The sequence below is a fragment of the Polyodon spathula genome, chromosome 4 (genome assembly GCF_017654505.1).
Source record: "Polyodon spathula isolate WHYD16114869_AA chromosome 4, ASM1765450v1, whole genome shotgun sequence".
Taxonomy (NCBI): domain Eukaryota; kingdom Metazoa; phylum Chordata; class Actinopteri; order Acipenseriformes; family Polyodontidae; genus Polyodon; species Polyodon spathula.
Window position 1 is genome coordinate 2381506 of NC_054537.1, and position 72089 is coordinate 2453594.

General features: G+C 40.3%; 3 protein-coding genes across 13 annotated transcripts in view; 1 reads left to right on the plus strand and 2 right to left on the minus strand.

Moving 5' to 3' along the window:
* LOC121314053 (histone-lysine N-methyltransferase 2C-like) overlaps positions 1-3823 on the minus strand; it is a 152577-nt gene extending 148754 nt beyond the window's left edge. For 8 of the 9 annotated variants that reach the window (XM_041246856.1, XM_041246855.1, XM_041246850.1 and 5 more), the window contains exon 1: positions 3774-3823. In XM_041246856.1, the coding sequence (XP_041102790.1) occupies positions 3774-3820 (47 nt within the window). In that variant the 5' untranslated portion in view covers positions 3821-3823. Of the gene's footprint in view, positions 1-2212; positions 3088-3773 lie in introns of those variants that run through there. The other variant, XM_041246853.1, reaches the window with a different exon arrangement.
* A 19090-nt stretch (positions 3824-22913) lies between these two features.
* On the minus strand, positions 22914-26593 carry LOC121314055 (DNA repair protein XRCC2-like). The gene is made up of 3 exons (XM_041246859.1): positions 26366-26593; positions 25642-25723; positions 22914-24642 (listed from the first exon to the last, which is right to left on the minus strand). Exons 1-3 carry the CDS (start codon positions 26402-26404, stop codon positions 23909-23911), a joined length of 855 nt encoding a protein of 284 aa, XP_041102793.1. The 5' UTR covers positions 26405-26593; the 3' UTR covers positions 22914-23908.
* Positions 26594-29968: 3375 nt separating this feature from the next.
* On the plus strand, positions 29969-58045 carry LOC121314056 (actin-related protein 3B-like). 3 transcript variants are annotated; one of them, XM_041246860.1, is made up of 12 exons: positions 29969-30164; positions 33070-33125; positions 33919-34043; positions 35335-35445; positions 35751-35846; positions 35956-36063; positions 36576-36719; positions 45564-45737; positions 46100-46192; positions 55687-55812; positions 56085-56168; positions 57309-58045. In XM_041246860.1, the coding sequence occupies exons 1-12, from the start codon at positions 30121-30123 to the stop codon at positions 57402-57404; spliced, it is 1257 nt and encodes a 418-aa protein (XP_041102794.1). In that variant the 5' UTR covers positions 29969-30120; the 3' UTR covers positions 57405-58045. The 3 variants fall into 3 exon arrangements, with proteins under 3 accessions (XP_041102794.1, XP_041102796.1, XP_041102795.1); XM_041246862.1 differs by lacking the exons at positions 29969-30164; positions 33070-33125; positions 33919-34043 and adding an exon at positions 34050-34707; XM_041246861.1 differs by lacking the exons at positions 29969-30164; positions 33070-33125; positions 33919-34043 and adding an exon at positions 34714-35193.
* Positions 58046-72089: the final 14044 nt, after the last annotated feature.

A 72089-nucleotide genomic window follows, 5' to 3' on the forward strand; every position in this document is an offset into this window, starting at 1 on the left:
GCTTCCACACTGTGGCCTTGGTCAAAGAAACAAACAAGCCAGTTTATCAGCCAATCAGTGCCGCCTGTCACTGTTTCCACGCGCTTGTCACAGCTTCCAAACTATTTCTATGTGCTGTCTTGATGTGGATACGTTTTAAAAACACCACATTTTGCTGAACAAACGTTTCTAGAAATACCACTGCATCTGTACAGAAATGCTCCGAGCCCAGCACATTTGTAAAACAGTGCACTTGTAAAATTTACCAATGCTAATTTGAACCCCAGTGCGCCACTACCATCATATACTGCTGGTAAAATGTTATTATTACTAATATGATTAAATAGTCCTATGTTTTGGCCATAACTATTGAATTTAAATTAGCAATTGTTGTTTTATGTATATTTTTAAAAAATGACATGAGTCAGTGCTGCAAGAGTTTTAAAAAATAAACAACTTATTGTATGTGTGTTTTTTCTTCTTCAGATTTTAGTCATGTGATTTAATAAAAAATAAATCAATGTAACTAACCCTGGCTTACTTTCTTATTTATGCATACCCATTAACACTGTTCCTCATTAAAAAGTCATTGCCGCAGAAAGCACTCTTCTCGTTGCAGATTCTAAGATCTTTTACCGCGGATTTCCGTGGAGACTAGTTGGGGTTCTTTCAGGTAAACACCTGTAATGATGACATTTCCATTCGTGTCTCACTTTGTTTGATAAACAAGTTTTGTTTTGCTACACGCATAGGTTGTTCAGCAGTCCGGTTATGTGTTTTTTACGCCAATGCATATTATTATTATTATTATTATTATTATTATTATTATTATTATTATTATTATGTAGAATGTTGCTGATTCTGCTAAATGCTCTGACGTGGTGACTGCTCATTGCCATAGGGAGCAGACGCCTTGTCGCTCGCTTACCCCACCCCTCCTCACAGCACTGGGAGAGCAGTGCTTACTGAAATACACGCAATGCATTTCTGTGCTGTTTAAACAAAACAATGCTGATTAATACGTGGCCCAACTAACACTGCAACTGAGGAAATCTTTTCAAACTGTACACCCACAACTGCATTTCATCTTGAAAACATTTAGACCACGAATACTGTCTGGGTTTCATGTGTGAACCCTAGGCAACTCTCCAATGCAAACTAATAATAATTTTAAAAAATGAAGTTACTGGGAAGCGGACACTTTAATCAGAAACAGTATAACGCCACCTCAACACTGTTGAGTAAAGAAAGCACGGTACGTGTCTCGTGTTGTAGGCAATATACCGTCCCTCAACAGACAAAGAGCAAGCAAGCCAAAAATCAATCTGTTTGTCAAAAAATTCTGCTTCTGAAACAAGAGCTGTGGATAAACGGGCACTTCGGCACTTAAAGATTATGAAATCTTCGCTTCTTTTTGGCACGGTGTCGCGCTTGAATATTATGAAATCTTCGCTTCTTTTTGGCACGGTGTCGCGCTTGAATATTATGAAATCTTCGCTTCTTTTTGGCACGGTGTCGCCTACCCTCCATATTGGAGCTGAATTCCGAGTCTTTTCAGCACTCGAGACAAAATGTAAAACCAAAAAGTCTAAAGAAATCGCTCAATACTTTATTTGCGGTTTCTGAAATCAACACCACCACAAACATCTATGTATTAGAAGAGCCAAAACACGCTTGAAAAAGGTGCGATTGTACTCTGCTTTCACTGAAGAATGAGAAATTCACACAGCTTGTAGCCTTTCATTTGTCACGAAATATGAGTGCTCTAAACGTTAAATACTGGAATGAAATCTTACATGTTCTAAATACAAAACGTCAGTTCTAATAAATATGCATTTAAAATATACAAATAATTTGACAAACGAAGAACAAAATAAAACATGCCTGAATAAGGTTGCTGTGTCAAGCAGCCTGCACAGTACAACGGCTCCTTGATCCTTGACAGTAAATCATTATTAATTTCACTAAACTTCAGATATACAAGAATACGTATAGCCCAGCTGTTTCAAACTGAAGTTATTCCCCTGCCTAGTCGGTTAAATCTTTATAATAACTTACATAAATTGACCAAAAACAAAACAAAACAAAAAACACAATTCTAAAAGTAACTTGATGCAAGCAAAAGTAGAGCGTACTGGAACGGAGAAAGACGTGAAACGAAACCGACGTACCTCCATAACCCAAACCAACAGCTCTCCGTCGTTTATTAAACAGACGTGCAGTACAATCTTACCTTTTCACCCTAGAAGTGTGGAATTATTGCCTTCATCACCTTTACTGTCATCTGCGAAATGAAATACTTTTATTTTGTATATTTCTGGGGGGAGGGGAGATTTTCACTCTCCAGCTGTAGCAATAAAACGGAAACTACCGATGCAGTATGTGCGCCCAAAAAAAACCACAGCACATATTCCAAAAAAAATGCTATCCGAGTTCATGAAAAAAAGTGAAATGGGGTCAAAATGTGGAACCCAGTGTGTTCCCTTTAACCAGCTTGTTTACCCTTTCCAACAGGAGACTGACAAACAAAAAATGTGAAAAAGCCGATCTGCTGTATTCCAAAAGTATCTCCTGTTAGTTTTCACCGAAAAAAATATTGATATGTATCCATATCCTCTCGCAGTTTCGAAACAAAAATGATGGTGGGAAAACCCAAGAAAAAGAAGAAACCCCTTACGACATGGATGCAATTCTTTACAGCTCGCAGCCAACTTGCACCAGTAATAAACCTCCTTGCAACTTTTCATTAGCATTCAGTTGGATGGAAAAATATTACTTCCGTCGATTTCAGCCTCAAATGTTCCTCTTACATCAATAAAAGGGAGTTTTTCCCCTTAAAATTGAGAATTTAAAGTTATTGCTTTCACTCCATCATGGTGGCCATGTTTGAGCGAGACCTAAGCACTGCCTGTCAACAACCCTCTGACAAATAGTGCACATTTAAACACCAGACAGCCTGTCGTCAATGGGAACGAAGCTCCTGAAACAAATTTAAAATGCACCACAAAAAATATATGACATTTTCAAAAGCAGGCGTCTGTTTTATGATACGAATTCCCAGAAATATTGTTTTGATAACAGACTCTCTGACCCTGCGGAGTGATACATCGCAGCACCATCCAGGTAAAGAGACTTTTTTTTTTTTTTTTTTTCTTTTTTTTTAAACCAGCAGCGAAGTGGAGAGTCAAAAAATGTAATAGATTTCGGCACACGGAGAGGAGTTTCATTTAGTTGTTATAAATACGATTGTAGGTTTGTTGTTGTTCACAGAGGAAATAAACCTAATGTATCAACACGTAGGTTATAAAACAACCAACTGTTTTTGTATTAACTTCATTTGTATAAACGTAACATTGTATACTCCCTCCTCCCTCTAGTGATAACATTACAACGTGATCTCCCTGCTCGAAGACAGATCCGCAGAACTAAAAGAAAACGACAAATATAAATCTTTAACCACGAGTTATCCATATTTAATTTATAAAAAAAAGTCCTGCGATTACGAAATGGCGTATCTAAGAAGTGGTACAAATTGTATTTTGTATTAGACAAGAAAAAAAAAATCCATTAAAACACTCATTAGTAAGTCGTTTTGAAAGCACTCATCAGTGTCCAATGTGTCGCATAAAATCCATTAGGACAGTAATAATTTGAAGACTTTAGTGGGGAAAACACACGCAGAGAACCGCTGTGGTTCAAGGTGAGCAATTACACACTTTAAACAACAGCTATGTGTAGCTACCTTCCTCATCAGACTGCATTACAAATGAAAAATACAAATTCATCAAGCTTACTGGTTGTGAGACAGAGGAGGAAGCACATTCCTGTTGCGCTGTGCCATGCATTCTGCAATGAAGCTTTGCTACACTCAAATGCTGCCCCCAACTCACACCCTCACAAACTCCGCCCGTTTAAAATGAAAACATGGAGCAAACTGCACTTTGGTGTTAAGGCTTTGATAAAGTGCTACTTGGAAAGCACAAACTGACCAGCATTTCTGAAAACCTGCATTAGATAAAAAGACTCTCCATGCAAAGCGGGTTTCTTTAGGCTGTTATAATGGAGGCAAAAAAGACAAGACTGTAACCCTAGTGCTCATTAGCCCATAGCAGCAGCCATTCAGCCCTGCTCCTAGTTCTGCACAGCATGAGCTGGCTAAAAATACTCAGCATACTTTACCTTCTTCCAGTCCCTGAGGTGCATGCATCCCTATGCTTTCTCATCACAAGTTCAAATCTACATCCAGTAATGGCACTGCAACTCAAAGAATTGACCCACAACCTCCAATCTCTGTATGATGGTGCTATGCATGGTCGATTCCGAATACTGAACTGCTATGTACAAAATGTGTAGAATCTACATATCTGCATGACGCCTTGTCACCATAAGCTGAGCAATGGGGGTAATCAGCTGCTTCTTAGTCAATGGCTCACCATTCCTACAGTAAATACTGTTAAGCTGAGGGAACACAAAGCCACTTTGACTGGGAGCCCTAACGGATTATTTTTTGAAATCTTCTGTCTTAACATAAAATGAGTGTGTTGAGACCCACCATGGATAAGTTTCATCTTAGTACAAGTGTGCAATGTAACAGTTTAAAATACCCAGTTGTGTAACAGTGCAGAGGCTGGGCACAAACTGGAACCTTGCAAACCGCAAGAGAGCATCTTAGCCACAGTGCAAGAGAGCCAGGCTTGTCTGGATTAGTGGTTTAAGAGCTTTTAACTTCATCTCACCGACAGGGCTACTGAATAGAAAAGCTGTACGAGCAACCTTAAGAGATCAATGGGGGAGTACAACGGCACTAAAGAATACATGTATTAAATTGTTCTCTATTTGGAACTAGAAACAGTGGAGTTAAAACTTTTCAAAATCAGCCCTGCTGAAAAAAATCACACCTTCACCATCTGAAGAATAAACAAGATCGATATCGCCAGAGCTCGACGGTTCAGTTTGGTTATGTGTTTGGATGTGTGTTTGGTTAGATATCTCCAGAGCTCAACGGTTCAGTTTGGTCATGTGTTTGGATGTGTGTTTGGTTCAATATCTCCAGAGCTCGATGTTTCAGTTTGGTTATGTGTTTGGATGCGTGTTTGGTTCGATATCTCCAGAGCTCAATGGTTCAGTTTGGTTATGTGTTTGGATGTGTGTTTGGTTAGATATCTCCAGAGCTCGACGGTTCAGTTTGGTCATGTGTGTGGATGTGTGTTTGGTTAGATATCTCCAGAGCTCGACGGTTCAGTTTGGTTATGTGTTTGGATGTGTGTTTGGTTCGATATCTCCAGAGCTCGACGGTTCAGTTTGGTTATGTGTTTGGATGTGTGTTTGGTTAGATATCTCCAGAGCTCGACGGTTCAGTTTGGTCATGTGTTTGGATATGAGTTTGGTTCAATATCTCCAGAGCTCGACGGTTCAGTTTGGTTATGTGTTTGGATGTGTGTTTGGTTCGATATCTCCAGAGCTCGACGGTTCAGTTTGGTCATGTGTTTGGATGTGTGTTTGGTTCGATATCTCCAGAGCTCGACGGTTCAGTTTGGTCATGTGTTTGGATGCGTGTTTGGTTAGATATCTCCAGAGCTCGACAGTTCAGTTTGGTTATGTGTTTGGATGCGTGTTTGGTTAGATATCTCCAGAGCTCGACGGTTCAGTTTGGTCATGTGTTTGGTTAGATATCTCCAGAGCTCGACGGTTCAGTTTGGTTATGTGTTTGGATGTGTGTTTGGTTCGATATCTCCAGAGCTCGACGGTTCAGTTTGGTCATGTGTGTGGATGTGTGTTTGGTTTGATATCTCCAGAGCTCGACGGTTCAGTTTGGTCATGTGTTTGGATGCGTGTTTGGTTCGATATCTCCAGAGCTTGACGGTTCAGTTTGGTCATGTTTGTGGATGCGTGTTTGTTTAGATATCTCCAGAGCTCGATGTTTCAGTTTGGTTATGTGTTTGGATGTATGTTTGGTTAGATATCTCCAGAGCGCGACGGTTCAGATTGGTTATGTGTTTGGATGTGTGTTTGGTTCGATATCTCCAGAGCTCAATGGTTCAGTTTGGTTATATGTTTGGATGTGTGTTTGGTTAGATATCTCCAGAGCTCGACGGTTCAGTTTGGTTATGTGTTTGGATGTGTGTTTGGTTAGATATCTCCAGAGCTCGACGGTTCAGTTTGGTTATGTGTTTGGATGTGTGTTTGGTTAGATATCTCCAGAGCTCGACGGTTCAGTTTGGTTATGTGTTTGGATGTGTGTTTAGTTAGATATCTCCAGAGCTCGACGGTTCAGTTTGGTTATGTGTTTGGATGTGTGTTTGGTTCGATATCTCCAGAGCTCGACGGTTCAGTTTGGTTATGTGTTTGGATGTGTGTTTGGTTCGATATCTCCAGAGCTCGACGGTTCAGTTTGGTTATGTGTTTGGATGTGTGTTTGGTTAGATATCTCCAGAGCTCGATGGTTCAGTTTGGTCATGTGTTTGGATGTGTGTTTGGTTCGATATCTCCAGAGCTCGACGGTTCAGTTTGGTCATGTGTTTGGATGCGTGTTTGGTTAGATATCTCCAGAGCTCGACGGTTCAGTTTGGTCATGTGTTTGGATGCGTGTTTGGTTAGATATCTCCAGAGCTCGACAGTTCAGTTTGGTTATGTGTTTGGATGTGTGTTTGGTTAGATATCTCCAGAGCTCGACGGTTCAGTTTGGTCATGTGTTTGGATGCGTGTTTGGTTAGATATCTCCAGAGCTCGACGGTTCAGTTTGGTTATGTGTTTGGATGTGTGTTTGGTTAGATATCTCCAGAGCTCGACGGTTCAGTTTGGTTATGTGTTTGGATGTGTGTTTGGTTAGATATCTCCAGAGCTCGACGGTTCAGTTTGGTCATGTGTTTGGATGTGTGTTTGGTTAGATATCTCCAGAGCTCGACGGTTCAGTTTGGTTATGTGTTTGGATGTGTGTTTGGTTAGATATCTCCAGAGCTCGACGGTTCAGTTTGGTTATGTGTTTGGATGTGTGTTTGATTAGATATCTCCAGAGCTCGATGGTTCAGTTTGGTTATGTGTTTGGAAGTGTGTTTGGTTCGATATCTCCAGAGCTCGAGAGTTCAGTTTGGTTATGTGTTTGGATGTGTGTTTGGTTAGATATCTCCAGAGCTCGACGGTTCAGTTTGGTTATGTGTTTGGATGTGTGTTTGGTTCGATATCTCCAGAGCTCGACGGTTCAGTTTGGTCATGTGTTTGGATGCGTGTTTGGTTAGATATCTCCAGAGCTCGATGGTTCAGTTTGGTTATGTGTTTGGAAGTGTGTTTGGTTAGATATCTCCAGAGCTCGACGGTTCAGTTTGGTTATGTGTTTGGATGTGTGTTTGGTTAGATATCTCCAGAGCTCGACGGTTCAGTTTGGTTATGTGTTTGGATGTGTGTTTGGTTAGATATCTCCAGAGCTCGACGGTTCAGTTTGGTTATGTGTTTGGATGTGTGTTTGGTTAGATATCTCCAGAGCTCGACGGTTCAGTTTGGTTATGTGTTTGGATGTGTGTTTGGTTAGATATCTCCAGAGCTCGACGGTTCAGTTTGGTTATGTGTTTGGATGTGTGTTTGGTTAGATATCTCCAGAGCTCGACGGTTCAGTTTGGTTATGTGTTTGGATGTGTGTTTGGTTAGATATCTCCAGAGCTCGACGGTTCAGTTTGGTTATGTGTTTGGATGTGTGTTTGGTTAGATATCTCCAGAGCTCGACGGTTCAGTTTGGTTATGTGTTTGGATGTGTGTTTGGTTCATGTTTGTTTATATCTCCAGAGCTCGACGGTTCAGTTTGGTTATGTGTTTGTATGTGTGTTTGGTTAGATATCTCCAGAGCTCGACGGTTGAGTTTGGTTATGTGTTTGGATGTGTGTTTAGATAGATATCTCCAGAGCTCGACGGTTCAGTTTGGTCATGTGTTTGGATGCGTGTTTGGTTAGATATCTCCAGAGCTCGACGGTTGAGTTTGGTTATATGTTTGGATGCGTGTTTGGTTAGATATCTCCAGAGCTCGACGGTTCAGTTTGGTTATGTGTTTGGATGTGTGTTTGGTTAGATATCTCCAGAGCTCGACGGTTCAGTTTGGTTATGTGTTTGGATGTGTGTTTGGTTAGATATCTCCAGAGCTTGACGGTTCAGTTTGGTTATGTGTTTGGATGTGTGTTTGGTTAGATATCTCCAGAGCTCGTTCAGTTTGTGTTTGGATGATATCTCCAGAGCTCGACGGTTCAGTTTGGTTATGTGTTTGGATCTGTGTTTGATTAGATATCTCCAGAGCTCGACGGTTCAGTTTGGTTATGTGTTTGGATGCGTGTTTAGTTAGATATCTCCAGAGCTCGACGGTTCAGTTTGGTTATGTGTTTGGATGCGTGTTTGGTTAGATATCTCCAGAGCTCGACGGTTCAGTTTGGTGATGTGTTTGGATGCGTGTTTGGTTAGATATCTCCAGAGCTCGACGGTTCAGTTTGGTCATGTGTTTGGATGCTCGTGTTTGGTTAGATATCTCCAGAGCTCGACGGTTCAGTTTGGTTATGTGTTTGGATGTGTGTTTGGTTAGATATCTCCAGAGCTCGACGGTTCAGTTTGGTTATGTGTTTGGATGTGTGTTTGGTTAGATATCTCCAGAGCTCGACGGTTCAGTTTGGGTATGTGTTTGGGTGTGTGTTTGGTTTGATATCTCCAGAGCTTGACGGTTCAGTTTGGTTATGTGTTTGGATGTGTGTTTGGTTAGATATCTCCAGAGCTCGACGGTTCAGTTTGGTTATGTGTTTGGATGTGTGTTTGGTTAGATATCTCCAGAGCTCGACGGTTCAGTTTGGTTATGTGTTTGGATGTGTTTGGTTAGATATCTCCAGAGCTCGACGGTTCAGTTTGGTTATGTGTTTGGATGTGTGTTTGGTTAGATATCTCCAGAGCTCGACGGTTCAGTTTGGTTATGTGTTTGGATGTGTGTTTGGTTAGATATCTCCAGAGCTCGACGGTTCAGTTTGGTCATGTGTTTGGATGTGTGTTTGGTTAGATATCTCCAGAGCTCGACGGTTCAGTTTGGTTATGTGTTTGGATGTGTGTTTGGTTAGATATCTCCAGAGCTCGACAGTTCAGTTTGGTTATGTGTTTGGATGTGTGTTTGGTTAGATATCTCCAGAGCTCGACGGTTCAGTTTGGTTATGTGTTTGGATGTGTTTGTGTTTGGTTAGATATCTCCAGAGCTCGACGGTTCAGTTTGGTTATGTGTTTGGATGTGTGTTTGGTTAGATATCTCCAGAGCTCGACGGTTCAGTTTGGTTATGTGTTTGGATGTGTGTTTGGTTAGATATCTCCAGAGCTCGACGGTTCAGTTTGGTTATGTGTTTGGATGTGTGTTTGGTTAGATATCTCCAGAGCTTGACGGTTCAGTTTGGTTATGTGTTTGGATGTGTGTTTGGTTAGATATCTCCAGAGCTCGACGGTTCAGTTTGGTTATGTGTTTGGATGATGTCTTTGGTTAGATATCTCCAGAGCTCGACGGTTCAGTTTGGTTGTGTTTGGATGTGTTTGGATATCTCCAGAGCTGTGTTTGGTTAGATATCTCCAGAGCTCGACGGTTCAGTTTGGTTATGTGTTTGGATGTGTGTTTGGTTAGATATCTCCAGAGCTTGATGGTTCAGCTTGGTCATGTGTGTGGATGCGTGTTTGTTTAGATATCTCCAGAGCTCGACGGTTCAGTTTGGTTATGTGTTTGGATGTGTGTTTGGTTAGATATCTCCAGAGCTTTGGGTTATGTCAGTTTGGTTATGTGTTTGGATGTGTGTTTGGTTAGATATCTCCAGAGCTCGACGGTTCAGTTTGGTCATGTGTTTGGATGCGTGTTTGGTTAGATATCTCCAGAGCTCGACGGTTCAGTTTGGTTATGTGTTTGGATGTGTGTTTGGTTAGATATCTCCAGAGCTCGACGGTTCAGTTTGGTTATGTGTTTGGATGCATGTTTGGTTAGATATCTCCAGAGCTCGACAGTTCAGTTTGGTTATGTGTTTGGATGTGTGTTTGGTTAGATATCTCCAGAGCTCGACGGTTCAGTTTGGTTATGTGTTTGGATGTGTGTTTGGTTAGATATCTCCAGAGCTCGACGGTTCAGTTTGGTTATGTGTTTGGATGTGTGTTTGGTTAGATATCTCCAGAGCTCGACGGTTCAGTTTGGTTATGTGTTTGGATGTGTGTTTGGTTAGATATCTCCAGAGCTCGACGGTTCAGTTTGGTTATGTGTTTGGATGTGTGTTTGGTTCGATATCTCCAGAGCTCGATGGTTCAGTTTGGTTATGTGTTTGGATGCGTGTTTGGTTAGATATCTCCAGAGCTCGACGGTTCAGTTTGGTCATGTGTTTGGATGCGTGTTTGGTTAGATATCTCCAGAGCTCGATGGTTCAGTTTGGTTATGTGTTTGGATGTGTGTTTGGTTAGATATCTCCAGAGCTCGACGGTTCAGTTTGGTTATGTGTTTGGATGTGTGTTTGGTTAGATATCTCCAGAGCTCGACGGTTCAGTTTGGTTATGTGTTTGGATGTGTGTTTGGTTAGATATCTCCAGAGCTCGACGGTTCAGTTTGGTTATGTGTTTGGATGTGTGTTTGGTTAGATATCTCCAGAGCTCGACGGTTCAGTTTGGTTATGTGTTTGGATGTGTGTTTGGTTAGATATCTCCAGAGCTCGACGGTTCAGTTTGGTTATGTGTTTGGATGTGTGTTTGGTTAGATATCTCCAGAGCTCGACGGTTCAGTTTGGTTATGTGTTTGGATGTGTGTTTGGTTAGATATCTCCAGAGCTCGACGGTTCAGTTTGGTTATGTGTTTGGATGTGTGTTTGGTTAGATATCTCCAGAGCTCGACGGTTCAGTTTGGTTATGTGTTTGGATGTGTGTTTGGTTAGATATCTCCAGAGCTCGACGGTTCAGTTTGGTTATGTGTTTGGATGTGTGTTTGGTTCGATATCTCCAGAGCTCGACGGTTCAGTTTGGTTATGTGTTTGGATGTGTGTTTGGTTCGATATCTCCAGAGCTCGACGGTTCAGTTTGGTTGTTTGGATGTGTGTTTGGTTAGATATCTCCAGAGCTTGATGGCTCAGTTTGGTTATGTGTTTGGATGTGTGTTTGGTTCGATATCTCCAGAGCTCGACGGTTCAGTTTGGTTATGTGTTTGGATGTGTGTTTGGTTAGATATCTCCAGAGCTCGACGGTTCAGTTTGGTTATGTGTTTGGATGTGTGTTTGGTTAGATATCTCCAGAGCTCGACGGTTCAGTTTGGTTATGTGTTTGGATGTGTGTTTGGTTAGATATCTCCAGAGCTCGACGGTTCAGTTTGGTTATGTGTTTGGATGAGATATCTCCAGAGCTCGACGGTTCAGTTTGGTCATGTGTGTGGATGCGTGTTTGTTTAGATATCTCCAGAGCTCGACAGTTCAGTTTTGTTATGTGTTTTTATGTGTGTTTGGTTAGATATCTCCAGAGCTCGACGGTTCAGTTTGGTTATGTGTTTGGATGTGTGTTTGGTTAGATATCTCCAGAGCTCGACGGTTCAGTTTGGTTATGTGTTTGGATGTGTGTTTGGTTAGATATCTCCAGAGCTCGACGGTTCAGTTTGGTTATGTGTTTGGATGTGTGTTTGGTTAGATATCTCCAGAGCTCGACGGTTCAGTTTGGTTATGTGTTTGGATGCGTGTTTGGTTAGATATCTCCAGAGCTCGACGGTTCAGTTTGGTTATATGTTTGGATGCGTGTTTAGTTAGATATCTCCAGAGCTCGACGGTTCAGTTTGGTTATATGTTTGGATGTGTGTTTGGTTAGATATCTCCAGAGCTCGACGGTTCAGTTTGGTTATGTGTTTGGATGTGTGTTTGGTTAGATATCTCCAGAGCTCGACGGTTCAGTTTGGTTATGTGTTTGGATGTGTGTTTGGTTAGATATCTCCAGAGCTCGACGGTTCAGTTTGGTTATGTGTTTGGATGTGTGTTTGGTTAGATATCTCCAGAGCTCGACGGTTCAGTTTGGTCATGTGTTTGGATGTGTGTTTGGTTAGATATCTCCAGAGCTCGACGGTTCAGTTTGGTTATGTGTTTGGATGTGTGTTTGGTTAGATATCTCCAGAGCTCGACGGTTCAGTTTGGTTATGTGTTTGGATGTGTGTTTGGTTAGATATCTCCAGAGCTCGACGGTTCAGTTTGGTTATGTGTTTGGATGTGTGTTTGGTTCGATATCTCCAGAGCTCGACGGTTCAGTTTGGTTATGTGTTTGGATGTGTGTTTGGTTAGATATCTCCAGAGCTCGACGGTTCAGTTTGGTTATGTGTCTGGATGTGTGTTTGGTTAGATATCTCCAGAGCTCGACAGTTCAGTTTGGTTATATGTTTGGATGCATGTTTAGTTAGATATCTCCAGAGCTCAACAGTTCAGTTTGGTTATGTGTTTGGATGTGTGTTTGGTTAGATATCTCCAGAGCTCGACGGTTCAGTTTGGTTATGTGTTTGGATGTGTGTTTGGTTCGATATCTCCAGAGCTCGACGGTTCAGTTTGGTCATGTGTTTGGATGTGTGTTTGGTTAGATATCTCCAGAGCTCGACCGTTCAGTTTGGTTATGTGTTTGGATGTGTGTTTGGTTAGATATCTCCAGAGCTCGACGGTTCAGTTTGGTTATGTGTTTGGATGCGTGTTTGGTTAGATATCTCCAGATCTCGACCGTTCTGTTTGGTTATGTGTTTGGATGCGTGTTTGGTTAGATATCTCCAGGGCTCGACGGTTCAGTTTGGTTATATGTTTGGATGTGTGTTTGGTTTGAGTCACCATAAAATAACAGGATTAAGTTGCTCCATTTCCATGCCTGACATAACAAATACAGAAGAAGATAATGAATCCATATACGACTAGGGTCAGTCTTTGTAGTAAATGTTATCATTTTACTATAGTGTTCTATGCTTCCATAGGGGGAAACCTGTCATTTAATTGCAGATTGAAGTCTCACCATCCTGGCAAAAGGGAATAGATTTCATGATAACACACACTGTAGCACTAGTGAAACTTTCGAGCTATGTCCAGCGAGGGAAATAAGACTCTAATTGTATAGCAGTTTCACCCATTCCAAGTTTAACTGTGGACTAGATTAGCCACAGTATAGAAGTAACAGGTTCAGGTGTGAATTAGTCATAGTAAAACCAGGAATGGATCAAACTGCTATGCAATGAGAGTCTTATTTCCATCCATGTATGTTTATCAGTTTAGTTCACATTCTGATTGTATATACCCCTGTGCGTTATTTGAAAGTGCTTTGTATGATGTTGTGTTATGTAGATATAACTCATTCCAGAACATTGACTTGCATCCATTAATCAAAGAGGTACACCAGTTGTTGTTTTTACCATGATCCTTCCTCACTATGTATGTGTTTCACAGCTGTTGATATGCATGCACCACACCCCCTCTGGCACTAGTCTTCCCAGCACATGTGGTAAATGCATCATCAACCACAAATGCAGGAAACCCCTTCCGAAAAGCTGGTCCGCTTGAACTGGAGTGACCCCTGTTTAAATATTCTATTGGTTTGCAAGAACCACAGATTACGTCGGAGAGTATGGGAACGACATCTCTTTAATACAAGTGCTTTGAGTAAAATAAAATAACAAACACAAAACACTATCTAAAACTTTACAGTTTCTGTTCCCAGCAAATTACAGTTTGGAGAAAAGCAAACAAATAACCCACTACATACAAACCACCATTGATCTACTGGTTAAAAACAAATAGATGGACATAATCAATAATAAGGTCTACACATCAAATGAGCACTCAACAGATAAGCTAAATATTGAAATGATATATAAATAGATGAATATTATTGTTCACAAACTGAGCATTATAACCTTGATCTACAACCAGTTCTCACACAACACTTTCCGATCTTGACATATTTAAAAGCAAAGATAAGTTGAGCTTCAATTACCTTTTTTTACAAATAAATCTTTGGTCAACAAGATCCTTTTTCTTTAACCCTAATCCAGAACACAGATAAATATGCAACAGCAAGTATTGATGTAAGTTAAGTAACCCAAACTCACCTGCTTTCCAGCTGTGGCAAAAGCAAGGGCTACCGATATAACCCTTCTCAACACTTTATATGACAACAAATGCAGCACGTCTACTTCTAGCTATAAAGAACTGATGTTATAAATACACACACCCAACCTTCATTGTGAACTTATGTAAGTTACATTCCCAGTGTTGGGAAAGTAAACCTTTCAATCAATTAAACCGGGCTTTACAACTGCCTTTACATCATCACACAGTGTGTGCACACTGCAAGTAGAAGCGGCACTATCACCATGGTTACAAAGGGAGGACAGCACTTCAGTATTCTGTAGGTTTTTAAAAATATTTGTATTAAATCAAAGATCCTGTCCTAAAAAGAGATACACCAAACACCACTGCCACCCTTGAGTGTAAAGTTTGACTAATTAACACACTGACTCTGATTAACCACTTGTAATGTCTGTATTGGTTTCTTATTAAGCAACTCATCAGTCAATCTTCACCACCCTTTTGTCTAAGTGTAAGCGATAATGGATTGATCCTATTAATCAAACAGCAATTAAACAAGATTCATGGGCTCAATTTGAGATGTTTTAAGACATCAGAAAGTTTAGTAAATTGACCAGTTTGAAAAGTGTTCTTGTTTGAATTTTGCTGTGTAAACAACACACACACACACATACACATATTTGTATTCTTGTTGAAATTGCTCTAGAACACAAAGTTTTTGTTGAAATATGTAATAATTTCAATAATATGGAGGAGAATGCCACTAGTTGCACTCCCTGTACAGTGCATGAAGTTTGTTGGGGGGGGGCTCTGGAAAAATATAACTCATTTGGTCATGTGACAGGGCAGAAGCCTTGCTGCTGTAAATAGTGTGTGTGTGTGTATGTGTAGGAATGTAAGGTTGGCAGGGATGGGGTTAAATCTGACCCTGCCAACGATCAGAGGTGTGGCCACTACCCAATTATAATGTACAAAAAAGAAGCAAAATCCTTTGTTTATTGGAGGAGTTTGTGAATGAGTGTTTGTTTGTTTGTGCTGTGATTTTTGTATGTTTTTTTTTTTTTAACACAGTAGCGAATGCTAATGCTCACCCTATACACAGCTATTCTTTTGTTTAAACCTTTCATTTTGGCCCTCGTGCTGCGCACCAGTGCTTAACCTGCAGCTTTCTGACGCTGGGTCTATTTCCTTCTGGTAGCTATCCTGGGCCGTGACTCCACCCTCTCTTGTCCAGGAAGACATATTTTTTTCTTAGATAGATTATATATTAATAAGGTTTTCTGACGAGTGGTCATTAACGACGTTTGGACGAAGGTGGTATATGGGCCCCGGCATTCTGACTCGGGATATATATATATATATATATATATATATATATATATAGACTCATAGCATATTGCAGCTCTGGACCAAAATTTAAGAGACCACTGCAAAACCTTATCAGTTTCTCTGGCTTTGAATACTATTTATACTGTATGTGTGTAATATATATATATATATATATATATATATATATATATATATATATATATATAAATACACACACACACACACAGCTCTGGAAAAAATTAAGAGACCACTGCAAAATTATCAGTTTCTCTGGTTTTACTATTTATTGGTATGTGTTTGGGTAAAATGAACATGTTTGTTTTATTCTATAAACTACTGACAACATTTCTCCCAAATTCCAAATAAAAATATTGTCATTTAGAACATTTATTTGCAGAAAATGACAACCGGTCAAAATAACAAAAAAGATGCAGTGTTGTCAGACCTCGAATAATGCAAAGAAAATAAGTTCATATTCATTTTTAAACAACACAATACTAATGTTTTAACTTAAGAAGAGTTGAGAAATCAATATTTGGTGGAATAACCCTGATTTTCAAGCACATCTTTCATGCATCTTGGCATGCTCTCCACCAGTCTTTCACATTGATGTTGGGTGACTTTATGCCACTCCTGGTGCAAAAATTCAAGGAGCTCGGCTTTGTTTGATGGCTTGTGACCATCCATCTTCCTCTTGATCACATTCCAGAGGTATTCAATGGGGTTCAGGTCTGGAGATTGGGCTGGCCATGACAGGGTCTTGATCTGGTGGTCCTCCATCCACACCTTGATTGACCTGACTGTGTGGCATGGAGCATTGTCCTGCTGGAAAAAACAATCCTCAGAGTTGGGGAACATTGTCAGAGCAGAAGGAAGCAAGTTTTCTTCCAGGGGAACCTTGTACTGTGGCTAGAGCTGTGGCTGGAGCTTGTATTGACACCTTGCCAAATAAAAATCTGACTGCCATGGATCAGTAAAGCCGTGTAAACTGCTATTACTTTAAAGAGAGCCAGTGTCTTCTTTTGCAATTTATTTCTGTGGAGAGGCAAAGGATTAAATGGTTGTCTTTTCACGATGACTGCTCAGAAGAGCTAGCATTGGAGTGCTCCTGAGATGAGGAACATAGTGAGTGGAGACTTAAAGGACATCTGTATTACAGCCTAGCCTGAAACCTTGGGACACATCCTCTGTGGCATCAATTCTAACCCTTTTAGAATTTCAGGAATTGTGAAGTCCAGTCTGGAATGAGAACAGCACTGTCTCTCTCAGCGAATTTCAGCTGTGTCTCACAGTGTGGGCTCCCATACAAATGGGGGACTTAACAGCTGCTGTGAATTGTGACTTCCCTACAGCAAAAGATCAATTATATCCAGCCTTACAAAGCCTAATTATTCTGTACTGTTGCTTGTCATTTTTCCCCCCATGTAATTAAATATTAACCCTATTCCCTTAGACAGTGACGAGGCTTTGCCTGAGAAATAGAAATGACTGGTATTTACAGCTGTGCGTTAGGAACGCAATCCACAGCAGTCTTTTAGGAGATGCTTTTAGAGGGATAATTACAGGGTGAATTGTCATTTGTCAGAAGTTGTTATTATGGTATGCTGCCTGTTGGTGTCAAAAGTCAGAGATAATTAGAGAGGGTGAAGAAAACTGGAGGAAAAAACTATGTAGACCAAACATGAAGTCTATGAATATACTACAATGTCAGAGGAATGTGGAGGTGGGGGATTTCATTTATAATAGCTGTGTGATACGTACTGGTGATCCTTGACTTTTACGTGATGTTAAGTTGCAGATTTGATTGTTGACCGTGGATGGAACCGGCTGCAGCCCCAGTTTGATACTGGGAGCGAGATGAGAGTTGAGTTTTACACGCCGGTTTCATGGTGCAGATGGGAAAGTGGCTTAATTAAGTAAGGAGACCCCTATAATGAGATTTGCAATCTCACTGTACATACATACATACATACATAGGGGATACATGTCAATAAGGCCTTTTTTGGCCTGGAAAAATACATTTCAGGAAATATGCAGAGTGGCATTACATGTGGCATTTGTCTTTAAACTTGGCTAGGCAAATGGCATGACAGACACAGTAAATGTGTCCTCCATGTCACAAAGCAAAAAAACCCCACTGTGTTATTATAGAGGACATCTACACATGCCAGGTCAACGTAATGCTGTGTTCCCCATAGAGCCAATGCCTCATGTACAGTGTTGCAGAAGGAGGCTTTGTTGATGACTCATTGATGGTTCACAGCTCACATCACAATGAAGACCCCAGACACTTGTATACAAACGCTACGTGTCTGTGTAGCTTGGTGCAGTGTTGTCTCAGAAAGGGGTTACTGTTGCAGAGCTATGGGTTTGCCTCAGGCTTGCTGTGGCTGGAGCTTGTTTCAACTCAAAAATGGTAATTCCCATCATAAACACCAAAACAGATCTCAGGACATTTACAGAGAGGCTTTTCTTAATTTATAATACAAACGAATAATTAGAATACAAATCAATGTATTGCACATCCATCTTAACCCTGCAAAATATTCTAGGCTGGTGTTAGTGGAACTAGAATTCAGCTTGCATTTTCTTTTATCTGCAAAGGATTGATAGCACACAATTGTAAAGCTTTACCATGCGTGTTATTAAAGACTGGCCTTTCAACGGCAATTTGTTTAAAGCTGATAACGGTATACAGTACAACAGTGTCCTGCATATTAACAGTATTAAAACCATCAAAAAGGCTTTAAAATAGTCTTTCAATATCTCAAAATGTGCTGCTGCTTCCAATAATACAGCATGAATAAAACACATTGGAATGGATACTGTATGCAGTACAACGTCTTTGTTCTTTGGATGCTAACACTATGGTAAATAAATAACTTGTGGCACTAGTTTTGACTCCAGTTTCTGTCCAAAATAATGACTTAAAGCAAATTGGCACATGTACTGTTTAGATTCGCTTTGCATCATTTTCTGTTTCACAGCTTTACATACTGTTGACTGTTTAAAACTCTGTTTCAAGCTGACATTGACAAAGGCATGTTTGCCCTGGTGACAGACTCCAGAAACACAGTCCTTCTTCCACTCCTGCTGTTCACCATTCATCACATGCTCTCCTCCTGATTTTCAACACAGTGGAATATCTACAGGGCCATACTCACAAATACATTTCTACCCAATTACTATCCAGCGCATGTCCTGCTGCCCCAATGTAGCTGCTGTGTGCAGGACAGGTGTGGGACTTTTGTAGGGGTGTTTCTTCTGCCCGCACACCACTGTGTTTGTTCACACCGGTGTCGCAATATGTAGAAAGCAGTTCATTTTTGCCATCATCGTTTGGGTATAAAGTAAGTTAAGTTAAAACCAACAAAGACAAGGCGAGCAATTTAAATTGATAACACTAAAGATAGTTAGAGGTATGAAAACAGATTTTTAAGATGCCAGCTATCATACGCTTAACAATTAGCAGACAGATTAGAAGTTGGGACTGGATGCGACCACATTATTACATAAGGTTGATGTCTTTTTTGAAAAGGTAACACTTTACATTATGTGTCTCTAATTACTGTGTATTTATACAGTGGTTACTTAGTAAATGCATGTGTACTTACACATAATTACAATGTTATTATGCATAGTTACAATGCACTTAATGTGTAAATCTTGGATGCACAATATATGTAAATATACAATTGTATCAGAAAATAGTTAGGGTTATATTGTGCAAACAAAATTACACGTTAAGTCCACAATAACATTGAAATTGTATGTACACATGCATTTATGAAATAGCTACTATGTAAATACAGAGTAATTAGAGACACTTAGGGGCTGATGTAAGGATAGGCGTAGTGCAAACAACTGCAGCTCCAAAATCCACATTTCCTAGTGGCTGGCCATCATTTTGCACTGCAGCCTATGTAACCTTAAGAGCAAATTACTCAACATGCACAAAAAATGAGCTGCAATCATGATAACGAGGGTCACAATGAGCACTGCCCGTGCGTCGGGGTATTTACATCCCAGAGGTGAGGCGAGTTAGGAGTGCAGAGAGCAGTGGGTGTGTATGACATTTGTGGAGCATGAAAATCAAAGCAAACTAAATAATATGTTCGAGGAAGGGCGGCAAAGTCCTCTTGGTGCACAAAAAAGTCAACCAGATGATGAAAAGGTGAAATTCAGCTATTAGGTGTAGGAGGACCTGCGGAGTGAGACAATAGCACCTTATCACCACATCCTCTGGCACCCCAAACAAAGTGACCCTGGGTTTGAATATGCGGGTCTTCTCTGTCTTGCCCTTTTGCTCCGAAGGTTTTCCTGCCTGTCCTCAACAAGAGCCAATGCAGCTCTTACATCAGTGACTTGAACCAATTCATTATTTTCTTGGTGAGAAGCCCTTAAAACAAGCTTATAAAAGAGACAAACACTATTTTTCACACGGGAAAGAAGGAGGTTCGCAAAATTAGCATCACTGCAAACGTCAGGGTGTTATGCTTACTGCTGCGTTATCCGTAAATGTATAGATTTTATATTATTGGTTACTCAGACCCCAACATGTTCCACATTTTGTCAAATGTCTATTATTGAATGTTACCATCACAGCCAATATCAGTTCTAAAACAAGCAGATGGAAATGAACACAGGAAGTGCACAGAATAGCTTGAGATCCACGATTCAAAGCTTTACTGATGAGCCGTTCCAGACAGACATGCTGCATCTACAGTACAAATGTGTAATAATGACTGACTGAAGAAGCTTCTGGCTGCTGTTGCTGTGTGCATTGATATACCTAACTACAGTACTGTCATAACTAATATCTTCCTCTTTTAAACATCTGCATGCATAGATTAGGGGAATGCAGCCAACGCTCCGCTTGTGTAACTGCCTACGATTATACATAACAGGTTGCATGCACTTGCTCTTGTTATAGGTCGGTACTTTATAGGTATAGTTGTATTTTCAATAAACTGGGGAGGTACAAGTTACTCTCCAATAGAAGGTGTGTTTGTGTTAGACCTGCACATGTATAAATAATACATTCACTATTTCTTCTGTGCATGAAAATGTTGAAAAAACTACAAAGGGCATGAAAAACATGAGACAGCAAGCCCTCAACAAATTTCTATTGCACAGGTTAGAGGCACTTGTAAGTTTTGCAATGTGGATAGAGATTTTCATTAAATGTCTCTGCACAGATATATCCCAGCTGAGGCCCCTGCACAGGTCATTTCGTAAATAAAGTTGTGTTTACTTGAATACTCGTAGCGGTACTAATGCCCGCGTCACTCTCGTCACCAGTGCCCGTACTCGTAGCGGTACTAATGCCCGCGTCACTCTCGTCACCAGTGCCCGTACTCGTAGCGGTACTAATGCCCGCGTCACTCTCGTCACCAGTGCCCGTACTCGTAGCGGTACTAATGCCCGCGTCACTCTCGTCACCAGTGCTGTACTCGTAGCGGTACTAATGCCCGCGTCACTCTCGTCACCAGTGCCCGTACTCGTAGCGGTACTAATGCCCGCGTCACTCTCGTCACCAGTGCTGTACTCGTAGCGGTACTAATGCCCGCGTCACTCTCGTCACCAGTGCCCGTACTCGTAGCGGTACTAATGCCCGCGTCACTCTCGTCACCAGTGCTGTACTCGTAGCGGTACTAATGCCCGCGTCACTCTCGTCACCAGTGCCCGTACTCGTAGCGGTACTAATGCCCGCGTCACTCTCGTCACCAGTGCCCGTACTCGTAGCGGTACTAATGCCCGCGTCACTCTCGTCACCAGTGCCCGTACTCGTAGCGGTACTAATGCCCGCGTCACTCTCGTCACCAGTGCCCGTACTCGTAGCGGTACTAATGCCCGCGTCACTCTCGTCACCAGTGCTGTACTCGTAGCGGTACTAATGCCCGCGTCACTCTCGTCACCAGTGCTGTACTCGTAGCGGTACTAATGCCCGCGTCACTCTCGTCACCAGTGCTGTACTCGTAGCGGTACTAATGCCCGCGTCACTCTCGTCACCAGTGCTGTACTCGTAGCGGTACTAATGCCCGCGTCACTCTCGTCACCAGTGCTGTACTCGTAGCGGTACTAATGCCCGCGTCACTCTCGTCACCAGTGCTGTACTCGTAGCGGTACTAATGCCCGCGTCACTCTCGTCACCAGTGCTGTACTCGTAGCGGTACTAATGCCCGCGTCACTCTCGTCACCAGTGCTGTACTCGTAGCGGTACTAATCTTACTTTTATGAAGTGTGGCACACTCACTGCCTTGTTTTCTTGCCCGCAAGAAAGCAGTTATAAAATGGCACGCGTTCACCATTTAGTGCAACCCGTGCATCTTGCAATGAATTAAAAAGGCATATGAAAGGGCTCTTGTTTGACAGCACTGGGAGACCTAGGCCCTCTGAAGGATGGTTTGTACTTCCAGCTGTCTGAAAAGGTTAGTCTGAGCCTCTTGTGGTGACAGACCCTGTGCATCCAGTCACACTGGCCCCATCTGGAAGCCATGCAAGTGTGAATTAGGCTTTTTGTTGTGTGTATAAATGAGCACATGCGCTATTGCATTTAAATGTAATAATAGTGTATACTGGTAGCAGACAAGAATACACAGATCAATGACATCACTGCATTCTGTGCACACAGTAGAAGACAAACAGTCAGGACAGGGTTTGCCTGAAGCTTATAAACTCCAGTCTCTCTCCATCATCAAGAGATTATAACGGTAAGTTCACAAGACATCTGAGATAGACTTCTGCGATGTCTAAACCTTGCACAGCTTTCCAGTAATACAAAGGTTACCCAAGCAATTCTTCCTGAACAAATGACAACTGCTGGCAATCAGCCCTGGCAAGCTGCTTTAACCAAAAAAAAAAAGAGTAAGGATAGGAGGTGACTTGAGAGTTAAAGACCCCTTTATAAAATTCTGTTTCTATTCATGCAATTTGCAGGCGACTATCTGAAAACTGGAGCTTGGCGATTTTTATTTTGTATGGTTTGGTGATCAACTGCTCTTTGAGCTAGACCTTCAAGTGTGTAAATTAAAAAAAAAAAAAAAAGTTTCAATATATGTGTGTTACAGTAGCATTTGACATCTAACCAGTCCATGTTGCACCAAGAACAAAAAAGTAGCCTCTTGTTTGGACTCTAACATGCATTTATTAAGTTAGCTTTGAGATGAACTCATACTAACAGTGTTTTACTGTGCGTGTGTGGGTGAGAGTGTGGGTGTGTGCGTGTCCTGCCTCAGAGCCTGTATTAATAATGTATCCCAACCCTGCTTGTGTGTACACAACATAGACCACATGGGACCTGGTGAAAGTAACTTCCTGCAACATAATGAATCACAAAAGAATGACATGAACAATGGCAGACATTAACTAACAAAGCTGTTCTGTACAGGAAACAAAACTACCTGCGCTGGTGCTGGTACCTGTTCTATCTAGTGAAGAAGCCTAACAAATGCATCACTTATTAAAAATATTATAATAACAACAATAATAATAATAATAATAATAATAATAATAATAATAATAAATCATATGTTGATATCCCGCATTATAGGGCGTTTTCAGAGGCACATTTGCTTTGTTTTTATTTTTTCTGTGGAATTTGCTATTTAAATTGCTAACTTTAAACTGCTGCTAATTGTTCAAACAAAGAAAGTATATAAATGGGGGGGGGGGGGGGGGGGGTAGAGAAATAATAAAAAAACATCGTTCACAAGGAGGATAAACGAACAGAACTCATTAGGGGAGTCAACAAAAAAACAAAACAGGCTGTCACTGGCACAAGCAACTCTTTCAAGAGAAAACCAGCATAAACAACCCCCCCCCCCCCTTCCCCCAGTCTTATATTGAAAAGATCAGAGTCACAGAAACTGGGCAGTATAAACAAGCCCCTCCCCTTCCCCCAGTCTTTCATATTGAATAGATCTGAGTCACAGAAACTGGACAGTATAAACAGGCCCCTCCCCTTCCCCCAGTCTTTCACATTGAATAGATCTGAGTCACAGAAACTGGGCAGTATAAACAGGCCCCTCCCCTTCCCCCAGTCTTTCATATTGAATAGATCTGAGTCACAGAAACTGGACAGTATAAACAGGCCCCTCCCCTTCCCCCAGTCTTTCATATTGAATAGATCTGAGTCACAGAAACTGGACAGTATAAACAGGCCCCTCCCCTTCCCCCAGTCTTTCACATTGAATAGATCCGAGTCACAGAAACTGGACAGTATAAACAGGCCCCTCCCCTTCCCCCAGTCTTTCACATTGAATAGATCCGAGTCACAGAAACTGGACAGTATAAACCAGCCCCCCCCCTTCCCCCAGTCTTATATTGAAAAGATCTGAGTCATAGAAACTGGGCAGTATAAACAAGCCCCTCCCCTTCCCCCAGTCTTTTATATTGAATAGATCCGAGTCACAGAAACTGGACAGTATAAATCAGCCCTCCCCTTCCCCCAGTCTTTCATATTGAAAAGATCCGAGTCATAGAAACTGGGCAGTATAAACAAGCCCCTCCCCTTCCCCCAGTCTTTTATATTGAATAGATCCGAGTCACAGAAACTGCGCGCCGCCCTCTGTAATAAGAAAAGAACACCTCCTTGTAACTTTGCTTTTGGTGTGGGAGGAAACAATAGAGAAAACTTGCTTGTCGTCTTTTAAAGTGTCTGTTTTTGAAAACACCATTTTATGAGTGACCATCCTCTGCCACGACCTACAAAGATACGGCTTGCTATATCCGGCGTTGGCGCTTGGCCTCTGCCTCCAGGGCATGCCTGCCTCTGCTGTGGATGCCTCTAGTGTACACCCCTGCATGATGGCCTGTGTGCTTGCAAACAGCACTAAATGGTAGTCACTAAGCAGCTTCTCCAGAAACTCTGTGCACTTCCTAAGACTGGCCTCCTGCTGGGCCAGGCTCTCTCCGCCGCTGTTCCTGTCGATCCAGTAGAAAGCGGAGATGCTGTCCACTAACAGCAGGCAGAGGGCAGGGCGAGTGCAGAGCATGTTCTCCAGGTAGTGGAGTGTGAGCAGCAGCTGGACAGTGCTGCTGCAGTGCACAAGGAAGAGTCTCTGCAGGCACTGTCGGACTGTCTCCTCGGAGCTCTGGGGCAGACGCTTTTCCAGGACGCTCACTAACCGGAGCATGTCAAAGTGGGAGTCTGTGTCAATAAACATGACTTCCACTTCCAGCCCTCCTGCTGCAGTCGGGAGTATGCAGCGGGACACCAGGTGATACAAAGTCTCTGTCTTCCCTGTTCCTTCCGCACCATGGAACTCAATGACGTCACCTGTCAAAAAGCAGCTGTTTGTAAGGATACTGGTTTAGCAAGCAGGGACTTATGCTTACAGGAAATAAAAAATAAAAAACACCCAGCTTTCGAAATGAAAATGCTGGTACCCTCAAACCAAGTCTGACAATAATAATAAAAAAAGGAATTATGACTGCAGGTTTCAGTATAGTACTCATGACATCAGTAGTTCAGCTTGGCAGTGCCCGGTTTAGAAAGCAGGATAATTTTGCTGGTGCATTCGGACTGTATTTGTGGTTAAATTACTGTTAATAATGATTTTAGGATGGTGCTGGTTCAAAATCGTTCACATCACTTACAGTAAATATCACACATAAATCTGACAATGTGTTTGCATTACTTTGTCCTACAGTGTGTGTAGAATACCTCTCAAACTTCTTGTGGTACAGTGTGTAGAATGAAAGACACATTTGCTGCAAGGTTCTTTAGCCTCGGAGGTCTGTCTCCTTTTCAACACGGCAGACCTATAGAGATCTTGAACAAAATGCTATTTCTTTTTTTATTGTTGCAGCTACATACCAATATAATTCTTTAAGGTGTTAAAACTGGTTAAAAAGATCACGCTCTTAATACAGACAGTGCACTGGGCATGAAAATGACTCTGAAGAACATGTGCCTAAGAAGCAAGCTGCTGCCGCCACCACCCCCACACTCACTCAAGTGAAGGTAGGCAGCTACATCCTGGACTAACTGTGTCTGCAGGGCTTGATGCTGCATCGTGCTCTGTTACTTCCAAAGCAGTTCATTATATACTCTGTGCTTGGGTTGCACGTCTACAGATGAAGATTTCCCCAATGGCTACAACTCAATTAACACAACGTTTTGAGAAAAGAAAAAAGAAAAACTCTTAAATGAAAGAATGTTGTGGGGGGGGGGGGGTTGTATACACCATTTCAAGCTCTTTTAAAATAAACAAACAAGGGATTAGGGTGCTGGGGTGTTTCATACAGACTGGAAGAGGAGAGTTTAGTTTTGTACCTTGAACTGGAAATCCTTCTCCAGCAAAAATCCGTGGTTCAAGGCTTTTCAGAGAATGTCTACCCTCAAGTCTAGCAAGCAGCTGAAAAAAAGAGAGAAAAACAATTTCTAAGCACACATTTTGATGTGAAATATTCACATTACTTAATGCGATTTCTTTACTAATGTCTTCTGACTAGTAACATAAATCCTAAGATATGTACAGAGGTGATATTTCCTTCTGATTTCTTATTGATTTCTTATTATTGTATTGCTCAATACAATAATAAGGCTATATGCTGTACCACCAGGCAGCATTTCATACATAGATAAATAGATAGATAGATAGATTATATGCTGTACCACCAGGCAGCATTTCATATCTTGACAGATAGATCCAAATTGCTAACCAGAACACTTCCGGTGTGATCAGTTATTTAGGAATGCTGAATGTTTTACTGAAATGTATTTTATTCACGCTTTGTTATTTAATTATAATGAAATGATGGCGTAAATACATGTTCCACCGCAAAACAGTATGGAAATTGTCTTGTTCACAAACAGTGACATACAAAATACGCGAAAAGGCTGCATATAACACAAAAACACTGCAACTCACTCAGAAACCCCAGAAAGAAGAAGAAAAAATCTTAAGACGAGTACGTCATTTAAAAAGTGCAGCTTAATATTATTACTGTAACAGCTATCAGGTAAAGCTGATTCTTCAGCATGTGTAACGACCTACCTCAGTGCCGGTCTCAGTCTGTCTAAAATCGTGTGTCATACTGCAACAAATGTCTCATCTGCACTCTCTTTAAATAATAAACATTACAAGAAAACTTGAAATCTACAGCTGCAGCTATTTCCTGATGAATTCCTGGCGTTTCCAGCCCAGCCCGCAGAGCCTATATAACTGCAAAACGGAGGCTCCCGCAGCGTAGCTCTCGCAGGGAGCTCACACAGGGTGTGCTGCGTGCGCAACTCGTAATTTACGTCTGCTTCGTTCACCCTCAACACCCCTACCCCGTGACCTAAACAGGGTGTGGGAGGAGGAGCGCTCTGAACATAGTGATTGCACTGTGAGGGTTAATTGGTGATCCACGGCCAGTACTCCATGAACCTTCGGCTTAGGGTCTGGCTGTTGTTGCTGTGTGTTTTTATAGTTACGGGCAATACCCCACGAACTTAAGGTTTAGGGTTATGTTATTGTCAAGAAATAAATTCATCACCCTTATCATGTGATCAAGCTACAGCATATAATGATGACGCAGCACTGCCCTGTGGGTATTGCGTTTTCCGCCTGTGTCTGGATTGCCTTACCCTGTGTGATGCACCTGCCAACGGGAACCGAGAACAACGCTACAAATAAAAATATAATAAATATAACCTTTCATAGCGGACCACCATCACAAAGCATTTACAAGATACAAGACTAGGGTGTGTGAACTATGCACTAGCGGCAGAGTAACTAGTCTTCACCCGAAAGACGAGCACAAGGAAGTTAAGTGACTTGCTCAGGGTCACGCAATGAGTCAGTGGCTGGGCAGGGATTTGAACCGGGTACCTCATGGTTACAACTCTGTTTCGTTAACCACTGAATCACACAGCCTCCTGTTCTGCTGGTTGGGGAGTTAAAACCCCTCTATTGAAAATGAATGCTGTAAACCTTGTCTGGTATTAGCTGGGTGTGTAGTCAGAGGCCAGTCGTTATTTGGTGTCATTGCAACTCTTAGATATTAAAGGTTAGGATAATTAATCGTACATCTTTAGGAACTTCGACTACACCAAAGTTCTGTTTGTGAATAGGAACAGAATCAGCATTCGTGGGCTGAATGGCCTCTTCTCATTTATAATGTCTGTTATGTTCCCATATAGATTGAGGATCCACTTGGACTCCCTTCTGAAAATATGCACTGTGCTTCCATTACCCAACAAACTGCTAATTTGGTAAATGTACCATCATCCCTTGCACAAAATGAGGTGCATATTTTAAACACTGCCACCTGTCCACCCTAGATACAATACAGTTACTTCTTTGGTTTCATTTATGAATTTATGTGAATCATGTGTCTCTCTAATATGAGTCTTGCCAGGCAAAGTGAGTGCAAAGCCTGGTATTCCATTGACTCAGCCCACACACTACTGTTTGCATTTATACCCAAAACAGACCTCAGACACTTGTTTTTGTATTTTTTGTTTATTATTCTTTACAATAAAATACAATAAAAAAATCAGATACAAAAAACAAACTAGTTACTAGCTGGCTACTTTGCTGTGCAATAACTTGAAAGTAAAGTTTTGTAAATCATAGTAAAAGTTTGGTAAAGCACAGCCAAGCAGCATGACTAAATATGGTACAGCATGCTAAACCAATGAAAATGCAGACCATGGGAAAACTTGAAAATTACAATGCAAATTTACCATAGTTAACTTTAAAATGTAAATTCAGCAATAGAACTATTCCACTATAGCACATCTGCCCTTCGAAGAACGAAATAACAAAGCAAACAACAACAACTGTGTTAAAGATGACTTGCTTGTGTTATTTTGATACTTCAAGCCACTGTAAAGATATAGCACCACAATTCAAATTGAATCCTGGGATGAGTGTCTGAAGAGGAAAAGCACCAGCTGAGCAATGTGAATCCAGCTACTGTGAGATCGCCTGAGAACAGCCTCCTAATTAAAAGACAAGAAGGATCATTGATGAAGGCATGTCACAGATCTTCGATTCGCTGAAGGAACTTCCATTCTCCCTTCTTTTCCAAAGTCTTTTAATCATCAAAGCACCTGGTTCGAAGATCTACTCCCTTCTGGTACCCTCAAAGCACTGGACTCCTTACTGTGTATTTTAAAACCACCCTTTCCTTTCTATGCGCTGCATTTTGTACAAAGGTAGATTATTCAGCGCAAATGAGGCTCAGGAATATATTAAGTGGAATTTGGTGTTGCTTTCAGATGTGTGGAGGTGATAACTGCAATGCTAAATCAATTGAATTAGAGTGGGGAAAATGAAGTGTCACTTCTTATTAGGAGTGTAGAAATGACAACTTACCCATGGGGATGATAGCCGTCTGATTTCAATTCTGACTAAATTACACATGTGCTCAAACGTTTAACCTTGCCCACTGAATAAGGCTTATGACTGGCGCAGCGGAAACGCTACTCACGAGGTAAAGCTTTGTGAATAGGGTCCTGTGCCTCTTCTGCGGTTCTTTTTCCTTTAAGAGTTTTCAGCCAGACTGGCTATGTTACTCTGGCTACATCTAAAAACACAAGCCTTAGCAGTAACTTAGAAGATTTACTTTGATTTCTCATGAGCAGGAATAACTAGAGCCTTGAACAACACTATTCTATCTTTAATTTCACGCAAGGCATCCTTCGCTCCATGCAGTTTACTTCATCTAAGCCATTAATGAAGGAGTTAAAACTGGCACTTGTTTATTTTATTACCCTAGCTGAGTCTTTACTACCACTGTCTGGAGCCAATATTGCTTGACTGCTAATTGGTGAATGTCTCTCTTTTCTGTGCTTGCGTTGAAGGAAGCTGAGAGGACAGTGATAAGGACAGCCTCAGGTTTGTATGAGTTTCCAGTTTTCAGCCAGTCTGTACTGTGGCTCTGCTCACGTGCCACTAGAGTTTGTTACACGCTCCACACAGCCAGCACCTGATGATCAGCACACTATTGCTGGTGTTTCTGCCCAGTTGTACCAATCCTTGAGAAATACTCTACAGTTGAAACCCTTTTGCTGTGGTTCAGTGGTATACATCTACCCTGACGGAAACTGCCACTATGACCAGTACTGGTTTATGCTGGTCAGAGCCAGTAGCTTCATGGTTTTCAGCTGGTCGAGCTGGTTCAGGAGACGGTGCTGGTTTATTGTCTTCACAATTAAAGAAGTTGCTGTAACCCTGCTCTGAGTAAGAGGCCAGTACTCTTTTGGATGGTGTTGCTGGAATGTTCAGCTGGGTTGACAAGCTGTCCCGCTCAAGAAGCAAAACAGAAATTAATAAGGAGATGTCATTTTTTCAATTATGTCAACCAAATGTGTTATTATTATTATTATTATTATATTATTATTATTATTATTATTATTATTATTATTATTATTATTATTATTATTATATTATTATTTGTTTAGTTTAATAAATAACCACATCACATGGTTAATCTAGTCTGCGTTGCCTGTTCGGTGGTTGACAAAATAAAACAGTGGCCGAGGTCACTCTTCTGAACAGCACTGCCTGCAACCAATGAGGGACCACCGTTCAGGTTGCCATAGGAACAGTATTCCCTGTTTGTGATGGGAACATCCGGGAATGCGCTCACATCTCTCTCCCTTTGACTCGGGAAGTGCTCCGGCTGTCAGAACAGTCTATGTGGTTACCAGGCACAGCTCCGTTACTGCAATCTCTTTCTTTTCAGATTTCTAGACCTTTTTACCAACTGTCTATTCATGATGTTCTAGGGAGAGGCGTTACGTTAGTTCGTCCAGACCATGGCAGTGCACTTACCTCCTTGTGTTATAGACTGTGGGACTGGGTGAGTTACACAGCAAGTGTATACACATATACATATATATATATATATCTATATATATATATATATATATATATATATATATATATATATATATATATATATAGTTTTTAATTACATTTTGTTACATAAACGGACAAATGATCAGATGTGTTTTGTTACTGACGCAACATAATTAAACACACAACAACAGTACAGTAAATACTTTGTCAAGTATGTCAACAAAGTGTTTACTATATTATCTCCATTAAACTGAAGCAGTACGGTACATACTATATATATATATATTTTTTAATTAATTTTTTAAGTTGGTTGTAGTTTGTATTTTTACGCAAGTTGGAATACATATTTTTAAAATAATTTGTGCAAAACCTTTGCTGATAATTGTGTGCTTTAATAACGGATTTCAATGGGATTGTCAATGTTGTATATGTGTAGCAGATAACTTGTATAGCAGCTAAATACTGTGGTTGACTGCAGCAGTATGTTCTGTTACACCGGGTTTGCATGTAGGGGTGGGATACACAGCGTTAGCGTCATCATGACGTCAGTACTGTAGGAGGAACCTTGACCTGTGCTCATCATCTCAGTCAGTCATATATATATATATAGATATATATATTTATATATATATACCTAATATATATATATATATATATTATAGAGGATAGAGGACGAAATCTTTCAATATAGATTATTGTCCCCTAAGACATTTAACTACATTACAGCATCCTGTTTGCAATTATGCATTTCAATAAGACATTAAGACATTCTTGTATTTCTTTATGGAAACGTCTTGTAGAGATTGAGATTGAAATTATTTCCTGATGTTTAATTTATTTTCAGCCAGTATGTGGATGAAGGGAATGCTTTGAAAAAGTTATTATTAAAACAAACACAAAAGAATGATTGATGCTTGAGCTACCCTTCTCTTCTTTCAAGTCAGATTGGAGTTTTACCATATAGTTACAGAAGTAAGTCTAGTAGCATTGTCTATGGGAATATTATTATACAGCCATTTAATGGAATTTTATTTGACAAGGTGTTTACTGTAATGCGGTGTAAAATCAGATATTAAAAACCATATTCATATTCAAAATCACATTCATATTCAAAACCACAATCATATTCAAAATCACATTCATATTCATATTCAAAACCACAATCATATTCAAAATCATATTCATATTCAAAATCATATTCATATTCTGTCACATTCATATTCAAAAGCATATCCATATTCAAAACCATATTCATATTCAAAATCACATTCATATTCATATTCAGTCACATTCATATTCAAAACCATATTCATATTCAAAGTCACATTCATATTCAAAATCATATTTTTTCAGCTACTTGAAAATTCGAACACGAAAATCCCTTGTTCATAGCAGCACTAAGTGAATTCTGTCTTTGCAGGCAGTAAGTCCATGCATTGTGCACTCAGAGTAGGAAACATCATGTTTCTGAAAAAAGGTCACGACATGAACTTCTGAATCAAGGTTACCACCCAAGGAATAGCATAAACGTCGATTGCAACCTTGATTAGGGTTAAACATGTAAGCCTTTATTTGTGCTGTTATGTTTTTAATTTACGCAATACACAAGGAAGCCTGCAACTAAACTCATGAAACATCACATACTTTAAAGTAAGAAAAATCCAAATAATGTCACTTGGAGTGCATTCTACACATACTTTTTTCTATATGAAAGCAGTATTATGCTGTGGTTTCTAAATGCTGCATTTCTCAATAGACTGCTACAGTAGCTGGATGTTCTTACCTCTTCTGTACTGCTCTTCTCAAGGCGAAATTTAGAAAGTAGGTTGAGGCTGTGCTTTGAAAACACATGTGGTATGAGGAATGACAGACAATGGGTGCTGCAGAGTACATCCACGGTGTATTTTAACACATGTATGTTAAATGCCAAATTTCAGAGAATGTAGTGGTTTACAATCATTAATAATGTAGGCAGTTATACTGGTGTGGCTAAATAAGAGATCTGTTTTTCTTTTAGGGTTAAAGCAAAATCACAAGTTTCAAACTGAGCTACATTCAAATAAATCTAGAGGTCCTTGAAATTCAAAATGCGTTCAGTTTGTGCGTTTACAGGGTCTGAATATCTCAAAGTACACCCTGTTATATGTGTGTGTGTGTGCAGCATGCTCAGCGCAGATATTATTTTTATAGGTTTTCTTATTTGAATGTTTGCTGAAAGCTTTCGATGCTTATAACTTATGAATGTCTTATTGGAATGGTCTGAGGCTTAACCTCAAACAGAAAGCAGAAAGCAATTGTAAAAAAGATTTAAAAAGAAAATGCCCTACTGTACTGTTTCTTGTCCTGTGGACAGTGTGGAACTTTGCTGTCGTTTGTCTCGTGATCTCTTATTTGCAAGTACAATTGCTGCTTTAGTTTGTATTTGATTAACAGGTTTTTTTTTTTTTGAGGGAAATAATTATGGAAAGCAGGACAGTATTGAATACCCTCCAGCTACAGGGATGCACTAGTGGAGACGCTTGTCCGTTTGTCACGCTTTAGAAATTGACATACACTATGTAGAAAACCACTTGTCCAGCTTTGTTATTAAACATGGTTAACCTGAAGGTATTAAGAGTGTCAGAATCTGTCGCTGTCTTTAGGAACATACAGATTCCATACTGCACATCTGTACCCTGTAGTACAGTATTTAAGTTGCATTGAAGTTTGGGGGTATATTGTGCAAAGCATGTTTTTTAACAGGATTTTAAGCAAATATACTCAGAATTTTACTCGTTAAGCTGTGCTGTTTACATAATGCAAATAAAAATTCACAGTAATGCTAGTACTTGGAATGCATTAGCTGCTCTACCTAGTTTGTGTTTTGAACCCTATTAAATAACTGTTTATTATCTGCCTGTTTTCAGATACACTAAAATTGGCTATGCTGGGAACACTGAGCCACAGTTCATAATACCATCATGTAAGTGTTTATAATTCAAAATATATTATTGGTAACCACTATCTTTTGTGTTCAGTAAATTGAGTTAATGTTCAGAGATCTTCATCATAGTAAAAATGCTAAAACTAAGATTTCTCTTAACAATGGAAGAGCTTTTAAAATGTTTTACTTGCCTCTATCCATGTCTTTTCTTTTCAAACAGTATAATATGGGCATCTGTTCAGCTTCTCTGTTTCATCTGTACTGATCAATACAGTATTGGAATACTCAATACACAGAGCAGCATTAGAATGAGCGGCTTGTCTTTAAAGGCTATTACACTGTACCCATTAGAACACATGCTGTACTGATCAATACAGTACTGGAATACTCAATACATATAGCAGCATTAGAATGAGCGGGCTTGTCTTTAAAGGGCAGGAGAATTATTTTTATTTTTTCTATGTCATGCTACTGAGTGTAAAACTGGTTATTTTCAGTACTTCTACCAGTTTTGCTAAAATATTAACTGAGTTTACAGAAGATAATATTTTTTTTTTAAAACAGAGTTTTCACTTGAAATTTGTCCCACTCACGCATTTGAAAATGCTGCTTAATAACAACTGACTTTACTTACTGTAGATACACATTTTTGGGATTTTCTTTTTTAATAAATACAGATAAATTCAAAGCAAATTGTGTGTGTGTGTGTGTGTGTGTGTGTGTGTGTGTCTGTATATATATATATATATATAAAAATCATATATATATATATATATATATATATATAAAAAATCAGTGTAGTGTTGTTAACAAGCAGTTCATCTCTTTTCAGGTATTGCCATCAAAGAGTCAGCAAAAGTTGGTGACCAGGCACACAGAAGGTTGATGCAGGGACTGGATGATTTAGACTTTTTTATTGGAGATGAAGCTATAGATAAGCCAACTTACGCAACAAAGGTGCTCACATTTTATTTAATGCACATATTTCATATATACAACTATAGCTGAATTAAAATGAGTTATCTTTTATAACCTCAAGGTTTTTCTATTAGTTAGTCTCATTTACAGGTTATGCAAACACAAGACAGAATTATTGTGGGCACAGTTTTGGATTAGATGCCAGCCTGTGATACTGATGCCCACTCTGTTACATCACATTGAGCAACATTCTAGAATACTCCAGTGGAAGAGCCAACCTTCCTAATATACAAAACCAGCCTGAAAAATGATGAAACCCACATAAACGTTTGGTTTGTTTAATTATCTCTTAATTGTCTCCTGCAGGAAATTAAGATCCCGGTGATGGCAATATTAAACAGACTTAAGCTGGATCCTACACATAAGAACATAGTTGCTGAAAGTGTTGCACAACCAGGATGCTGTTATTAAGCCTGTTATTACAGAGGTTGAATCCCAGTTCATTATCTAAAGATAATCCTGCAAACAGACTTTGGCCTCACAGTTTAAACGTTTTTATTTTAAGTTAACAGAAGTTCTCTCTATTCTGTGGAGGCTGGGAGGGGCTAACCCTCACAGTTTGGAAGCACATATCTTAATAACCATTGTCAGGAGAGTTGGAAGTTTGGATTTTGTCCCACTTGAGATGGAATGACCTCTCTGTGTGGGTATTTGTCATGATGATATTCTTGCTGAGGACATGGATCATGATGTCCTGCTCTTTCATAATGCTGTCCCCGAAGTGTGAACTTTGTATTCTTGGCACTGTATTTATATGCTCATGACAGGCCTTGTTTCTTGGTGGCTGGTGCGAAGGCATTTCTCCCTTGGAATTTTTGTTTACTGGAGGGTAAAATTAGATGTAACGCACTGAGGTCTGATCGTTTTTTATTTTCTTGTAAGATCTTTTGCGACCCATCTGGTTGTACACAGACACCACAGAATTGAGTGGTTTTCTGAATTGTTTTTGTACCATATTAATTTAACTGCTTTAAATAAAAATGTGATTTGTTTTTAAAAGGGAATTGGCAGTACAGTTGTGTGGAGTGAAGAGGTACCCCATATTGCGACTCCTTGAACTTCATATCAGTTGTGTGCCCAAAGCAACATATCGATCCTAACATGCTGTCTGCATTATGACATTAATCAAGTACTGTTTTTAATTCATTTTGATTTATTTAACTCGCTTAAATTTATTGACACTCAAAAAGAAGAACTGTGCATAATAGACTCGGGTACTAGCTTCTTTCCTGCAGTGAAACCAACCACTATATTTCTTGTCTGTCTTTAGTGGCCAATAAGACATGGTATAATTGAAGACTGGGATTTGATGGAAAAGTTTATGGAGCAGGTCATATTTAAATATCTACGCGCTGAACCAGAGGACCATTTTTTTCTAATGGTAAGTAGCAGAACCACAGTAAAGTGTTCTGAGTAGAATCTGTTGCTGCTCCAGGAACTGAAACAGTGGAGTTTACCTTAACTGTAGTATCACTGTGCATCACTACATTTCTCTGAATATTTAAACTAGTATGATTGTCTTTATTTTCAAACAAGTGAGAAAGTGCAGTAGTACGAATGTGTAATGAAAATGTTTTTGCATGAGACATTTCTGTAAATATCCTGTTGTGATCCCTGATTTCAAACCCATTAGGTTTGCATAAAGCAGTGCTGCTGTCCAGTATATGCTTTTCTGTTGTATTTCAGACAGAGCCTCCTATGAACCCTCCAGAGCACAGAGAATACCTGGCAGAAATCATGTTTGAATCGTTTAATGTACCAGGCATGTACATTGCTGTGCAGGTACACACATTACAGAGTATTGTATAATACCAACACCAAGCCTTACCTTTTCCTGGAAAGATACATTGAAAAGGAAAGCTGAATCTTTTTTTTTCACTCCTTGTTTTAGGCCGTTTTGGCTTTAGCAGCGTCCTGGACTTCAAGGCAAGTTGGTTCGCGGACACTTACAGGAGTTGTCATAGACAGTGGGGATGGTGTCACTCACGCAATTCCAGTGGTAAGATATGGAGGTCCACTTTTTAAACATGTGACAACTGCTTTATTGTATAACTAGAATGGGTAGACATTTCATTTCCTGGATGCATGTGTTGTGCAAAGCATTCATATTCTTTCCCAGAATTTGGAATCAGATCTAAATTGCATGTTTAATATAAACCAGCAGTGTCTACACCAGTGCATACATTAATGACTTCAATTACAAATGGCTATTACATAAGTGTTTGAATATTATTTTTAATTGGTAGAAAGCTTGTGGGGTATAGCTTCTGCGTTGTCATGCACTGGTGTTGACAGTTTAGACTTGGATCTCTCCTTTACATAAACTGTGGCCTAATAAAAGGTTATGGAAAGACTAAGATGTGGACTGGTTTGTAAATCCAACAGAAATAAAAGCCTGTTGAGTGCCACGTTGTGCTCATTCATACTGATTGCTACCTGAAGACAGCAAGCTCAGTGGAGAGGAGGAGCTGTTGTGAGTTTTGTTAACCTTTGTGTTCTATCTTTCCTCAGGCTGAAGGTTATGTCATTGGGAGCTGCATAAAGCACATCCCCATTGCAGGCAGAGATATCACGTATTTTATTCAGCAGCTCCTGAGAGAGCGGGAGATAGGAATTCCTCCTGAACAATCATTAGAAACAGCAAAGACAATCAAGGTAATGTATTGACTGGTCATGCAGGGAAATAGAAATGATTTCTGCACAGGTAGCGAACCAAGCCATGACAATTTCACTTCTCTCTGGCAATGTATTTCTTGGTTTTTAATCTGTAATGCAAGCATCCCCACTGGCATTTCTAGCCACGTATACATTGGAAGAGTGGTCAGGCAATTAAAAGCTTCTAGAAATGATGGGACTATAGGGATAAATAGTCTAGTGCAATAATGGTTAGCAGCTTGAGGTTGTGTGTATATATATATATATATATACACACACACACACACACACACACACACACACACACACACACACACACACACACACACACACACACACACACTACCAGTCAAAAGTTTTAGAACACCCCCATTTTTCCAGTTTTTATTGAAATTTAAGCAGTTCCAGTCCAGTGAATAACCTGAAATGGTACAAAGGTAAGCGGTAAACTGCCAGAGGTTAAAAAAAAAAAAGTTTAGGTTACCAAAAACTGAAAAATAATGTACATTTCAGAGTTATACAAAAAGGCCTTTTTCAGGGAACAAGTAATGGGTTAACAACACAGCTGTTCTGCAGCAATGGAAGTAAATTAAGCCTTGAAAGTTGATGCTAACAATTCCTACAGGTGTCCCAACTTTTGTTGATTACTTACAAACCCTCTGTCTGTATAAAAGCAGTGTTGGAACAGACTGTGTTACTACACCCTCTTAAGCATTACTTGGACAGTATTGTACTGCAGGAAGTAAGAACATAAGAACATAAGAAAGTTTACAAACGAGAGGAGGCCATTCGGCCCATCTTGCTCGTTTGGTTGTTAGTAGCTTATTGATCCCAAAATCTCATCAAGCAGCTTCTTGAAGGATCCCAGGGTGTCAGCTTCAACAACATTACTGGGGAGTTGATTCCAGACCCTCACACTCTGTGTAAAAAAGTGTCTCCTATTTTCTGTTCTGAATGCCCCTTTTTCTAAACTCCATTTGTGACCCCTGGTCCTTGTTTCTTTTTTCAGGCTGAAAAAGTCCCTTGGGTCGACACTGTCAATACCTTTTAGAATTTTGAATGCTTGAATTAGGTCGCCACGTAGTCTTCTTTGTTCAAGACTGAACAGATTCAATTCTTTTAGCCTGTCTGCATATGACATGCCTTTTAAGCCCGGAATAATTCTGGTCGCTCTTCTTTGCACTCTTTCTAGAGCAGCAATATCTTTTTTATAGCGAGGTGACCAGAACTGAACACAATATTCAAGATGAGGTCTTACAAGTGCATTGTACAGTTTTAACATTACTTCCCTTGATTTAAATTCAACACTTTTCACAATGTATCCGAGCATCTTGTTAGCCTTTTTTATAGCTTCCCCACATTGTCTAGATGAAGACATTTCTGAGTCAACAAAAACTCCTAGGTCTTTTTCATAGATTCCTTCTCCAATTTCAATATCTCCCATATGATATTTATAATGTACATTTTTATTTCCTGCGTGCAGTACCTTACACTTTTCTCTATTAAATGTCATTTGCCATGTATCTGCCCAGTTCTGAATCTTGTCTAGATCATTTTGAATGACCTTTGCTGCTGCAACAGTGTTTGCCACTCCTCCTACTTTTGTGTCGTCTGCAAATTTAACAAGTTTGCTTACTATACCAGAATCTAAATCATTAATGTAGATTAGGAATAGCAGAGGACCTAATACTGATCCCTGTGGTACACCGCTGGTTACCACACTCCATTCTGAGGTTTTTCCTCTAATCAGTACTTTCTGTTTTCTACATGTTAACCACTCCCTAATCCATGTACATGTGTTTCCTTGAATCCCAACTGCGTTCAGTTTGAGAATTAATCTTTTGTGCGGGACTTTGTCAAAAGCTTTCTGGAAATCTAAATAAACCATGTCATATGCTTTGCAATTATCCATTATCGATGTTGCATCCTCAAAAAAATCAAGCAAGTTAGTTAGGCACGATCTCCCTTTCCTAAAACCATGTTGACTGTCTCCCAGTACCCTGTTACCATATAGGTAATTTTCCATTTTGGCTCTTATTATAGTTTCCATAAGTTTGCATATAATAGAAGTCAGGCTTACTGGTCTGTAGTTACCTGGTTCAGTTTTGTTTCCCTTTTTGTGGATCGGTATTACGTTTGCAATTTTCCAGTCTGTCGGTACCACCCCTGTGTCAAGAGACTGCTGCATGATCTTGGTTAGCGGTTTGTAAATTACTTCTTTCATTTCTTTGAGTACTACTGGGAGGATCTCATCCGGCCCAGGGGATTTGTTTATTTTAAGAGCTCCTAGTCCCTTTAACACTTCTGCCTCAGTTATGCTAAAGTTATTTAAAACTGGATAGGAACTGGATGACATGTGGGGCATGTTGTCAGTATCTTCCTTTGTAAAAACTTGTGAAAAGTAATCATTTAACATATTTGCTATTTTTTTTTCTTCCTCTACGATTTTGCCATTTGTATCTCTTAAACATTTAATCTCCTCTTTGAATGTTCTCTTGCTGTTGTAATATTGGAAAAACATTTTGGAATTGGTTTTAGCTCCCTTAGCAATGTTCATTTCTATTTCTCTCTTGGCCTTTCTAACTTCCTTTTTGACTTGCATTTGCAGTTCTGTGTACTCTTTCTGTGTACTTTCTTTTTGGTCCTTTTTTAATGCTCTGTAAAGTGCCTTTTTTCGCTGAATATTTTTTTTAATTGATCTATTAAACCATTTTGGCAATTTAGTTTTACATTTAGATTTGTCTACTTTAGGGATGTAATTGTTTTGCGCCTCTAGTACTACAAACCATCCTTCTTCTGTGGGTGTTTTCTCTATTTTACTCCAATCTACTTCTGTTAGTCTCTGTTTCATACCTTCATAGTTTGCTTTTCTAAAATTGTAAACCTTAGCTTTAGTCTTTACTTTTGGGGATTTAAAAAACACTTCAAATGAGACCATGTTGTGGTCTGAGTTTGCCAGTGGTTCTCTGACCTCTGTTTTAGTTATTCTATCTTCGTTATTTGAAAAGACTAAATCAAGATGCCTCCCCTCTAGTGGGTGCCTTCACAAATTGTGTTAGGAAGCAGTCATTTGTCATTTCCACCATTTCTATTTCATCCTTCGCGCTACCCACCGGGTTTTCCCATTTTATTTGGGGGAAGTTGAAATCCCCCATTAGTATGGCTTCTCCTTTGCTACACACATTTCTAATGTCATTGTATAACAGATTATTGTGCTCACCGTCTGAATCTGGCGGTCTATAGCATGCTCCTATTATTATGCCTTTTGAATTTTTGTCAGTTATTCTGATTGATTCGGTTTTATTTTCTTTGTCCAGGTTTAACACCTGGGCTTCAAGACTGTTTCTTATGTATAGCGCTACCCCTCCTCCTCTTCTGTCCTGCCTGTCTTTCCTATACAGTGTATACCCACAAATATTATATTCGTCCCCATCACTCTCAGATAACCACGTTTCTGTAACACCTATCACATCATAGTTACCTGTTAGTGCAGTAGCTTCAAGTTCTAGAATTTTGTTTCTGATACTTCTAGCATTTAGATAAATACATTTAATGGTTGTCTTACCTGAGTTGTTGTTCTTGTTTTGATGCGGTCTCCCTTCTGTTTTTTTGTTGATTTCTCCCCCCTTCCTTTTCTAGTTTAAATGCTTCCGAACCTGCTCGAGGATCTTTTCTCCAAGTAGACTGTTCCCTTATTATTTAAATGCAGTCCATCCCGTCTATACAGATAGTCCTCGTTGTAGAAAGTGGTCCAATGATCAAGATAGGTGAAGCCTTCCCGTGTGCACCACGTCTTCAACCATTGGTTTTGATTTATTATTTCCAGCTGTCCATATGGTCCTTTGCATGTATATTGCTATCATAATGGTGAGAAAAAGGCAATTAACAAAGGAAGACAGACCGACCATTATAACCCTTAAAAGTATAGGTCTTTCCTTTAGAGAAATTGCAAAGAAAGCCAAGGTGTCAGTGAGTACAGTTTCCTACACCATCAAAAGGCACTTGGAAACTGGAGAAAACTCTGACAGGAAGAGATCTGGCAGACCCAAAGCCACAACAGAAGACAAGTTTCTGAGAGTCAACAGCTTGCGTGATAGGCGGCTCACAGGACAACAGCTTCAAGCACAGCTTAACACTGGTTGAAGTAAGCAGGTCTCAGTTTCAACTGTGAAGAGAAGACTTTGAGCTGCAGGTTTGACTGGTCGAGTGGCAGTAAGAAAGCCATTGCTAAGATGACAAAATAAGCAAAAGAGGCTTGCCTGAGCCATGAAGCACAGCCAGTGGACTACTGAAGACGGGAAGAAGGTCTTATGGATCGATGACTCAAAAGTTGAAATTTTCGGTTCATCATGCAGGGTTTTTGTACGCTGACGAGTAGGCGAGAGAATGGTTCCTCAGTGTGTGACACCAGCTGTCAAACATGGAGGAGGAAGCGTGATGGTCTGGGGCTCTTTTGCTGCATCCAGAGTCAGCGACTTGCACAGAGTGAGTTGCACCCTGAACCAAAATGGCTACCACAGCATTTTGCAGTGCCATGCAATACCCTCTGGTATATGCCTAGTCGGTCAGGGGTTCATCCTACAGCAAGATAATGACCCAAAACATACCTCCAGGCTATGTCAGAACTATCGTAGAAGAAAAGAACAAGACGGTAGGCTTCAAATCATGGAATGCCCAGCACATTCTCCAGACTTAAACCCCATCGAGCTGGTTTGGGATGAACTGGACAGAAAGGTGAAAGCAAAGCAACCTACAAGTGCAACACATTTGTGGGAACTTCTGCAACAGTGTTGGGAAGAACTTTCCGAACAATATTTGATTTCCATTGCAGAAAGAATGCCAGGAGTGTGTTCGGCTGTTATATCTGCAAAAGGTGGCTACTTTGATGAGTCAGAAATTTAGATTAAATTTTGTTAAACAAAACGATTCCATGATTTCTTTTTTATCCCCAATTGTTTGTTTGTTCTATGCTTTAATTTCAGAGTACATTGAGACATTAAACTGCGCAAATTTCAATAAAAACTGGAAAAATACAGGTGTTCTAAAACTTTTGACCGGTAGTTTATGAATATATATATATATACAGTGGCTTGTGAAAGTATTGACCCTCCTTGGCATTTTTCCTATTTTGTTGCCTTACAACCTGGAATTAAAATGGATTTTTTGGGGGTTTGTATCATTGGATTTACACAACATGCCTACCACTTTGAAGATGCAAAATATTTTTTATTGTGAAACAAACAAGAAATAAGACAAAAAAAACAGAAAACTTGAGCGTGCATAAGTATTCACCCCCCCCCCCAAAGTCAATACTTTGTAGAGCCACCTTTTGCAGCAATTACAGCTGCAAGTCTCTTGGGGTATGTATCTTTAAGCTTGGCACATCTAGCCACTGGGATTTTTGTCCATTCTTCAAGGCAAAACTGCTCCAGCTCCTTCAAGTTGGATGGGTTCTGCTGGTGTACAGCAATCTTCAAGTCATACCGCAGATTACCAATTGGATTGAGGTCTGGGCTTTGACTAGGCCATTCCAAGACATTTAAATGTTTCCCCTTAAACCACTCGAGTGTTGCTTTAGCAGTATGCTTAGGATCATTGTCCTGCTGGAAGGTGAACCTCTGTCCCAGTCTCAAATCTCTGGAAGACTGAAACAGGTTTCCCTCAAGAATTTCCCCTGTATTCTGACCAGTTTCCCAGTCCCTGCCGATGAAAAACATCCCCACAGCATGATGCTGCCACCACCATGCTTCACTGTGGGGATGGTGTTCTCGGGGTGATGAGAGGTGTTGGGTTTGAGCCAGACATAGCGTTTTCCTTGATGGCCAAAAAGCTCAATTTTAGTCTCATCTGACCAGAGTACCTTCTTCCATATGTTTGGGGAGTCTCCCACATGCCTTTTGGCGAACACCAAACGTGTTTGCTTATTTTTTTCTTAAGCAATGCCTTTTTTTGGTTATCTTTGGTCTCTTTGTTGCCTCTCTGATTAATGCCCTCCTTGCCTGGTCCGTGAGTTTTGGTGGGCGGCCCTCTCTTGCCAGGTTTGTTGTGGTGCCATATTCTTTTCATTTTTTAATAATGGCTTTAATGGTGCTCCGTGGGATGTTCAAAGTTTCGGATATTTTTTTATAACCCAACCCTGACCTGTACTTCTCCACAACTTTGTCCTTGACCTGTTTGGAGAGCTTCTTGGTCTTCATGGTGCCACTTGCTTGGTGGTGCCCCATGCTTAGTGGTGTTGCAGACTCTGGGGCCTTTCAGAACAGGTGTATATATACTGAGATCATGTGACAGATCATGTGACACTTAGATTGCACACAGGTGGACTTTATTTAACTAATTATGTGACTTCTGAAGGTAATTGGTTGCACCAGATCTTAATTAGAGGCTTAATAGCAAAGGGGGTGAATACATATGCACGCACCACTTTTCCGTTATTTATTTTTTAGAATTTTTTGAAACAAGTTATTTTTTTCATTTCACTTCACCAATTTGGACTATTTTGTGTATGTCCATTACATGAAATCTAAATAAAAATCCATTTTAATTCCAGGTTGTAAGGCAACAAAATAGGAAAAATGCCAAGGGGGGTCAATACTTTCGCAAGCCACTGTAACCACTGTATATATAATTTTTTTTTTGTCTGTTACTTTATTAAATTCTATTTTGTCTTTTTAGGAACTATTGTTCATGATTACACTCTCTAAGTAAGAGGCTAATCTAAAGTACCCACTATATCATGCTGCTCACGTGACTCCACCAGTCAATCTAAATACTTTTATTGAACATAAGAACATAAGAACATAAGAAAGTTTACAAACGAGAGGAGGCCATTTGGCCCATCTTGCTCGTTTGGTTGTTAGTAGCTTATTGATCCCAGAATCTCATCAAGCAGCTTCTTGAAGGATCCCAGAGTGTCAGCTTCAACAACATTACTGGGGAGTTGATTCCAGACCCTCACAATTCTCTGTGTAAAAAAGTGCCTCCTATTTTCTGTTCTGAATGCCCCTTTGTCTAATCTCCATTTGTGACCCCTGGTCCTTGTTTCTTTTTTCAGGCTGAAAAAGTTCCTTGGGTTGACACTGTCAATACCTTTCAGATTTGAATGCTTGAATTAGGTCGCCACGTAGTCTTCTTTGTTCAAGACTGAACAGATTAAATTCTTTTAGCCTGTCTGCATATGACATGCCTTTTAAGCCTGGAATAATTCTGGTCGCTCTTCTTTGCACTCTTTCTAGAGCAGCAATATCTTTTTTATAGCGAGGTGACCAGAACTGAACACAATATTCAAGATGAGGTCTTACTAGTGCATTGTACAGTTTTAACATTACTTCCCTTGATTTAAATTCAACACTTTTCACAATGTATCCGAGCATCTTGTTAGCCTTTTTTATAGCTTCCCCACATTGTCTAGATGAAGACATTTCTGAGTCAACAAAAACTCCTAGGTCTTTTTCATAGATTCCTTCTCCAATTTCAGTATCTCCCATATGATATTTATAATGTACATTTTTATTTCCTGCGTGCAGTACCTTACACTTTTCTCTATTAAATGTCATTTGCCATGTGTCTGCCCAGTTCTGAATCTTGTCTAGATCATTTTGAATGACCTTTGCTGCTACAACAGTGTTTGCCACTCCTCCTACCTTTGTGTCGTCTGCAAATTTAACAAGTTTGCTTACTATACCAGAATCTAAATCATTAATGTAGATTAGGAATAGCAGAGGACCTAATACTGATCCCTGTGGTACACCACTGGTTACCACACTCCATTCTGAGGTTTTTCCTCTAATCAGTACTTTCTGTTTTCTACATGTTAACCACTCCCTAATCCATGTACATGTGTTTCCTTGAATTCCAACTGCGTTCAGTTTGAGAATTAATCTTTTGTGCGGGACTTTGTCAAAAGCTTTCTGGAAATCTAAATAAACCAAGTCATATGCTTTGCAATTATCCATTATCGATGTTGCATCCTCAAAAAAATCAAGCAAGTTAGTTAGACACGATCTCCCTTTCCTAAAACCATGTTGACTGTCTCCCAGGACCCTGTTACCATATAGGTAATTTTCCATTTTGGATCTTATTATAGTTTCCATAAGTTTGCATATAATAGAAGTCAGGCTTACTGGTCTGTAGTTACCTGGTTCAGTTTTGTTTCCCTTTTTGTGGATCGGTATTACGTTTGCAATTTTCCAGTCTGTTGGTACCACCCCTGTGTCAAGAGACTGCTGCATGATCTTGGTTAGCGGTTTGTAAATTACTTCTTTCATTTCTTTGAGTACTACTGGGAGGATCTCATCCAGCCCAGGGGATTTGTTTATTTTAAGAGCTCCTAGTCCCTTTAACACTTCTGCCTCAGTTATGCTAAAGTTATTTAAAACTGGATAGGAACTGGATGACATGTGGGGCATGCTGTCAGTATCTTTCTTTGTAAAAACTTGTGAAAAGTAATCATTTAATATATTGATTTGAGAGAAAAAAAATTCAAATTACGTACTGAAAAGTGATTGTTATTTTTGATTGTTTACTGAAATTCGCAGATAAAATGTTATTAGGCCTATATTAATCCTTAATTTAGAGGAGCATCATCAATGTCATCATGACCTTGCAGCATTACAGTATATCATTCAGAAAGAAATGTAACAAGCAGTTCTTTTTCTTTTAACCTTTGTTACATATGACTTGTGTGATTCAAAACGGTTATGTTTTTGAAAATCAGGACATTTAATCTACATATTGCATGTGTTGTAATGAATTGTACCATCACAGAGCAGGATAGTGATAACGCTATGTATGTAATTAAATGGTATTTTATTTTTGTTTGTGTGTGGTTTTTGTTTTTAATAGGAAAGATATTCCTACATCTGCCCAGATATCGTTAAAGAGTTTTCAAAATATGACGCAGATCCTGATAAATGGATCAAGAAATACAAAGGTATTAATGCTATCAACAAAAAGGAATTTCTTATAGATGTTGGCTATGAGAGGTTCCTTGGGCCTGAGATCTTCTTTCATCCAGAGGTAAGGTTACTTTTTTTGTGCGTCATTAAAGTTTTTTTGCAAAAGAGCACCATCTGGTGGCTACAATATTATTTATATTGTAATACATTGAATATATTTCCTGATAATAGTAAAGTGCTCCAGATATGCTTCCTGCAGTATGATACTAAAGTTTAGCCAAAATAAGACCCTGTATTGTTTGTTCTTATAAAGTGTCTCTAAAGGTTTACCTTTACTGTACATATGTTCTGTCCTACACTTTCTGTATTGAAAACATGAAAGCAGCAAGTCTGATAATTTCATATAATAACGTAGTTAAGATATCAATAATTCTGTTTATATATGTGTTTTCTACTGTTATCACAATCGTATATCTCTTGTAGTTTGCCAACCCTGATTTTGTGCAGCCCATTTCAGACGTAGTGGATGAAGTAATACAGTATTGCCCCATAGATGTCAGGCGGCCATTGTACAAGGTAAAACCATTTTACTACATATCAACTTCCTTAAACCAAAAACTCAAGAAGAGAACGGAATAAATATAAAACTGCATAGTCTGGCCAGCGATGACAAACATTACCAATATGTATAAACTGTACAATATAGTGAACTGACTATAGTGTGTTTTAAATCTCAGAGCTTTGTATGGTCTCGTATTTTCCTGCATGAGACGCACACATTTATGTGAGTGCTTTTTTTTTTGCTATTGCGTTGGTGTTAAAAATGTACCAAGTGCTTCTTTCACATACTTAGTGCTGCACTTCCCAGTCCCAGGATTTCAGAGACATTGGTTTGGACCATACTGACTGAAATTAGGTTTTGCAGAAACACAACGTGCTCTAACGTGCTGTTTATTCTCTGTGATATTTATTGGCCATCCCGGGACAGCAGATCATCCCTAACATTGCTTTTCATGGCCCGATGCTGTACCCAGAGCGCTCAGGGCTGGAGTGACAAGTACCACTTTGTAATTCTGGGGTTCTGGTCCTTCATTGTTTGGAGCCATTTTAGTGGTGCATATTCGATTTATCAGAACAAATCCCAGGGGATGGAGGAACTCAACTGGATATTTTATGGCTAATCACTCTCTGTCAAGGAGAATGTTGTCTTGGCAAATGGGTTTCCTACTCAGAAAGAGAACACGGTGCTCAGCCTCGCCTGTCTCCTGACACAGAGCAGTTTGCCGGCAGCCAAGCTGCTCTGAGGGGCCGCAGGATTGCTGCAACTTATTGAAGCAATTTCCCCAATCCTGAAATAACTACATTGTAACAGGATGGCTGAGTGATGACGTCCCAGACCAGAAAGCTGACAGAGACACAGGTACTTGTGGGGTTGAACGCACCGGTGTACAACAAAAAATAAACAAAACACTTTCACCAAAAAGAGAAAAAAAAAAAAAAAAAAAAAAAAGGTTTAATCAAAATAGTCTCAAACACAAACAGAACTACTGACACCAAACAAATACTGTGCTGGCCTTCCCAGCATGAGTAGCAATTGCTTTATTTTTTCTCCTGTCTCTCTCACGTACCCCCTCCTCCAAACACACAAACAGACAGGTTTATATACACGTGGCCATCTCTGACTCAACACCCAGTTAATCAATTCAGAGACGCCACATTCTGCACAGTCATTTTGGTGGTTTTTGGTTTTAAGGGTTTTAAGGGATTGTGGCAGGCTGGTGAGTGGATAGAGGCCCAGAGACAGACTGCAGTTCAAAAAAATAACTATTTTATTATAAATAAACAAAAATAAAGTGCACAAGGGCAAAATAACAGATACTCAAACACAAATAAAGCAAAAACAAAACTCACAAAAATAAAGTTTCCAGGCTGGGCAATGCCTTCACTGGATTTAGAAAATTCAAAAAACCACAAAACAAACACCAACCTGCTTCCTCAGCTCCCTCTCCCAAATGAGAAGCAGAGGCCTCCTTTTATATCAGGTGGCTGGGCGCTGATTGATCGTTAATCAACCTAATCAACTAATCAACCCCAGCCACCTGAACATAATAAACCCAGGCAGGTAGGGGAAGTTAACCCCATCCCTGCCAATTTAAAGGGCAGAGCTTTGCTCTGCCACACACCTCCCCCCATGTACAACGTACACCGGCCGCAATCGGCCAACTCCCCCCTTCCCCCCACCCTCCCCACCCCCCTCCCCCCAAGAGTCCAATTATGTCCCTTGGGTGGGCTGTTATGGTGGGTGGTGGTGGGCGGGGTTGATGTCGGAGCCCCCAAGCCTTCTTTGGTTGAGGGGGCCCCGAATCTCCAAGGTAGCACGGCGACGGCGGCCCGGGTCCCTCTGGTGGCGGAGGCGGCGACGGCGGCCCGGCTCCCTCTGGTGGCGGAGGCGGCGACGGCGGCCCGGCTCCCTCTGGTGGCGGAGGCGGCGACGGCGGCCCGGCTCCCTCTGGTGGCGGAGGCGGCGACGGCGGCCCGGCTCCCTCTGGTGGCGGAGGCGGCGACGGCGGCCCGGCTCCCTCTGGTGGCGGAGGCGGCGACGGCGGCCCGGCTCCCTCTGGTGGCGGAGGCGGCGACGGCGGCCCGGCTCCCTCTGGTGGCGGAGGCGGCGACGGCGGCCCGGCTCCCTCTGGTGGCGGAGGCGGCCCCTCCCTCTCGGGCTCTGAGAGCGGCGGCGGCTCCTCCCTCTCGGGCTCTGAGAGCGGCGACGGTGGCTCCTCCCTCTCGGGCTCTGAGAGCGGCGACGGTGGCTCCTCCCTCTCGGGCTCTGAGAGCGGCGACGGCGGCTCCTCCCTCTCGGGCTCTGGGAGCGGCGGCGGCTCCTCCCTCTCGGGCTCTGAGAGCGGCGGCGGCTCCTCCCTCTCGGGCTCTGAGAGCGGCGGCGGCTCCTCACCCCTCTCTGGCTCTGGGGACGACGGCAGATCCTCCTCCCTCTCTGGCTCTGGGAGCGACGGCGGCTCCTCACCCCTCTCTGGCTCTGGGAGCGACGGCGGCTCCTCACTCCTCTCTGGCTCTGGGAGTGACGGAGGCTCCTCCTCCCTCTCTGGCTCTGGGAGCGACAGCAGATCCTCCTCCCTCTCTGGCTCTGGGAGCGACGGCAGATCCTCCTCCCTCTCTGGCTCTGGGAGCGACAGCAGATCCTCCTCCCTCTCTGGCTCTGGGAGCGACGGCAGCTCCTCACTCCTCTCTGGCTCTGGGAGTGACGGAGGCTCCTCCTCCCTCTCTGGCTCTGGGAGCGACAGCAGATCCTCCTCCCTCTCTGGCTCTGGGAGCGACAGCAGATCCTCACCCCTCTCTGGCTCTGGGAGCGACGGCAGCTCCTCACCCCTCTCTGGCTCTGGGAGCGACGGCAGCTCCTCCTCCCTCTCTGGCTCTGGGAGCGACGGCAGCTCCTCACCCCTCTCTGGCTCTGGGAGCGACGGCAGATCCTCCTCCCTCTCTGGCTCTGGGAGCGACGGCAGATCCTCCTCCCTCTCTGGCTCTGGGAGCGACGGCAGCTCCTCACCCCTCTCTGGCTCTGGGAGCGACGGCAGATCCTCCTCCCTCTCTGGCTCTGGGAGCGACAGCAGATCCTCCTCCCTCTCTGGCTCTGGGAGCGACGGCAGCTCCTCACTCCTCTCTGGCTCTGGGAGCGACGGCAGCTCCTCCTCCCTCTCTGGCTCTGGGAGCGACAGCAGATCCTCCTCCCTCTCTGGCTCTGGGAGCGACAGCAGATCCTCCTCCCTCTCTGGCTCTGGGAGCGACAGCAGATCCTCACCCCTCTCTGGCTCTGGGAGCGACGGCAGCTCCTCACCCCTCTCTGGCTCTGGGAGCGACGGCAGCTCCTCACCCCTCTCTGGCTCTGGGGGCGACGGCGGCTCACCTCTCTTTATTGGAGTGACCGGTGGATCTCCCATGTCTACCGCCAGGTAATTAACCACCATGAGGGCAACCTCTGGGAAGGAGGCCGGGTGGTGCTGTTCCTCCCACTGTTCCCACCTCTCCCCATCTCGACGCCACAGCGTGTTGATAACTATGGGGAGATCGTGGATGAGGTCTGCCTCAGGGTGCATCAACCAGTCCCAGATCTCCTGGGACGGTGGTGAAGGTGGTGGTGCTGGAGGTAGTGGGGTGGCCCCTGATGCCCGGGGTGAACACGGCACCTCTTCCTGGGCCTGGTTGTAGGGGCATCCTGCCCAGTTGTGGCCGTCCTCCTCACACCGGCCACACCAGTTTGCCGGTGGCACGTCTGGGCAGGACCGCCAACGATGGTCCTCCTTCCCACACCAGGAACACCAGGGGAAGAGGCTGGCCGGGTCCTCCAGCGGTGGCTGCAGCAGCTTACATTTCTTCAGCTGCTGCTTGTCCTGCCTTTTCCACTGTCTGCTCTTCTTTCCCATTTTTTTTTAAAAAAAAAAAAAAATAAATAAATAAATACTGCTCTGAGCCTCTAGGTGGCGCTATCCCACTTCTGACACCAAATGTGGCAGGCTGGCGAGTGGATAGAGGCCCAGAGACAGACTGCAGTTCAAAAAAATAACTATTTTATTATAAATAAACAAAAATAAAGTGCACAAGGGCAAAATAACAGATACTCAAACACAAATAAAGCAAAAACAAAACTCACAAAAATAAAGTTTCCAGGCTGGGCAATGCCTTCACTGGATTTAGAAAATTCAAAAACCACAAAACAAACACCAACCTGCTTCCTCAGCTCCCTCTCCCAAATGAGAAGCAGAGGCCTCCTTTTATATCAGGTGGCTGGGCGCTGATTGATCGTTAATCAACCTAATCAACTAATCAACCCCAGCCACCTGAACATAATAAACCCAGGCAGGTAGGGGAAGTTAACCCCATCCCTGCCAATTTAAAGGGCAGAGCTTTGCTCTGCCACAGAGATATATTACATTATACCTAAAAGCCCCGGGAGCAGTCACATTGACGGCCACACAGAAAACAACTGTATTATGATTATACAGAACGGTATTTTACTTTATTATTTTTATTTACCAGTCCGTAATGTGCTGTAATTAGATTTGTCTTTACTCTCTGCCTGAGTGAATGACTGACAGTCTATTGTTTTTCAATCAGCCTTTTCAAAGGCTGGCACCTGCTTGCCAGCTGTGCTGTTTTGGTCATTCAGTTAGCATCGGGACTAGTGAAAATAAATACCAGGGACCGTGGAGTTTTACAACGCAAGAAAATATCGCGTTGATGTTTTGGATCAGGTGGCATGGAAGTGTTCTGTGAAAGCTGGCTCCCAACGGTGGCTGTTCAGGTGTTTTACAATGTATTGGACCTAGCAGCCATCAACTCCTGGGTACTTTAAAAAAGAATGCACGGAGAAGAATTTACAGAGGAGAGAATATAATTTACAGTTAGCACAGGAACTTCACAAGAAGCATTTGGAACAGAGGGAGACTACCAAGCGTGTACCCACAGTTGAAGCTGGCAACCCCGCTGAGAGCCGCAGAAGACACCAATGCCAGGTTGGTAAGTGTAATAAAAATAAAGTTTTGGGCAGTTGTTCCCTGTGGAGAAGCGCATTATCTGTATTAATTGTGAACAGCCTTAACTCAAGGTAAAGGAACAAATTAGACTTTTTTTTATAACTATAACTTGTGCTGTGCGCTTTTGTAGAACGTTTTCTTCTAAGTTTATTTATCTACGTTGTTCAGTTGATTTTGCGCATCTGATAATAAACTGATTGCTGTTGAAAAATTAATAATGCATTGCTATCGTTTCAGTTTTATAAATGTTGTAAACACTGATGTCTGTTCAGATGTTTATTACATTTTCTTGTTTTGATTGGTAAAATAAATGTTCATGTTTGTGTGTGTGTGTGTGTGTATATATATATGCATGCATGCATGGATGCTTCGGTTGTTCAGATGTTTGTAACATACTCAATAAAAAAAACAAAAAAACTAATGAAATCCAACTGCTTCTCCTTTCGTTATACTATTTCCAGTGTATTGAATACAACCATCAGAAAGACGGCTGCGGGGCTTCTAGGTATCAGTATATGTCCAGTCCTTCTAGTGGTAATACATGTGACCATCTCTGAATCAACACCTCAATTATTCAATTCAGAGACCCCACATTCTGCACAGGGTTTAATACACGTGACCATCTCCGTATCAACACCTCAGTTATTCAATTCAGAGACCCCACATTCTGCACAGGGTTTAATACACGTGACCATCTCCGTATCAACACCTCAGTTATTCAATTCAGAGACCCCACATTCTGCACAGGGTTTAATACACTTGACCATCTCCATATCAACACATCAATTATTCAATTCAGAGACCCCACATTCTGCACAGGGTTTAATACACATGACCGTCTCCATATCAACACTTCAATTATTCAATTCAGAGACCCCACATTCTGCACAGGGTTTAATACACGTGACCATCTCCGAATCAACACCCAATCAATTCAGAGATACCACATTCTGCACAGGGTGGGTGGAGGGCTTAGTTTGGCCAGGGTGTCGTCAGCTCACCACGCACCAGCGACCCCTTTGGTCTGGCTGGAACTGTGAGGTGGCTGCATGGTGGGCCTGCAATGTGTAAAAGAAGCGGTCGGCTGACGGCACACGCTTCGGAGGTCAGTGTATGTTCATCTTCGCCGCTTCTGAGTCAGCGCGGGGGATGGTAGCGGTGAGCTGAGCCTAAAAATAATTGGCTATTTCAAATTGGGGAGAAAATGATAAAAAACTATTTCCGACTACTAAATTTAAAGTAAGTAAGTAAGTAAGTAAGTAAGTAAGTAAGTAAGTAAATAAATAAATAAATAGTCCTGGTGACCCCTCAGCAACTTCTCCATTGGCCTCTGAAAAGTACCTGGGGCTCTGTGCAAGCCGAAAGGCAACACAGTGAATTGATGTAACCCTTGAGGTGCTGCAAATACATGGGCCCCCCTGTTACACTCATCGACCGTTTAACACCACGAGCAGTGAGGGGAATATCGCTATGAACAGATGTGATGTCACTGACGCATTGGTATGTGATCAAGTGTGGCAGAAGCAAATCCATGTATTGTCAGACCCGTGTGCACAAACTTTATCATCCAGGTGTAGTACCATTTTAAATCTGTGAAACTGGACTGTTTCTTCATTTGACACATGAGATTTTCAATATATGTGTTTAAATCCCTGTTTTTTTTTATCCATTTCCTATTTTTTCAATTGGAGCATGATCAACAAGATTTAACATTCTAAATATTTCTAGTTTTTAAACTCTTTTAAAATGTAAATTCAGATAAAGACACTGTATCAAAGCTTCAGTAATTATGTATATATTTTATTTTCTATAAAGTAAATGAATAAATATTTAAATAGGTATGTGGCAGGATGGTTCGAGTGGTGATGTACCCAGACCAGGAAGCTGATACAGACACACAGACACGGGTACTGTGAGCTGAAAGCTCTGGTGCCTGTATTTATTGAAACAACAAAAATAAACAAAACACTTTCACAAAAACACGGCTCACCGAGCCAAAACAAAAGGTTTGACAGACAAAATCTCGAACACAGAAGATGTACTGTGCTGGTCCCTCCAGCGTGAGTAGTAATTATAATTCTTTCTTTTACTTGAGTTTCTTTTCCTTACTTTAATCTTTCTCCTCCACTCTCATTCCTCTTTCCTGAACACTAGCACAGTGCTGGTCTTTCCAGCACTCATAGCAATTGTTTACTTTCTGTTTACTTTCGTTTTACTTCTCTCCGCTCTCTCGTTCTCCACTCTCTAACACATGGTCTTTCCTTAAACACTTCAGATTCATGATACCATCCACACTTTGATTGCACTGCATCCAAGCTAGGTGGCACTGTATGACTTAAAAAGACCTGATGTGGAAAACATTATGTTGCATAGACATGTACAAATAAGTAAATCCGAGAAAAATATGAACTAGATTTTAAATATAATGGAAATATACACCAAGCAAATTGAAGGGACAAGACAGGATGACTTGTTTACACTGGACTGCACTAATTTAGGACTAATAAGGAGATTGGTCCACATTGCTTTGGCAGTTCAAGGAACATTTCAAAAGGTTGTTTTTCAGAATGTGCATACATGCCTTCGTAGCAATGCATCTGTATGAGGGGTATATATTTACATTTATTATCTGAGAGACATTTGAGTATTTGTGCCCTAGCCACCAGATAAGAAATGAAATCTTGAAACGAAGTGAACAACTCGGAGGAAGATTGACGACAGACTCTGTAAATAAGCTTGACCTCTTACATTTTAAGCATGTTTCATTGCATTGTGCAAAGCACCCATTTGTATCTGTTTTATGTTCAAGTCTGTTTGGGTGGCAGGCTAGATCTGACCTGAATTGCAATGTCTAAATTATATGTATAAAATCAAATTCTGCTCTGATCAGCATTGCTCGACATCCTAAACCAAGATTGCCCACACATTATATTTACTACAGGGGGGAGGATTTGCCTTGGTTTTCACGAAGGGGAAAATCTAGGTTGCCATGTTAATGGAGTGCTGTAGCTGTTCCACTGATGAGGGTGGAAGAATAACCAAAGAGTGGTTTGTTAATACTGCCATACTAAAGAGTGGAATGAGCACAGCACGTGTATGGAAAATAAACTGTTTAAAGCTTAATTACACTTAATGGAATTATTTCAAACTGCATCTGCAACGCAGCGTAATTTGAAATGGTGCAATTCTTTCATTGAATATAAAGTTACTGATTCTGCAGCGCGGAATACTAAAAGTGTTTTTATAAAGTGCCTTGAAAGGGAAGGTGATGGATTTTATGTTTCCCCGTTTTTCTCCTGGCCTGCATAAAACTATTGCAAAGCATTGCCCCTTAGCATAGGCCCTATTGCATTGCTGTAGGCACACTTAAGGTGATTTGGTGAGGGCAGGCAATTAATAGATTGTATGGATTTTTCTTCCCAACCTCATTAACAACACTTTGACCCCTGTTATGAGAGATGGCCTACTGTAAGTGTTGCTGCAGACTCCCCAGTAGCCAGTATGTGTCAATATGTGGTACTGATTATCAACCAGTTTATCAGTCGTAAAGGGTATTTTAATGTCATTTCCCAGTTTGTCCGTTCTCCAGGGGACTAACTGCTGACCTTGCTGAGCAGAGCTACTCCCCTTGGCGTGAGTGATCATGAGCCACCCTCACCCTGGTTGGACAGGATATCAGTATCCACCTTTTCTTTGAAGTAGGGTTGAACCTCATGACGTATTTCTTATCCCGGAATGTCCTATTGATTTATTTGACTGGGTCAATTCTCCAGTGGATGTTCACACATATTACAACAAATAGTAATTTCACACAATTGAAAGATATGAGGGAAATCATTGTTTTTGGTAGACTGGAAGCTAAAACAACTTGTTATCCATGAAAGACAGAACAGCATCAAAAGATGCTTCCCTCTAACCCTATCACCACACCTGATGAGTGTACCCAGCAGGTGCAGTGTATTTGCACAGGTTTCACTGTTGATGGCACCCTACACAGTTTCATGTAATTGGGCTCTATATTTGTGAAATACATGTTGGTATCCCTCCTGTTCCCTTCATGCAATTAAAGTGGCAAAAGATAAATGTTTAAATGTAGCAGACAGGTGGGGTTCTGTCTGAATTTGATGACTTTAAATTGTGCTAGCTCAGGGCTATAGAACATATAGGTTGTTAGTTGAAAAGCGAACTGGGATTTCTGAGCTGCAAGGGGTGCATTGACAGGTGGGTTTTGTTCTCGCCATTTGGGAGCCACAATTGAGAAAGTGATTGAGCTATCACTTTGAAATCCATGCATGTCCCCTGGTTTGATTCTCTGAAACATGGAACTCAGAACCGTATCTTATAGGTTCTCAGAAAACAGAATCTAAAGTGTGTCATTTCAAAAGCATTCACAATGCACAGTGTGTGATGCAGTGACCTCTCTCTGGGAGTTATATATATATAGTATATTCATGTTACATTTAAAATGACTAACTGTAAACTGCATGGATTTTTCCTTTTTCTCTTTATTGTATATTATAGAATATCGTCCTTTCAGGAGGATCCACAATGTTCAGGGACTTTGGACGACGTTTACAGAGGGATCTGAAGAGAGTAGTAGATGCAAGGTTAAAACTTAGTGCAGAGTTAAGCGGTGGCAGGATAAAGGTATGTACGTAAAATAAATGCAGTCCTGGTATTAAAATGATGTGGGGTGTGACTACAGATTAATTACCTGTATCACTGGAGCTTTACTGTTGGGCTGCTGGTATATACAGGGCTATTCATAGTGCAACACACCAAAGGATGTTTACAGGAAGACAGGGACACATAAAACATGTTTTTAATGAAGTCTGCTGTGCAAAGAAACAAAGCACATACAGAGGACATGTGTTAAATATTTTCAAGTATAAAACTCTTCTTTTTTTTTTTTTGTTCAGCCCAAACCAATTGAAGTTCAAGTGATAACACATCACATGCAGCGCTATGCAGTTTGGTTTGGAGGATCCATGCTGGCTTCAACAGTAAGTACAAATCTCATGCATAATTCCTCCAAGAGTTGTAATCTAATACAGTGTATACATTATATATAGGGCTTCTGTATTTTTTACCTATTTTTGAATTATGTAAATCTTTTTTTTTTTCGGGGCCTTCACTTTTTGCTGTATGAAAGTACTGTTTTCTGTTACTTTCCAAAATTCATAGGTGTTTTTTTCTGTCACAATATGTGCTGTATAGTAACTTGACAGTATTTCACACTTCAATTGTACCTTTGTTCCTTTGATGTAGTTATTCGTATACAGTATCCAGTGGAAGTATGAGACTATGGTTAATAAAGACGGTTAGGGTTCAAATCCCTGGCTCAATGGGTTAATAATACTAATAATAATAATAATATTAATAATAATAATAATAATAATAATAATAATACAGATGTACCCGCTTTATATCAGGATTGCCGTGCAGGCATAATTCGTGATATAAAGTTGGTCATGATATAAACTGGATTTCACGTTTGCACATTTATGAGGGCGAGAAAAAAAAGAAAGAAAACTAACATTGAATTAAAGAAGAGTATTTGTATAATGTACATTTAGTCATTTATACAAGTGCATCTAGTTTACTACAGGACAAATACGTTTTGTATCATTAAATGAAACTAAGCAGTTTGTGTCATTGTCTAAAGGCGTGAATTGTCGGCTGATGAGAACTGTCAGTTAGGTGCTGCACTTAGGGTTCTTTTTGTGTGCAATTGTGAGACTGACTTTGTTAAAGAAGAAATGTTTGGCAATGTTGGTGTTTTGTAACTGAACTGTATCCTGTTAAGACCGCTCACGCAGCATTTGACAGGCTGCACAAAATGTCAGTTTATCAGCCGAGATGATTATTGGTTGTTAGTTGCGTTGAAAATGAATTATATCCTGTGGTTACCATGTAAAGCCCGGCCACCCAGTATTTGACAGGCTTGACAAAACGTGACAATAAGCGAGTTTGTGAGATGATAGTAAGAGAGGTCATTTCTCAAAGAACCTATGGTACATGGAGAGTGGTTTTTGAAAAACTGTGATAATAATGTGGTATTAAGCAAGGTGATATAAAACGAGTTCATCTATATATAAAAGTTTTTAGTTTTTTTTTAAATTTGCATTTCTTTTCTTTTGCAGCCTGAGTTTTTCCAAGTGTGCCACACTAAGAAGGATTATGAAGAATACGGTCCCAGTATCTGTCGCCACAACGCTGTTTTTGGAGTCATGTCATAATGTTTGCCTTTCAGCATTTAAACACCATAGGATAAATAGCACAGACAGAGAGATATTTACTGCTGCAGGAGCTTGGCATGCTGGTGTAGGAGCTGGGTAAGCTCCTACTGCAGTCAGAGCCTTTTCAAGTGAAACCATTATGTGCTGACTGTTTTCCAGGAGCTCTTTAACGTCCTTTGTAACCAACAGAGCATATTTTGTGAAAAGGTTCATTCACTATTCAAATATTTGAGCTTTGAATGAGGAAGAAATAAAATAAAGGTGTCTGCAAAAAAACAATCAAATGAAATAAAGCAGGGAGTGCTTTAATATTGTATATACAGTATATACAGAGAGTATAATCCTTAACATGCACACAGATTTGTGTTTATATTTCATAGCATTTTATATTGCAGAACGACTGACAGAATGATCAGAATTGGAAAGCTGCTTCAGTGGTGCGGTGGTGTTTTGAAACCAAAAAAGTGTCTAGTTTAAGTCCTGAAGCATGTGAATATTTAATAGGTTTTAACTTATCTTTCAAGTGATTTAGTTTACTCCATGCGTTGCAGACTGTTATTATAAAATGCTATTTTTCAGAAACGTGTGTGTGTGTGTGTGTGTGTGTGTGTGTGTGTGTATATATATATATATATATATATATATATATATATATATATATATATATATAATCTAATGTTCTCTCCTTTCATTTGTAAAATAGTAACGACACATTAAACAAACCTAAAAAGCATGTCTATAACAGTAGAGTAAGTTAGTACTTGGAGGTTCGTGCTGACTGGAGGTTGTAACAGCTATTGTGGACTGTTGTTAATAAAGGCCCTTCATATTTTCTATAGTGGATTTCTTTCTTTTTTTGTCAAAGATAGCTACCTTTCTATCCTTATGACTTTCTACTGTCAGAGACCTGTAAAAAGTGTTTGACCACCCCCTTGTGGAATACCATGCCAGGTGCTTATTTGCATTTAATCCCATGGAGAGACTTGTCTAAATTCACGGTATGATAGCAGCACAATTTTAGTAGGTAGAGCAATATGCAACAGTCCAGATCTAACCAGTCATCCAAAAACAACCGTGTGGAAGAACAGAAGGGAGAACCTGTGCTGCTGCCAGAGCTAACCAGATATCTGGTGTCACAAAACGTGTGCTATCCCTCTTGCAGCTTGTTCAGAATACCGCTGCTAGAATTCTGAATAAAACCAGGAAAAGTGAACATATTACCCCTGTTTTGGCCTCTTTACACCGGCTCCCTATGCAGTATAGAATTGATTTTAAGATTTTGAATTTATCAAAAAAAATGGTTTATTTGCAAGGGTTACTGGCCCCGTATCTTCCAAACCGCACTCTAAGATCACAGGATGCGGGGCGGCTGGTTATTCCAAGAGTCAACAAGAGCAACACGGGAGGAGGGAAGGCTTTTTCTTGTAGAGCTCCTAAATTATGGGATGCTCTGCCTTTGTTGGTCAGGGAAGCTGGGACCGTTATAGTTTTCAAATCAAGACTAAAAACGCACTTTTATAAAATGGCTTTCTTATCTTAGCGGGTTTTAATGTAATTTAAAAAATGCTGCTTTTGTATTGTGTGTATACTGTTATTTAAGCCTGTTATGTAAATGGTCTGACTGGCAGTTGTATGTGTGACATGTTATACAATTTTATTGTGGTTTGTTCTATTTTTCTACTATGTACAGTACATTGCTTTGCGATTCTTTTCTATAAAAAATGCTATATAAATTCAATAAGTAAATAAATAAATAGGGGCGAGACGCAACCCAGTAAGCTAAACCTACTGCCTACCCAATACTATATAGACCAAGCCCACCTTTCACTAAATGTTCTGCAAGACTTTCTCCCTGCCTCCTCTGCAGCTGTATCTCCCTTCTGGGGGTCGGTGGTCCTCCATCACCCAGCCTTGATCAGAAGGTGAGATCCTGGGGCAAACAGATGAATCATCCCACACTGCATTTCATACTACATGTAGCAATGCTGTGCCTCGATTGTTGAATGCTTTCTCAGAACACCTGATGCAGCTCTTGACCAATCAATTTTGACAAGCACAAAAATTAAATTTTATTTATCTGACATTATTTTTCAATTGGACTGTCAACTCATATAATAAAGACAGACAACTTAGAAAAGCAGATAAAATATATTTTACATTTCTATTGTAACAATTGCCATTCGTTTAACTATTCCATCCCTTCTGACTGCTAAATTAATAAGACCTCTATTAAAAGGGCTTATCAGGTGTTCTTGTGATTTAAATAATTCCATTTAGCTTACCAGTTAGTTTTCCTTTTCTCTTCTGGATTAGTTTCAAGACAGCAGGCTTGCTTTAACCGGTTCAACAAAATAGTTCAGTATTGGATACCAAGACTGGGTAGGAGATGGGTAATGATGGGTCCTGTCACTCTATGTCTTTATATACCTTGTAATAGAGAAACCAGATCTGACAGCACAGTGGAAGAATGGACACCCTTACCAAATGATCTTCAATGGTAAGGCCACTGTTCTCTACAAAGGGCCACTCTTAGACAAAGTAGCTGCAACTATATGAGCCATTGCTAAAATGGTACCACAGGAGTGGAAATATTTTTTTATCTTTTAGAATCGCAAACGAATGACCAATAGCAGCCAATCCAGGGAGCCGTAGCCACTAAATACCAAACTCCCATCAACTCCAGTTAACAATACAGAGGAAAGATTTGTTTATATTGTATGAGATTTTGAAAGAAAGGTACTTTTTTTTTTAACTACACATACAAATTCCCTGTAAGGTGCTTTAAATAGTATATGTTCTAGATCATGATCTGATCTTTATTAGATCTTTTTATTGACATGTATTTTGAATCTGTCAATATTAGTTTCTTAAAATATATTTTGTAATAAATGTAGACAACCACGGAACTAAAAATTTTCTGTTTTTGTCTGATTGCACACGTGGCAAGCTATGCTGGCAACATTAATTCAGCATATTTAACTGTTCTTTATCAGATGCTTTTCTGCAAGAAAAAAAAGAATGATATGCTCTTAAGGAGATTCCAGTTCTGCTTGAGCAGAGGTAATCCCTTTTAAACAAGCTATTTTAATGCACATGATCACATGATCAGTCCACCAGCAAATTAATGTGTGGAGCAACTGGGCACATGTTGTACTACTTTCCCTAGGCATGTACATCATACACTCTCGCCTACACACAGCAACCACTGGGAGATCTAGCACTGAGCATCTTCAAGCTTGCTTACAGCCAACCAATGCGATGCAACCAGAAGATGAAATATGCATTACAGTTAGGGGTGCAATGATTCCCTTTAATTTCTAAAACATTAAACGTAACGGTGGTCAGCATTTATTGTTCAATATTATGAGTAATTCTATCAGTAGAGACATCTGATTCTGGAGCAGTAAAGCACATCATTATGGAACATTTTCAAGTTACTAGACTTTGCCAAATCGTACATGTTTACTGTAGACTTCCAATAGCTTAGTAAACCGTGTCAATGGCAAAGGTGCCCAGCATGATTGGTTAGGCAAGCCTTCTTGTAGCAATTTTAGCCTGGTCTGGTGCATATGAAGTAGCTTCAGGGATTAAACTGTGATCCAGTTCAATAAACAGAAGACTCCTTCGTTTCAGCCCGGGTGTGTTTTGGTTTGCATCGATGAGATATTGGAATCAATAACAATATGTTTATTTGTGTGGCACAGTTTTAGAAAATGTTGCTTGTTACACAGTATGTACTTCAGTGTCCTCCTTGGTTAGAAGCAGACTGTTCCACACACAGGCAGCAGGGGTTGCTTGTTCCCGTGTTTTTTAAAACCCTTCAAATTTGTCTCAACAGTAAAATTCCTGTGCAGTACTGTAAGCTTGCCAGGCACATGCCTGCTGTATCAATTCTACAGATGTTGTTAGTTCTTCATCCAAGTGCTTCGGTAACTGAGAAATCTAATTTCCCTATTAATGGAAATCTGTCAAATAACTAATTTATAAAACAGTTAGATTTGTCTATTGGAAGATTAACAAAAGAAAAAAACCTTCTCCATCTTCTTTTCTTCTCCTAATGAAGTTCTAAGGATAACCCCTCGGGATCCTGATCAGCTCTCGGTAAACTAAATGCAAGAAGCATCCCCTGTACATTAATCATGGTTAGATTGGAGATAAGATGACAAAGATAGATCTCAGATATGAGCTCTAAAGAGATAGTGAAGATGCACACAAGAGAAGACTGTATCATCACCATGTTCCCAATTACAAATAATATTAATAATAATAATAATAATAATAATAATAATAATAATAATAATAATAATAATAATAATATAATAATGCAGTAATACTTTATTGAGGCTGAGACACTGTATGGATGGAACAAAGCTGTAAGTTTTCAATTACACTCAATTAATCAACCTAAACTGAACTCTAACTCGTACTGGAAGCCATTGTAGAGAAGCCATTTGGGAGTTATGTGGTCACTTTTCTTTCTTTCTTTTTTTTAATAAGCACCTGCGTTGCTGCATTTTATAGAAGCTGTAAATATGAAAGACATAGTCTGATAACCCAGCAAAAAGAGCATTGCGGTAATCAAGTCTAGATGAAACAAATACATGAATTAGCTTCTCAGCGTCAGGCAGTGAAAGACAAGACCTAATCTTAACGATATTTCATAGATGATAAAAAGACACCGGTGACATTATGGATATGAGCCTCAAAACACAAATCAGAATCAAATATGAATTCCAAATTTCTGGCCTCTGTTTTTAGAGAATTGACTAATTCCAGATGCTGCTGAGAACCCAAAATCAAAATTCTCTTATCTGAGTTCAACTGCAAAAAATCTGGAGACATCCAGATTTTGACATCATTCAGACACTCAATTAAATCAGTGTGCGCAAAGGTGTCCCCAGGTTTCACAGAAATATAAAGCTGTGTGTCATCAGCATAGTTGTGAAAATGTAATCTTTTCTTGTTTGCTGTTCATTGTTCCAGGTATTGTGGTGTTAGATGCACAGTACCACTGATTGTTACCACGTTTACAGTGTCATCATCGGCCCCCCCCCCCCCAAAAGTTTGGTATGATGGGATGGCAGTAGTTGCATTTTTTAAATCATGTGTATAATGCTCAGTAATATAAATGCATAGTGATGCCTTTAACTCACATTGTCTTTGCCTATACGCGCCGTGTCCGCCGTGGACAGTGGTCTGCGGCGTCTGTTGTGAATGGCCCTTCGGGTACAATTCATCTCACAGGGATTGTTATAACAATTAGATAGGTATGATACTGGCTCTTTAAAGGTATTGTGTAGAATAGCTTCTTGGCTTAGAAGCTACAATCCTTTGGATTAAATTTTATTTGCTATTTCCTCCCATTTTCTTTTTGTTATGCCAGGGCTTTAATGTTGTTCACCCATTCATTTCTTCTAGCTTTTCAAAACCTCCTCTCTTTTTATTTCATCTTCAGGTAAATTAGTTTTTTAAGCTGCTGCTCATCTTGCATTCTATAAGAAGCAACGGAATTGCTGGTGCATGCTTGAAGAGTTCAGTCCAACACACTATTTACACTGGCAGGGCCTGCCACATACCCTCAACCGGCCAACTCTCCCCTTCAAACACCAATCCCCTCCCACATTGTCCGTCTTTCCTCCTGTGGATTGTTGTGGGTGTGTGGCAAATTGCCCCACCTGTGGGCTATTTATTTGTGTTGTATGTTACGTGTAGTGTGTTAATGTTGGTACACAGGGTATAAATGGGTCTGTGTAACACAAGTGTTTGAAATGTATATTTGTATTTAGGCACGAGGATTGCACAGTACTTCCCGTGCAGTTAAAATGTAATAATGTGTGAGCACTGGGAATTACTCCGTCATTGCCGGTCCCAAGCCTGTGATGAGAAAGGAGGAGGGTTGGGCGAGGGGCTAGCGACCCCTCCCCGTAGAAAAACCCACTGCTACAGAAACGCCAACAGATACATCAACAAACATTTCGGTACTGGGAAAGGATGGATCTCCAGCTGGAGGTTTTATGACGCCGGGTAGTGAAAGCCAGTCTCTGGAAGCTGCCAGGCCGATGACCATCATCTCCATGGACCAGGACTACCATCGGAACATGGAACGTGCACACCATGTACGAAACAGGAAAGTGGCTGCCGAGATGAGGAATTACAACCTTGCCATCCTTGGAATCAACGAGTCAAGATGGACTGGTTCTGGTCAGAGGAGGCTTGCCACAGGGGAGTTGCTGTTGTTCTCGGGACATGAGGAAGAAGACGTGCCGCACACCCAGGGAGTCGCCTTGATGTTATCCAAGACAGCCCAGGGAGTGCTCATTGGGTAGGAGGCACATGGCCAACGGATCGTCACAGCCTCCTTCCATACCAAAAAGCGGAGGATCAACCTGGATGTCATCCAGTGTTACGCACCAACGAATGACAGTGAACAGGAGGACAAGGAGGACTACAACAGGCTGCTTACCATTGACAGTGTAATTGACAGTGTAATTGTTTTGTTCAATCAATTTCATATGTATTTTACTGAATAAGGAACTGATGAATAAGAATTCCAGCCTCATTTACCAACACTGATGAAACTCAGCTTCACTTTCCTTTAGGCTCTGTTCCTTTGCTATTTTGTTATTGGGACTCACCAAGCATTTTATCAACCTTATCACTGCGTGCATGCCACTGTAAATGCTGGCACACGGCATTACACAAATGTACACAAGAGTGTCAGACTGGCTTAGGGTGTGCAGTATATATTCCTTTCTCTTCATGACAAGAGGGTGTCCTTTCAAAGCGTACATTTAAAATGAAAATAATGTAATAAAAACAGACTTCTCAAAGAGGTTGGCAAAAAATAAAGCATTTGCTTAGTTCTATTCTTAATGATAAGAATTCTGAAAAGTACTTGTATTGTTAATTTATTCCTGATTTTTTATTCTAAAGTTTGTTATAGGTATTCATAAGGTAAAAAAAAGGTTTTATCAGAAACTGAATTTTGGTATTTTATCAAAATATTGAACTAACTGTGAAATAGACCAAATGCTTCTGATTAAATGCTCTTTACATTGTGTCTCTAATTACTGTGTATTTACATAGCAGTTACTTATCTATATATATATATATATATATATATATATATATATATATATATATATATATATATACATGAGAGGTAGATATCAAAATAGTAAAATTGTAATATATATATATATATATATATATATATATATATATATATATATATATATATATATATATATATATATATATATATATATATATATATATATAATATACAATCTTTTTGAATGATAAAACCCTAACCCTAACGTCATACTGACTCTGGCACTTCCACGGGTAAGGGAGGCAAAACCGGCATTGATTGTTTCTCCTCATCATGCTAAAGCACATCCTACCGGCCAGGCACCTGGTAAGCTCAGCCGGATTCTGCTGGCCTGACCATCGTGCTGACATCCTCTCTCGAGTTCCTGGGTGTAAAAGAGGAAACTGCCTTGGTCGTGGGATCCGAGGACGCCCATTGAACCTTCAGCTCTTCTGAGCTCTGTGGGGAATTGCTGTGGTGAGAGAACACAACTGGACATTCTAAATTGGGGGGAGCATTGTGGTTGAAATAACTGGGCACTCTAAATTAAATAAAAAGCTGGTTACTTTGTAAGTGTGATTTTTCCCCCTCACTTGCGCTACGCACAGCTGATCAGTTGAAAATATGTCTGCAGACTTTCTGAGGCTCATGTATTCTTCTGCACATATTTCTCTCTGTACAATATTACTTAGGCACAGAAATTAGCATTCTGCACTACAAAAACATTTTAACAGGCTATTTAAATTATTTAAATAAAAGGTTGATCTTGATTTCTGATTTATATGTAATCTTGTTCTGTTGCACACTTCAGTCTGCTGAATTAATGTTGCTCTGATTTTATTGCCTTTCCACATCTTTCGACCCTCATTGATTTTGGGTGGAATATTTCCCACTGGCACCATTTTGTCTACAGTCTATCTGCCACATTGCTTTCAGGGTTTCATCTTGGTGTATTTCAGGTCTATTGCTACAGTATTTATTTTTTATCATACCACTTGGCAGGGACGGTGGAATTTAACATCAGTGTAAATTAATCTGGTCAGTAAGTCCAGTTCTGTCTCCTTTCTGAATTCATGTCTTTTTGCATGTCTCTATCTGCACAATAAGCCCAGTTCTGTCTCCTTTTTGAATTCATGTCTATTTGCATGTCTCTATCTGCACAGTAAGCCCAGTTCTGTTTCCTTTCTGAATTCATGTCTTTTTGCATGTCTCTATCTGCACAGTAAGTCCAGTTCTGTCTCCTTTCTGAATTCATGTCTTTTTGCATGTCTCTATCTGCACAGTAAATCCAGTTCTGTTTCTTTTTTGAATTCATGTCTTTTTGCATGTCTCTATCTGCACAGTAAGCCCAGTTCTGTTTCCTTTCTGAATTCATGTCTTTTTGCATGTCTCTATCTGCACAATAAGCCCAGTTCTGTCTCCTTTTTGAATTCATGTCTATTTGCATGTCTCTATCTGCACAGTAAGCCCAGTTCTGTCTCCTTTCTGAATTCATGTCTTTTTGCACGTCTCTATCTGCACAGTAAGTCCAGTTCTGTTTCTTTTTTGAATTCATGTCTTTTTGCATGTCTCTATCTGCACAGTAAGCCCAGTTCTATCTCCTTTCTGAATTCATATCTTTTTGCATGTCTCTATCTGCACAGTAAGCCCAGTTCTGTCTCCTTTCTGAATTCATGTCTATTTGCATGTCTCTATCTGCACAGTAAGCCCAATTCTGTCTCCTTTCTGAATTCATGTCTTTTTGCATGTATCTATCTGCATAGTAAGCCCAGTTCTGTTTCCTTTTTGAATTCATGTCTTTTTGCATGTCTCTATCTACACAGTAAGCCTAGTTTGGATTTTTTAATATAACACATATGCACTCAAGGTCTGATGCCCATCTGTGGCAGGCTGGCGAGTGGATAGAGGCCCAGAGACAGACTGCAGTTCAAAAAAAAAATAACTATTTTATTATAAATAAACAAAAATAAAGTGCACAAGGGCAAAATAACAGATACTCAAACACAAATAAAGCAAAAACAAAACTCACAAAAATAAAGTTTCCAGGCTGGGCAATGCCTTCACTGGATTTAGAAAATTCAAAAACCACAAAACAAACACCAACCTGCTTCCTCAGCTCCCTCTCCCCAAATGAGAAGCAGAGGCCTCCTTTTATATCAGGTGGCTGGGCGCTGATTGATCGTTAATCAACCTAATCAACTAATCAACCCCAGCCACCTGAACATAATAAACCCAGGCAGGTAAGGGAAGTTAACCCCATCCCTGCCAATTTAAAGGGCAGAGCTTTGCTCTGCCACACCATCTCTAGTGTTTTTCTCATTGGACACTCATTAGGTAAGTTCCTCCATCAGATAAAGTTGGAGAGTCCTCAGTCTTATGATAATGGGACTAACTAGGAAGGCAGGTAGATCAAACTAACTTCCCTGCAGCGTTGTACAGAAGCTTCATGATCTGGACTTCCCTCAAACTTCACAGTACTAACTTTCCTGATGGTTTTTTTTTCAAAACAATTAACTTGTTTTGTCAATATGGAAATATAGTAAGGAATGCATTTATTTTGACGTCTATATGATTTATATTAAATTATTTATTTCTGTTTTAAAATGGAACGTTTGTCTGCAAAAAACACCCTTTTTTATATAATATGAATATAAAAAAGGTCTGCCATGCGTGGGATTTGAAACTATAACCTTCAGTTTGCAAGCATGTTGTGTTGTTATACTGTCAGTGCTATATATTATTAAATGAAACACAATTAGTTGAGAAAACAAGCAGTATTTTCAAAGATGAAAGTTTTGTGGTCCCCACTGGACAAAAAGGAACATTCATTTTTCTGAGAATTAACTATGCTCAAGGATAGACTATATATCTGGTAAAAGTAAAACAGAAATAAATAAATACATTAATAAATATTGAAATAAATGAATGCATAAATCAATACATAGACATTTCTTTCCTTCTTTATCTATCTTGATATTTATTTCTTTCTTTTTCACTATCATATAAACACTGCCATTTAATACTGTATGAAATAAAAATAAATACTCAACAGTTCTTGTTTAGTTGTATATTTCTGTACGTGAAAGTCATCATGCTTTCATATATTTTTACTTTCAAATTAAAAGCATAAATTGTAACGACCCAGAGAATTGCTTTATTGCAGGACTTGTCTGTTCAGTTTGTTTGGTTTGTCTTTTATATGCTACATGTATTGTAAGCGGAACGGGTCAAGCCGTTGCTTAGCACTGTAGGGGGAGTGAGTGAATAAGTGGGGAGAATGTGTGTTGTTGTTTTCGGGGGTTGCCGAGCATGGGTGTGACTGGCTGATGAACGTGTTTTTTCACATTTCCAATATGTTTGTGTTTCAGATACAGTAACACTTGACAGGCAGAGGGTGGAGGGTGGAATACACACAGAATCCCACCCACTCTCAGGCTGCATGTTAACCAAGAGCAAGGCAGTAGACCTTGGAAAGCATGATGTAAGGGACGCTTTTTATTATTTTATGACTAGCTGCCACTGCCCCATACCTACCGGATAATGGATTTGCAATAGTAAAAATAAAGTACAGTACATTTAACCATTCAAAACCAGTTCACTTTCATAAAAATAAAAATAAAACAATGCTATGGCAAGGAGGCAGTTATAATATAGTTATTTAAGAAACAATTTGTTTTGTTCATTCTGCACTAATCTTATTTGAATCCATAGTAGCATTTATCATTCTAGTCAAAAACATAAACAATGAATCAGTTATCACGGATTCCCCATTGCCGTGTAATATGTAGTTCCCTGTGAAAATTCCCATTTCTGAAAGAATGAAATACAGCAAACGTTTCCCTTATTGCAGCACTACCTGTTACACTGCATTAAGAACCTGGCAGCCAGTTACGTTGTCAAAGAAGGAGACATTTCACGCGTCTGTCTATTATTATTATTTATTTAAATTTAGTAGTTGCCAATTGCTTTTTATTAGTTTCTCCCAATTTCAAGTAGCCAATTAATTTTAGTCTCAGCTCACCTCCACTACCCCGTGCGCTGACTTGAAAGCGGCGAAGGCAAACACACGCTGTCCTCCTAAGCATGTGCCGTGAGCCGACCACTTTTTTACACGGTGCGGATTCACCGTGCAGCCACCTCAGAGCTACAGCGTGGGAGTACAAGGCAGCTGGGCAGCTTAAAGGCAAGCCTGCAGGCGCCCGGCCAGACTACAGGGGTTGCTGGTGCGTGGTGTATATATACATACACACACACACACACACACACACACACTTTTTTGTAGATACAGGTTAATAATCAGTTCTTCATCATATATTTTGCCTAAGGCACCATTTGTACACCAAAGCATCTCAAACATGTCCAAGTTATGCATTAATTTGTAGTATTAAAATCTAACTTAATCCTACATTTCACAAGCATATGAAAAACAAATACAGCATCTCGACTCTTACAGCCATTTACCTTGTTCTTCCTGCTCTTACAAATAGCTGCCGAGCAAGAAATTTGGGAACTGGTCTGTGTACTTCGTTTTATTATGGTAGTGCCTACCCCCCCCCCCCCCCCCCCCCCCCCCCCCCCCCCCCACCCCCCCCCCCACACCCCCCCCCCCCTTTCCCCCCCCCCCCCCCCCCCCCCCCCCCACCCCCCCCCCCCCCCCCCACCCCCCCCCCCCCCCCCCCCCCAAAAAAAAAAAGATATTTAAAGTTGGGCTAAAAGAAGAAAAATTTGTGTTAATCGGGAGAATTTACTAAATTTTAGAATAAATAAAAGCAATTACTGCAACAATAGTATGGAAAACCCGCCACTGCACATCCCCAGCTCTCTTATTTAAAGGTGGTTTGTACAGGCTGCTGAGAGAGAGAGAGAGAGAGAGAGAGAGAGAGAGAGAGAGAGAGAGAGAGAGAGAGAGAGAGAGAGAGCACATTCATTAAAACACCCCATTGCTTCTGTAGTTCAGCAGTGTGCACACGTATTACAACACCCCATTGCTTCTGTAGTTCAGCAGTGTGCACATGTATTACAACACCCCATTGCTTCTGTAGTTCAGCAGTGTGCACATGTATTAGAACACCCCATTGCTTCTGTAGTTCAGCAGTGTGCACATGTATTACAACACCCCATTTCTTCTGTAGTTCAACAGTGTGCACATGTATTACAACACCCCATTGCTTCTGTAGTTCAGCAGTGTGCACATGTATTACAACACCCCATTGCTTCTGTAGTTCAGCAGTGTGCACATGTATTACAACACCCCATTGCTTCTGTAGTTCAACAGTGTACACATGTATTACAACACCCCATTGCTTCTGTTGTTTTGATGCGTACGAGCAAACAAAAAAAATAAATGTGTTCGATAGGGGTGGATAAAAATGTATCCTGTACGATAAATGATGCGCACAGTATCTCATGTTAGATTTCCAAATGTCACATTTTTAAATTTTTTATAGTTTTTCAAGTACATGGAAAACTATAAAGCGATATATCATTTAATATGTTAATATGACATTATTCAGCTACAGTTTATATGCTAGTTTAGTGAGCAAATGAACAAAAATGATGGAAATGCATCAAACCTTTTTTTTTGTTCGGATCAAGATGACCATTTTTTAAAGTCGTGATTACGCACAGCTGTTTGTTCGCTAGAATCTAGTTTGATGGAAACCTGTTTTTGCATGTATTTTTGTGTGAAATATTGTGAGTTCGCTAGAAATTAGTTTGTCTTGTCCCTATTGTTTCTCTATCATTAATTACCTACTGGAAATTCTTTATCCGCAAAAGTTTTGCATCACCTAGAATTTTAAGATTGAAACCGAATTAAAAAAAAAAAACAACCAGAATTTAGATATTTTATTTCATGTACTCAAAGAAACTACAAAAGGATATCGCAAAGTCTACTGGAAGCCACAATAGTAGTACAGTATTTCATGTTACATTACAAAATGTCATATTTTGAAATGCTTTGCTTAGTAAATGGAAAACTACAAAGTGGTATGTAATTGTTAACGTAACATTCTTCGATTTCATGATGCAAAACTTTTGGCCATAGTTGTAGATTAACACTAGACAAATTGTGGCTGCATGATGAATGACTGGGTAAATATTTAAGGTCCGCTATACAATTGTAACATCCAGTGAGTGTGGCGTAGACAGATATACTATATCAAATGTGCAGCTGAACAGTATAATACAGGGCTGGGAGGTTACACTAGGATAGATGGGAGATGGTTGAATTGTGGAAAATGATCATTGTTATTATTAGAGAATGCTGAATTTTAAATGTAGATGCTTGTTATGCCTCTAGGGTTGACCCTTTTCTTTCTTTAGGTAAACAGACAGCAGTATGGTAATAAGACATTTAACTCAAAATTGGCCTATATTTCACTCCTATGTATATATAGCAGAAAAGCTGCATGTTTTCACCCACTCTGGGTTGTGTGTTCGGTGAGTGGAGAACGGGATTGGAGATGGAGGTAATAATCATAGTAATAAGTAAAGTATCAGCTCACCGTGTTTTGTTTAGTGTTAGTCTGTTTTGTTTGTCTGTTTATTTTGGCTACCAGTGCCGTGTCCTGTGTTTTTGTTTGTTACAACTGTTTATTTTCTGTCTGTCTGTGCACTATTAAATGCTGAGTGAGACCATTCGCTCAGCTCCACCAAACTCGACCTCTCTCTGTCGTTTATTTCCTGTTTCTGGTCCTACGTCACCCACTTCAGCCGTCTTTGTGACACCCTGCAAGACAGGCATGTAAATTATCAGTAAATGTGAGAGCTAATAAAAATATGTTCCATGCCTTTAAGATTATGACTAGACTCTAAAATGCATTTACATAGGTGTCCCTAGGCTATAAATTAGGCATTGTAAAGTTGTAAAACGTGTGAATAAAAGACTCTTCTTCCAGGATACGTTTGTTTGACAGATTTAGGTCAATACTACATACGAGAAGAAGGGCTGCAGAATTCAGTCCTACTAAACATGAACGTTAATGCTTTTTAAACACCATCTGTTGGTGTTGGTAAAAAACAAATCTGACCAAAGCTTTTTCCAGCACATCATGCAACATGTCTGCAAAATGCACTCTTTGGAAATGTGATTTATTGGTGTTCTTTATAAAATATAATCATGTGGTTTCTTTAGGCTTGCTCTGTATCCTTATTGTGTTTCTATAAAAAAAAAACAAAAAAAAACAAAAAAAAACCGTTCACAACGTTTGAAAACAACTATTGATTTACAGCAAGACGAGGGCTGGCGATTGTATTACCCATTTATCCTATCTCAGACCCCTTACTTAATAAATACCCTGATATCTGTGAATAGATAATCATCTCCTCTTTAAAAATATACTAACTATTTTAATGAGCAAGTCATCTCCCAAACTGAATGGTCCCTTGAAATGTTCTCCCATTCCCTTTTAATCAATCCCACTTCCAATTCCGTCAAAGGAATTCCAATTCCAATTCAAAGTATTTTGGATTGATTCAAATGGAATGGGAATATGGAATTTTAATTGGGTAATGATTATAAAATTGAATTCAAAATAAATTGGAATTGAAAAAAAGGAATTAACCCCAACCCTTGTTGCAGGGTGGTGTTC

Excerpts from the sequence above, each read along its gene's own strand:
- LOC121314055 (XM_041246859.1), bottom strand. The coding sequence starts at position 26,404 with ATGACACACGATTTTAGACAGACTGAGACCGGCACTGAG. Across the intron at positions 25,724-26,365 it reads AGACTGAGACCGGCACTGAG|CTGCTTGCTAGACTTGAGGG; the intron begins GTAGGTCGTTAC and ends TCTTTTTTTCAG. Across the intron at positions 24,643-25,641 it reads AGAAGGATTTCCAGTTCAAG|GTGACGTCATTGAGTTCCAT; the intron begins GTACAAAACTAA and ends GCTTTTTGACAG.
- LOC121314056 (XM_041246860.1), top strand. The coding sequence starts at position 30,121 with ATGGCAGTGCACTTACCTCCTTGTGTTATAGACTGTGGGACTGG. Across the intron at positions 46,193-55,686 it reads TCAGGCGGCCATTGTACAAG|AATATCGTCCTTTCAGGAGG; the intron begins GTAAAACCATTT and ends TGTATATTATAG. Across the intron at positions 55,813-56,084 it reads TAAGCGGTGGCAGGATAAAG|CCCAAACCAATTGAAGTTCA; the intron begins GTATGTACGTAA and ends TTTTTTGTTCAG.